The 72,089-nt window shown below is 35.5% G+C and overlaps 2 protein-coding genes and 1 pseudogene across 2 annotated transcripts; 1 reads left to right on the top strand and 2 right to left on the bottom strand.

Annotated features, from left to right (window-relative positions):
* The first annotated feature begins 41,790 nt into the window (after positions 1-41,790).
* On the top strand, positions 41,791-45,081 carry LOC146667582 (lysosomal alpha-mannosidase-like). The gene is made up of 5 exons (XM_085408479.1): positions 41,791-41,984; positions 43,722-43,895; positions 43,972-44,165; positions 44,602-44,734; positions 44,840-45,081. Exons 1-5 carry the CDS (start codon positions 41,825-41,827, stop codon positions 45,046-45,048), a joined length of 870 nt encoding a protein of 289 aa, XP_085264605.1. The 5' UTR covers positions 41,791-41,824; the 3' UTR covers positions 45,049-45,081.
* Positions 45,082-51,499: 6,418 nt separating this feature from the next.
* LOC146667581 (uncharacterized) lies at positions 51,500-53,645 on the bottom strand. The gene is made up of 2 exons (XM_085408477.1): positions 53,594-53,645; positions 51,500-52,347 (listed from the first exon to the last, which is right to left on the bottom strand). Exons 1-2 carry the CDS (start codon positions 53,643-53,645, stop codon positions 51,500-51,502), a joined length of 900 nt encoding a protein of 299 aa, XP_085264603.1.
* A 14,356-nt stretch (positions 53,646-68,001) lies between these two features.
* The window catches only part of LOC146667580 (ras-related C3 botulinum toxin substrate 2-like), a 4,270-nt pseudogene continuing 182 nt past the window's right edge, over positions 68,002-72,089 (bottom strand).

Raw genomic sequence — 72,089 nt, 5'->3', positions numbered from 1 at the left:
CCTCAGTGCAAGAAAGTTACTTAACAGCAATTGAAGACATAAATACACACATAAACATTACAAGACATAAAAACAGGTCAAAGATATTTGCAATAAACAGACCTCAGTGCAAGAAAGTTACTTACCAGCAATACAAGACATAAATACACACATAAACATTACAAGACATAAAAACAGGTCAAAGATATTTGCAATACACAGACCTCAGTGCAAGAAAGTTACTTACCAGCAATCCAAGACATACATACACACATAATCATTACAAGACATAAATACACACATAAACATTAGAAGACATAAAAACAAGTCAAAGATATTTGCAACAAACAGACCTCAGTGCAAGAAAGTTACTTAAGAGCAATTGAAGACATACATACAGACATAAACATTATAAGACATAAAAACAAGTCAAAGATATTTGCAACAAACAGACCTCTGTGCAAGAAAGTTACTTAAGAGCAATTGAAGACATACATACACACATAAACATTATAAGACATAAAAGCAAGTCAAAGATATTTGCAACAAACAGACCTCAGTGCAAGAAAGTTACTTAACAGCAATTGAAGACATAAATACACACATAAACATTACAAGACATAAAAACAGGTCAAAGATATTTGCAATAAACAGACCTCAGTGCAAGAAAGTTACTTACAAGCAATACAAGACATAAATACACACATAAACATTAGAAGACATAAAAAGAAGTCAAAGATATTTGCAACAAACAGACCTCAGTGCAAGAAAGTTACTTACCAGCAATACAAGACATACATACACACATAATCATTACAAGACATAAATACACACATAAACATTAGAAGACATAAAAAGAAGTCAAAGATATTTGCAACAAACAGACCTCAGTGTAAGAAAGTTACTTACCAGCAATACAAGACATGAGTACAAATATAAACATTATAAGACATAAAAACAGGTCAAAGATATTTGCAACAAACAGACCTCAGTGCAAGAAAGTTACTTAACAGCAATTGAAGACATAAATACACACATAAACATTACAAGACATAAAAACAGGTCAAAGATATTTGCAATAAACAGACCTCAGTGCAAGAAAGTTACTTACCAGCAATACAAGACATAAATACACACATAAACATTACAAGACATAAAAACAGGTCAAAGATATTTGCAATAAACAGACCTCAGTGCAAGAAAGTTACTTACCAGCAATCCAAGACATACATACACACATAATCATTACAAGACATAAATACACACATAAACATTACAAGACATAAAAACAGGTCAAAGATATTTGCAATAAACAGACCTCAGTGCAAGAAATTTACTTACCAGCAATACAAGACATAAATACACACATAAACATTACAAGACATAAAAACAGGTCAAAGATATTTGCAATAAACAGACCTCAGTGCAAGAAAGTTACTTACCAGCAATACAAGACATAAATACACACATAAACATTAGAAGACATAAAAACAAGTCAAAGATATTTGCAACAAACAGACCTCAGTGCAAGAAAGTTACTTACCAGCAATACAACACATAAGTACAAATATAAACATTATAAGACATAAAAACAGGTCAAAAATATTTGCAATAAACAGACCTAAGTGCAAGAAAGTTACTTACCAGCAATACAACACATAAGTACAAATATAAACATTATAAGACATAAAAACAGGTCAAAAATATTTGCAACAAACAGACCTCAGTGCAAGAAAGTTACTTAACAGCAATTGAAGACATACATACACACATAAACATTGAAAGACATAAAAACAAGTCAAAGATATTCGCAATAAACAGACCTCAGTGCAAGAAAGTTACTTACCAGCAATACAAGACATAAATACACATTTAACAGCAATACCAGACATAAATACACACATAAACATTATAAGACATAAAAGCAAGTCAAAGATATTTGCAACAAACAGACCTCAGTGCAAGAAAGTTACTTAACAGCAATTGAAGACATAAGTACAAATATAAACATTATAAGACATAAAAACAGGTCAAAGATATTTGCAACAAACAGACCTCAGTGCAAGAAAGTTACTTAAGAGCAATTGAAGACATACATACACACATAAACATTAAAAGACATAAAAACAAGTCAAAGATATTTGCAATAAACAGACCTCAGTGCAAGAAAGTTACTTACCAGCAATACAAGACATAAATACACACATAAACATTATAAGACATAAAAACAGGTCAAAGATATTTGCAACAAACAGACCTCAGTGCAAGAAAGTTACTTAACAGCAATTGAAGAAATACATACAGACATAAACATTATAAGACATAAAAACAAGGCAAAGATATTTGCGACAAACAGACCTCAGTGCAAGAAAGTTACTTACCAGCAATTGAAGACATAAATACACACATAAACATTATAAGACATAAAAACAAGGCAAAGATATTTGCAACAAACAGACCTCAGTGCAAGAAAGTTAATTACCAGCAATACAAGACATAAATACACATTTAACAGCAATACAAGACATAAATACACATTTAACAGCAATACAAGACATAAATACACATTTAACAGCAATACAAGACATAAATACACACATAAACATTAGAAGACATAAAAAAAAGTCAAAGATATTTGCAACAAACAGACCTCAGTGCAAGAAAGTTACTTACCAGCAATACAAGATATAAGTACAAATATAAACATTATAAGACATAAAAACAGGTCAAAGATATTTGCAACAAACAGACCTCTGTGCAAGAAAGTTACTTAAGAGCAATTGAAGACATACATACAGACATAAACATTATAAGACATAAAAACAAGTCAAAGATATTTGCAACAAACAGACCTCTGTGCAAGAAAGTTACTTAAGAGCAATTGAAGACATACATACACACATAAACATTATAAGACATAAAAGCAAGTCAAAGATATTTGCAACAAACAGACCTCAGTGCAAGAAAGTTACTTAACAGCAATACAAGATATACATACAGACATAAACATTATAAGACATAAAAACAGGTCAAAGATATTTGCAACAAACAGACCTCAGTGCAAGAAAGTTACTTAACAGCAATTGAAGACATAAATACACACATAAACATTACAAGACATAAAAACAGGTCAAAGATATTTGCAATAAACAGACCTCAGTGTAAGAAAGTTACTTACCAGCAATACAAGACATGAGTACAAATATAAACATTATAAGACATAAAAACAGGTCAAAGATATTTGCAACAAACAGACCTCAGTGCAAGAAAGTTACTTACCAGCAATACAAGACATACATACACACATAATCATTACAAGACATAAATACACACATAAACATTAGAAGACATAAAAAGAAGTCAAAGATATTTGCAACAAACAGACCTCAGTGTAAGAAAGTTACTTACCAGCAATACAAGACATGAGTACAAATATAAACATTATAAGACATAAAAACAGGTCAAAGATATTTGCAACAAACAGACCTCAGTGCAAGAAAGTTACTTACCAGCAATACAAGACATACATACACACATAATCATTACAAGACATAAATACACACATAAACATTAGAAGACATAAAAAGAAGTCAAAGATATTTGCAACAAACAGACCTCAGTGTAAGAAAGTTACTTACCAGCAATACAAGACATGAGTACAAATATAAACATTATAAGACATAAAAACAGGTCAAAGATATTTGCAACAAACAGACCTCAGTGCAAGAAAGTTACTTAACAGCAATTGAAGACATAAATACACACATAAACATTACAAGACATAAAAACAGGTCAAAGATATTTGCAATAAACAGACCTCAGTGCAAGAAAGTTACTTACCAGCAATACAAGACATAAATACACACATAAACATTACAAGACATAAAAACAGGTCAAAGATATTTGCAACAAACAGACCTCAGTGCAAGAAAGTTACTTAACAGCAATTGAAGACATAAATACACACATAAACATTACAAGACATAAAAACAGGTCAAAGATATTTGCAAGAAACAGACCTCAGTGCAAGAAAGTTACTTACCAGCAATCCAAGACATACATACACACATAATCATTACAAGACATAAATACACACATAAACATTACAAGACATAAAAACAGGTCAAAGATATTTGCAACAAACAGACCTCAGTGCAAGAAAGTTACTTAACAGCAATTGAAGACATAAATACACACATAAACATTACAAGACATAAAAACAGGTCAAAGATATTTGCAAGAAACAGACCTCAGTGCAAGAAAGTTACTTACCAGCAATCCAAGACATACATACACACATAATCATTACAAGACATAAAAACAGGTCAAAGATATTTGCAATAAACAGACCTCAGTGCAAGAAAGTTACTTACCAGCAATACAACACATAAGTACAAATATAAACATTATAAGACATAAAAACAGGTCAAAAATATTTGCAACAAACAGACCTCAGTGCAAGAAAGTTACTTAACAGCAATTGAAGACATACATACACACATAAACATTATAAGACATAAAAACAAGTCAAAGATATTTGCAACAAACAGACCTCAGTGCAAGAAAGTTACTTAACAGCAATTGAAGACATACATACACACATAAACATTGAAAGACATAAAAACAAGTCAAAGATATTCGCAATAAACAGACCTCAGTGCAAGAAAGTTACTTACCAGCAATACAAGACATAAATACACATTTAACAGCAATACCAGACATAAATACACACATAAACATTATAAGACATAAAAGCAAGTCAAAGATATTTGCAACAAACAGACCTCAGTGCAAGAAAGTTACTTAACAGCAATTGAAGACATAAGTACAAATATAAACATTATAAGACATAAAAACAGGTCAAAGATATTTGCAACAAACAGACCTCAGTGCAAGAAAGTTACTTAAGAGCAATTGAAGACATACATACACACATAAACATTAAAAGACATAAAAACAAGTCAAAGATATTTGCAATAAACAGACCTCAGTGCAAGAAAGTTACTTACCAGCAATACAAGACATAAGTACAAATATAAACATTATAAGACATAAAAACAGGTCAAAGATATTTGCAACAAACAGACCTCAGTGCAAGAAAGTTACTTACCAGCAATACAAGACATACATACACACATAATCATTACAAGACATAAATACACACATAAACATTATAAGACATAAAAACAGGTCAAAGATATTTGCAACAAACAGACCTCAGTGCAAGAAAGTTACTTAAGAGCAATTGAAGACATACATACACACATAAACATTAAAAGACATAAAAACAAGTCAAAGATATTTGCAACAAACAGACCTCAGTGCAAGAAAGTTACTTAACAGCAATTGAAGAAATACATACAGACATAAACATTATAAGACATAAAAACAAGGCAAAGATATTTGCGACAAACAGACCTCAGTGCAAGAAAGTTACTTACCAGCAAATGAAGACATAAATACACACATAAACATTATAAGACATAAAAACAGGTCAAAGATATTTGCAACAAACAGACCTCAGTGCAAGAAAGTTAATTACCAGCAATACAAGACATAAATACACATTTAACAGCAATACAAGACATAAATACACATTTAACAGCAATACAAGACATAAATACACATTTAACAGCAATACAAGACATAAATACACATTTAACAGCAATACCAGACATAAATACACACATAAACATTACAAGACATAAAAACAGGTCAAAGATATTTGCAATACACAGACCTCAGTGCAAGAAAGTTACATACCAGCAATCCAAGACATACATACACACATAATCATTACAAGACATAAATACACACATAAACATTAGAAGACATAAAAACAAGTCAAAGATATTTGCAACAAACAGACCTCAGTGCAAGAAAGTTACTTACCAGCAATACAAGATATAAGTACAAATATAAACATTATAAGACATAAAAACAGGTCAAAGATATTTGCAATAAACAGACCTAAGTGCAAGAAAGTTACTTACCAGCAATACAAGACATAAGTACAAATATAAACATTATAAGACATAAAAACAGGTCAAAAATATTTGCAACAAACAGACCTCAGTGCAAGAAAGTTACTTAAGAGCAATTGAAGACATACATACACACATAAACATTGAAAGACATAAAAACAAGTCAAAGATATTCGCAATAAACAGACCTCAGTGCAAGAAAGTTACTTACCAGCAATACAAGACATAAATACACATTTAACAGCAATACCAGACATAAATACACACATAAACATTATAAGACATAAAAGCAAGTCAAAGATATTTGCAACAAACAGACCTCAGCGCAAGAAAGTTACTTACCAGCAATACAAGACATAAGTACAAATATAAACATTATAAGACATAAAAACAGGTCAAAGATATTTGCAACAAACAGACCTCAGTGCAAGAAAGTTACTTACCAGCAATACAAGACATAAATACACATTTAACAGCAATACCAGACATAAATACACACATAAACATTACAAGACATAAAAACAGGTCAAAGATATTTGCAATACACAGACCTCAGTGCAAGAAAGTTACATACCAGCAATCCAAGACATACATACACACATAATCATTACAAGACATAAATACACACATAAACATTAGAAGACATAAAAACAAGTCAAAGATATTTGCAACAAACAGACCTCAGTGCAAGAAAGTTACTTACCAGCAATACAAGACATACATACACATTTAACAGCAATACCAGACATAAATACACACATAAACATTATAAGACATAAAAACAGGTCAAAAATATTTGCAACAAACAGACCTCAGTGCAAGAAAGTTACTTAAGAGCAATTGAAGACATAAATACACATTTAACAGCAATACCAGACATAAATACACACATAAACATTATAAGACATAAAAGCAAGTTAAAGATATTCGCAATAAACAGACCTCAGTGCAAGAAAGTTACTTACCAGCAATACAAGACATAAATACACATTTAACAGCAATACCAGACATAAATACAGACATAAACATTATAAGACATAAAAACAAGTCAAAGATATTCGCAATAAACAGACCTCAGTGCAAGAAAGTTACTTACCAGCAATACAAGACATAAATACACATTTAACAGCAATACCAGACATAAATACACACATAAACATTATAAGACATAAAAGCAAGTCAAAGATATTTGCAACAAACAGACCTCAGTGCAAGAAAGTTACTTACCAGCAATACAAGACATAAGTACAAATATAAACATTATAAGACATAAAAACAGGTCAAAGATATTTGCAACAAACAGACCTCAGTGCAAGAAAGTTACTTACCAGCAATACAAGACATACATACACACATAATCATTACAAGACATAAATACACACATAAACATTAGAAGACATAAAAAGAAGTCAAAGATATTTGCAACAAACAGACCTCAGTGTAAGAAATTTACTTACCAGCAATACAAGACATAAGTACAAATATAAACATTATAAGACATAAAAACAGGTCAAAGATATTTGCAACAAACAGACCTCAGTGTAAGAAAGTTACTTACCAGCAATACAAGACATGAGTACAAATATAAACATTATAAGACATAAAAAAAGGGTCAAAGATATTTGCAATAAACAGACCTCAGTGCAAGAAAGTTACTCACGAGCAATGCAACACATAAGTACAAATATAAACATTATAAGACATAAAAGCAAGTCAAAGATATTTGCAACAAACAGACCTCAGTGCAAGAAAGTTACTTAACAGCAATACAAGACATAAATACACATTTAACAGCAATACCAGACATAAATATACACATAAACATTATAAGACATAAAAACAAGTCAAAGATATTTGCAACAAACAGACCTCAGTGCAAGAAAGTTACTTACCAGCAATGCAACACATAAGTACAAATATAAACATTATAAGACATAAAAGCAAGTCAAAGATATTTCCAACAAACAGACCTCAGCGCAAGAAAGTTACTTACCAGCAATACAAGACATACATACACACATAATCATTACAAGACATAAATACACACATAAACATTAGAAGACATAAAAACAAGTCAAAGATATTTGCAATACACAGACCTCAGTGCAAGAAAGTTACTTACCAGCAATCCAAGACATACATACACACATAATCATTACAAGACATAAATACACACATAAACATTAGGAGACATAAAAACAAGTCAAAGATATTTGCAACAAACAGACCTCAGTGCAAGAAAGTTACTTACCAGCAATACAAGATATAAGTACAAATATAAACATTATAAGACATAAAAACAGGTCAAAGATATTTGCAATAAACAGACCTAAGTGCAAGAAAGTTACTTACCAGCAAAACAAGACATAAGTACAAATATAAACATTATAAGACATAAAAACAGGTCAAAGATATTTGCAACAAAAAGACCTCAGTGCAAGAAAGTTACTTACCAGCAAAACAAGATATAAGTACAAATATAAACATTATAAGACATAAAAACAGGTCAAAGATATTTGCAATAAACAGACCTAAGTGCAAGAAAGTTACTTACCAGCAAAACAAGATATAAGTACAAATATAAACATTATAAGACATAAAAACAGGTCAAAGATATTTGCAATAAACAGACCTAAGTGCAAGAAAGTTACTTACCAGCAATACAAGACATACATACACACATAATCATTACAAGACATAAATACACACATAAACATTTGAAGACATAAAAACAAGTCAAAGATATTTGCAACAAACAGACCTCAGTGCAAGACAGTTACTTAAGAGCAATTGAAGACATACATACACACATAAACATTAAAAGACATAAAAACAAGTCAAAGATATTTGCAATAAACAGACCTCAGTGCAAGAAAGTTACTTACCAGCAATACAAGACATAAGTACAAATATAAACATTATAAGACATAAAAACAGGTCAAAGATATTTGCAACAAACAGACCTCAGTGCAAGAAAGTTACTTACCAGCAATACAAGACATACATACACACATAATCATTACAAGACATAAATACACACATAAACATTTGAAGACATAAAAACAAGTCAAAGATATTTGCAACAAACAGACCTCAGTGCAAGACAGTTACTTAAGAGCAATTGAAGACATACATACACACATAAACATTAAAAGACATAAAAACAAGTCAAAGATATTTGCAATAAACAGACCTCAGTGCAAGAAAGTTACTTACCAGCAATACAAGACATAAGTACAAATATAAACATTATAAGACATAAAAACAGGTCAAAGATATTTGCAACAAACAGACCTCAGTGCAAGAAAGTTACTTACCAGCAATACAAGACATACATACACACATAATCATTACAAGACATAAATACACACATAAACATTATAAGACATAAAAACAGGTCAAAGATATTTGCAACAAACAGACCTCAGTGCAAGAAAGTTACTCACGAGCAATGAAACACATAAGTACAAATATAAACATTATAAGACATAAAATCAAGTCAAAGATATTTGCGACAAACAGACCTCAGTGCAAGAAAGTTACTTACCAGCAATTGAAGACATAAATACACACATAAACATTATAAGACATAAAAACAGGTCAAAGATATTTGCAACAAACAGACCTCAGTGCAAGAAAGTTACTTACCAGCAATTGAAGACATAAATACACACATAAACATTATAAGACATAAAAACAAGGCAAAGATATTTGCGACAAACAGACCTCAGTGCAAGAAAGTTACTTACCAGCAATACAAGACATAAATACACACATAAACATTATAAGACATAAAAACAAGTCAAAGATATTTGCAATAAACAGACCTCAGTGCAAGAAAGTTAATTACCAGCAATACAAGACATAAATACACATTTAACAGCAATACAAGACATAAATACACACATAAACATTATAAGACATAAAAACAAGGCAAAGATATTTGCGACAAACAGACCTCAGTGCAAGAAAGTTACTTAACAGCAATACAAGACATAAATACACACATAAACATTATAAGACATAAAAACAAGTCAAAGATATTTGCAATAAACAGACCTCAGTGCAAGAAAGTTACTTACCAGCAATTGAAGACATAAATACACACATAAACATTACAAGACATAAAAACAAGGCAAAGATATTTGCGACAAACAGACCTCAGTGCAAGAAAGTTAATTACCAGCAATTGAAGACATAAATACACACATAAACATTATAAGACATAAAAACAAGTCAAAGATATTTGCAACAAACAGACCTCAGTGCAAGAAAGTTACTTACCAGCAATTGAAGACATAAATACACACATAAACATTATAAGACATAAAAACAAGTCAAAGATATTTGCAATAAACAGACCTCAGTGCAAGAAAGTTACTTACCAGCAATTGAAGACATAAATACACACATAAACATTATAAGACATAAAAACAGGTCAAAGATATTTGCAACAAACAGACCTCAGTGCAAGAAAGTTACTTACCAGCAATACAAGACATAAATACACACATAAACATTACAAGACATAAAAACAAGGCAAAGATATTTGCGACAAACAGACCTCAGTGCAAGAAAGTTAATTACCAGCAATACAAGACATAAGTACACATTTAACAGCAATACAAGACATAAATACACATTTAACAGCAATACAAGACATAAATACACACATAAACATTATAAGACATAAAAACAAGTCAAAGATATTTGTGACAAACAGACCTCAGTGCAAGAAAGTTACTTACCAGCAATTGAAGACATACATACACATTTAACAGCAATACAAGACATAAATACACATTTAACAGCAATACAAGACATAAATACACACATAAACATTATAAGACATAAAAACAAGTCAAAGATATTTGCGACAAACAGACCTCAGTGCAAGAAAGTTACTTACCAGCAATACAAGACATAAATACACACATAAACATTACAAGACATAAAAACAAGGCAAAGATATTTGCGACAAACAGACCTCAGTGCAAGAAAGTTAATTACCAGCAATACAAGACATAAATACACATTTAACAGCAATACAAGACATAAATACACACATAAACATTATAAGACATAAAAACAAGTCAAAGATATTTGCAACAAACAGACCTCAGTGCAAGAAAGTTACTTACCAGCAATTGAAGACATAAATACACACATAAACATTATAAGACATAAAAACAAGTCAAAGATATTTGCAATAAACAGACCTCAGTGCAAGAAAGTTACTTACCAGCAATTGAAGACATAAATACACACATAAACATTATAAGACATAAAAACAGGTCAAAGATATTTGCAACAAACAGACCTCAGTGCAAGAAAGTTACTTACCAGCAATACAAGACATAAATACACACATAAACATTACAAGACATAAAAACAAGGCAAAGATATTTGCGACAAACAGACCTCAGTGCAAGAAAGTTAATTACCAGCAATACAAGACATAAGTACACATTTAACAGCAATACAAGACATAAATACACATTTAACAGCAATACAAGACATAAATACACACATAAACATTATAAGACATAAAAACAAGTCAAAGATATTTGTGACAAACAGACCTCAGTGCAAGAAAGTTACTTACCAGCAATTGAAGACATACATACACATTTAACAGCAATACAAGACATAAATACACACATAAACATTACAAGACATAAAAACAGGTCAAAGATATTTGCAATAAACAGACCTCAGTGCAAGAAAGTTACTTACCAGCAATACAAGACATAAGTACAAATATAAACATTATAAGACATAAAAACAGGTAAAAGATATTTGCAACAAACAGACCTCAGTGCAAGAAAGTTACTTACCAGCAATACAAGACATACATACACACATAATCATTACAAGACATAAATACACACATAAACATTATAAGACATAAAAACAAGTCAAAGATATTTGCAATAAACAGACCTCAGTGCAAGAAAGTTACTTACCAGCAATTGAAGACATAAATACACACATAAACATTACAAGACATAAAAACAAGGCAAAGATATTTGCGACAAACAGACCTCAGTGCAAGAAAGTTAATTACCAGCAATACAAGACATAAATACACATTTAACAGCAATACAAGACATAAATACACATTTAACACCAATACAAGACATAAATACACACATAAACATTATAAGACATAAAAACAAGTCAAAGATATTTGCAACAAACAGACCTCAGTGCAAGAAAGTTACTTACCAGCAATTGAAGACATAAATACACACATAAACATTATAAGACATAAAAACAGGTCAAAGATATTTGCAACAAACAGACCTCAGTGCAAGAAAGTTACTTACCAGCAATTGAAGACATACGTACAAATATAAACATTATAAGACATAAAAACAGGTCAAAGATATTTGCAACAAACAGACCTCAGTACAAGAAAGTTACTTACCAGCAATACAAGACATGAGTACAAATATAAACATTATAAGACATAAAAACAGGTCAAAGATATTTGCAACAAACAGACCTCAGTGCAAGAAAGTTACTTAACAGCAATTGAAGACATACATGCACACATAAACATTATAAAACATAAAAGCAAGTCAAAGATATTTGCAACAAACAGACCTCAGTGCAAGAAAGTTACTTAGCAGCAATCCAAGACATACATACACACATAATCATTACAAGACATAAATACACACATAAACATTACAAGACATAAAAACAGGTCAAAGATATATACACACATAAACATTATAAAACATAAAAGCAAGTCAAAGATATTTGCAACAAACAGTCCTCAGTGCAAGAAAGTTACTTACCAGCAATACAAGACATAAGTACAAATATAAACATTATAAGACATAAAAACAGGTCAAAGATATTTGCAATAAACAGACCTCAGTGCAAGAAAGTTACTTACCAGCAATACAAGACATAAGTACAAATATAAACATTATAAGACATAAAAACAGGTCAAAGATATTTGCAACAAACAGACCTCAGTGCAAGAAAGTTACTTAACAGCAATTGAAGACATACATACAGACATAAACAATATAAGACATAAAAAAGAGGTCAAAGATATTTGCAACAAACAGACCTCAGTGTAAGAAAGTTACTTACCAGCAATACCAGACATAAATACACACATAAACATTATAAGACATAAAAGCAAGTCAAAGATATTTGCAACAAACAGACCTCAGTGCAAGAAAGTTACTTACCAACAATACAAGACATACGTACAAATATAAACATTATAAGACATAAAAACAGGTCAAAGATATATACACACATAAACATTATAAAACATAAAAGCAAGTCAAAGATATTTGCAACAAACAGACCTCAGTGTAAGAAAGTTACTTACCAGCAATACCAGACATAAATACACACATAAACATTATAAGACATAAAAGCAAGTCAAAGATATTTGCAACAAACAGACCTCAGTGCAAGAAAGTTACTTACCAACAATACAAGACATACGTACAAATATAAACATTATAAGACATAAAAACAGGTCAAAGATATTTGCAACAAACAGACCTCAGTGCAAGAAAGTTACTTACCAGCAATACAAGACATAAATACACACATAAACATTATAAAACATAAAAGCAAGTCAAAGATATTTGCAATAAACAGACCTCAGTGCAAGAAAGTTACTTAACAGCAATTGAAGACATACATACAGACATAAACATTATAAGAGATAAAAACAAGTCAAAGATATTTGCAACAAACAGACCTCAGTGCAAGAAAGTTACTTAACAGCAATTGAAGACATACATACAGACATAAACATTATAAGACATAAAAACAAGTCAAAGATATTTGCAACAAACAGACCTCAGTGCAAGAAAGTTACTTAACAGCAATTGAAGACATACATACAGACATAAACATTATAAGAGATAAAAACAAGTCAAAGATATTTGCAACAAACAGACCTCAGTGCAAGAAAGTTACTTAACAGCAATTGAAGACATACATACAGACATAAACAATATAAGACATAAAAAAGAGGTCAAAGATATTTGCAATAAACAGACCTCAGTGCAAGAAAGTTACTTACCAGCAATACAAGACATACGTACAAATATAAACATTATAAAACATAAAAGCAAGTCAAAGATATTTGCAATAAACAGACCTCAGTGCAAGAAAGTTACTTAACAGCAATTGAAGACATACGTACAAATATAAACATTATAAGACATAAAAACAGGTCAAAGATATTTGCAACAAACAGACCTCAGTACAAGAAAGTTACTTACCAGCAATACAAGACATGAGTACAAATATAAACATTATAAGACATAAAAACAGGTCAAAGATATTTGCAATAAACAGACCTCAGTGCAAGAAAGATACTTAACAGCAATTGAAGACATACATACAGACATAAATATTATAAGACATAAAAACAGGTCAAAGATATTTGCAACAAACAGACCTCAGTGCAAGAAAGTTACTTAACAGCAATGCAACACATAAGTACAAATATAAACATTATAAGACATAAAAACAGGTCAAAGATATTTGCAACAAACAGACCTCAGTGCAAGAAAGTTACTTAACAGCAATTGAAGACATACATGCACACATAAACATTATAAAACATAAAAGCAAGTCAAAGATATTTGCAACAAACAGACCTCAGTGCAAGAAAGTTACTTAGCAGCAATCCAAGACATACATACACACATAATCATTACAAGACATAAATACACACATAAACATTACAAGACATAAAAACAGGTCAAAGATATTTGCAACAAACAGACCTCAGTGCAAGAAAGATACTTAACAGCAATTGAAGACATAAATACACACATAAACATTATAAGACATGAAAGCAAGTCAAAGATATTTGCAACAAACAGTCCTCAGTGCAAGAAAGTTACTTACCAGCAATGCAAGACATAAGTACAAATATAAACATTATAAGACATAAAAACAGGTCAAAGATATTTGCAATAAACAGACCTCAGTGCAAGAAAGTTACTTACCAGCAATACAAGACATAAGTACAAATATAAACATTATAAGACATAAAAACAGGTCAAAGATATTTGCAACAAACAGACCTCAGTGCAAGAAAGTTACTTAACAGCAATTGAAGACATACATACAGACATAAACAATATAAGACATAAAAACAAGTCAAAGATATTTGCAACAAACAGACCTCAGTGCAAGAAAGTTACTTAACAGCAATTGAAGACATACATACAGACATAAACATTATAAGACATAAAAACAAGTCAAAGATATTTGTAACAAACAGACCTCAGTGCAAGAAAGTTACTTAACAGCAATTGAAGACATACATACACACATAAACATTATAAGACATAAAAACAGGTCAAAGATATTTGCAACAAACAGACCTCAGTGCAAGAAAGTTACTTACCAGCAATACAAGATATAAATACACACATAAACATTACAAGACATAAAAACAAGTCAAAGATATTTGTAACAAACAGACCTCAGTGCAAGAAAGTTACTTACCAGCAATACAAGATATAAATACACACATAAACATTACAAGACATAAAAGCAAGTCAAAGATATTTGCAACAAACAGACCTCAGTGCAAGAAAGTTACTTACCAGCAATGCAAGACATACGTACAAATATAAACATTATAAGACATAAAAACAGGTCAAAGATATTTGCAACAAACAGTCCTCAGTGCAAGAAAGTTACTTACCAGCAATGCAAGACATAAGTACAAATATAAACATTATAAGACATAAAAACAGGTCAAAGATATTTGCAATAAACAGACCTCAGTGCAAGAAAGTTACTTACCAGCAATACAAGACATACATACAGACATAAACAATATAAGACATAAAAAAGAGGCAAAGATATTTGCAATAAACAGACCTCAGTGCAAGAAAGTTACTTACCAGCAATACAAGACATACATACAGACATAAACATTATAAGACATAAAAAAGAGGTCAAAGATATTTGCAATAAACAGACCTCAGTGCAAGAAAGTTACTTACCAGCAATACAAGACATACGTACAAATATAAACATTATAAGACATAAAAACAGGTCAAAGATATTTGCAACAAACAGACCTCAGTGCAAGAAAGTTACTTACCAGCAATACAAGACATAAATACACACATAAACATTATAAAACATAAAAGCAAGTCAAAGATATTTGCAATAAACAGACCTCAGTGCAAGAAAGTTACTTAACAGCAATTGAAGACATACATACAGACATAAACAATATAAGACATAAAAACAAGTCAAAGATATTTGCAACAAACAGACCTCAGTGCAAGAAAGTTACTTAACAGCAATTGAAGACATACATACAGACATAAACATTATAAGACATAAAAACAAGTCAAAGATATTTGTAACAAACAGACCTCAGTGCAAGAAAGTTACTTAACAGCAATTGAAGACATACATACACACATAAACATTATAAGACATAAAAACAGGTCAAAGATATTTGCAACAAACAGACCTCAGTGCAAGAAAGTTACTTACCAGCAATACAAGATATAAATACACACATAAACATTACAAGACATAAAAGCAAGTCAAAGATATTTGCAACAAACAGACCTCAGTGCAAGAAAGTTACTTACCAGCAATGCAAGACATACGTACAAATATAAACATTATAAGACATAAAAACAGGTCAAAGATATTTGCAACAAACAGTCCTCAGTGCAAGAAAGTTACTTACCAGCAATGCAAGACATAAGTACAAATATAAACATTATAAGACATAAAAACAGGTCAAAGATATTTGCAATAAACAGACCTCAGTGCAAGAAAGTTACTTACCAGCAATACAAGACATACATACAGACATAAACAATATAAGACATAAAAAAGAGGCAAAGATATTTGCAATAAACAGACCTCAGTGCAAGAAAGTTACTTACCAGCAATACAAGACATACATACAGACATAAACATTATAAGACATAAAAACAAGTCAAAGATATTTGCAACAAACAGACCTCAGTGCAAGAAAGTTACTTACCAGCAATACAACACATAAGTACAAATATAAACATTATAAGACATAAAAACAGGTCAAAGATATTTGCAATAAACAGACCTAAGTGCAAGAAAGTTACTTACCAGCAATGCAACACATAAGTACAAATATAAACATTATAAGACATAAAAACAGGTCAAAGATATTTGCAACAAACAGACCTCAGTGCAAGAAAGTTACTTAACAGCAATTGAAGACATACATACAGACATAAACATTATAAGAGATAAAAACAAGTCAAAGATATTTGCAACAAACAGACCTCAGTGCAAGAAAGTTACTTAACAGCAATTGAAGACATACATACAGACATAAACATTATAAGAGATAAAAACAGGTCAAAGATATTTGCAACAAACAGACCTCAGTGCAAGAAAGTTACTTACCAGCAATACAAGACATAAATACACATTTAACAGCAATACCAGACATAAATACACACATAAACATTATAAGACATAAAAGCAAGTCAAAGATATTTGCAACAAACAGACCTCAGTGCAAGAGAGTTACTTACCACCAATGCAAAACATAAGTACAAATATAAACATTATAAGACATAAAAACAGGTCAAAGATATTTGCAACAAACAGACCTCAGTGCAAGAAAGTTACTTAACAGCAATTGAAGACATACATACAGACATAAACATTATAAGACATAAAAACAGGTCAAAGATATTTGCAACAAACAGACCTCAGTGCAAGAAAGTTACTTAAGAGCAATTGAAGACATAAATACACATTTAACAGCAATACCAGACATAAATACACACATAAACATTATAAGACATAAAAACAGGTCAAAGATATTTGCAACAAACAGACCTCAGTGCAAGAAAGTTACTTAAGAGCAATTGAAGACATAAATACACATTTAACAGCAATACCAGACATAAATACACACATAAACATTATAAGACATAAAAGCAAGTCAAAGATATTTGCAACAAACAGACCTCAGTGCAAGAAAGTTCCTTACCAGCAATGCAACACATAAGTACAAATATAAACATTATAAGACATAAAAACAGGTCAAAGATATTTGCAATAAACAGACCTCAGTGCAAGAAAGTTACTTAACAGCAATTGAAGACATAAGTACAAATATAAACATTATAAGACATAAAAATAGGTCAAAGATATTTGCAATAAACAGACCTCAGTGCAAGAAAGTTACTTACCAGCAATGCAACACATAAGTACAAATATAAACATTATAAGACATAAAAACAGGTCAAAGATATATACACACATAAACATTATAAAACATAAAAGCAAGTCAAAGATATTTGCAACAAACAGACCTCAGTGCAAGAAAGATACTTAACAGCAATTGAAGACATAAGTACAAATATAAACATTATAAGACATAAAAACAGGTCAAAGATATTTGCAACAAACAGACCTCAGTGCAAGAAAGTTACTTAACAGCAATTGAAGACATACATACAGACATAAACATTATAAGACATAAAAACAAGTCAAAGATATTTGCAATAAACAGACCTAAGTGCAAGAAAGTTACTTACCAGCAATACAAGACATACGTACAAATATAAACATTATAAGACATAAAAACAGGTCAAAGATATTTGCAATAAACAGACCTCAGTGCAAGAAAGTTACTTACCAGCAATACAAGACATACATACAGACATAAACAATATAAGACATAAAAAAGAGGCAAAGATATTTGCAATAAACAGACCTCAGTGCAAGAAAGTTACTTAACAGCAATTGAAGACATACATACAGACATAAACATTATAAGACATAAAAACAAGTCAAAGATATTTGCAACAAACAGACCTCAGTGCAAGAAAGTTACTTACCAGCAATACAACACATAAGTACAAATATAAACATTATAAGACATAAAAACAGGTCAAAGATATTTGCAATAAACAGACCTAAGTGCAAGAAAGTTACTTACCAGCAATGCAACACATAAGTACAAATATAAACATTATAAGACATAAAAACAGGTCAAAGATATTTGCAACAAACAGACCTCAGTGCAAGAAAGTTACTTACCAGCAATACAACACATAAGTACAAATATAAACATTATAAGACATAAAAACAGGTCAAAGATATTTGCAATAAACAGACCTAAGTGCAAGAAAGTTACTTACCAGCAATGCAACACATAAGTACAAATATAAACATTATAAGACATAAAAACAGGTCAAAGATATTTGCAATAAACAGACCTCAGTGCAAGAAAGTTACTTAACAGCAATTGAAGACATACATACAGACATAAACATTATAAGACATAAAAACAGGTCAAAGATATTTGCAACAAACAGACCTCAGTGCAAGAAAGTTACTTAACAGCAATTGAAGACATACATACAGACATAAACATTATAAGAGATAAAAACAGGTCAAAGATATTTGCAACAAACAGACCTCAGTGCAAGAAAGTTACTTAACAGCAATACAAGACATAAATACACATTTAACAGCAATACCAGACATAAATACACACATAAACATTATAAGACATAAAAACAGGTCAAAGATATTTGCAACAAACAGACCTCAGTGCAAGAAAGTTACTTAAGAGCAATTGAAGACATAAATACACACATAAACATTAAAAGACATAAAAACAAGTCAAAGATATTTGCAACAAACAGACCTCAGTGCAAGAAAGTTACTTACCAGCAATACAACACATAAGTACAAATATAAACATTATAAGACATAAAAACAGGTCAAAGATATTTGCAATAAACAGACCTAAGTGCAAGAAAGTTACTTACCAGCAATGCAACACATAAGTACAAATATAAACATTATAAGACATAAAAACAAGTCAAAGATATTTGCAACAAACAGACCTCAGTGCAAGAAAGTTACTTAAGAGCAATTGAAGACATACATACAGACATAAACATTATAAGACATAAAAACAGGTCAAAGATATTTGCAACAAACAGACCTCAGTGCAAGAAAGTTACTTAAGAGCAATTGAAGACATAAATACACATTTAACAGCAATACCAGACATAAATACACACATAAACATTATAAGACATAAAAGCAGGTCAAAGATATTTGCAACAAACAGACCTCAGTGCAAGAAAGTTCCTTACCAGCAATGCAACACATAAGTACAAATATAAACATTATAAGACATAAAAACAGGTCAAAGATATTTGCAATAAACAGACCTCAGTGCAAGAAAGTTACTTAACAGCAATTGAAGACATAAGTACAAATATAAACATTATAAGACATAAAAATAGGTCAAAGATATTTGCAATAAACAGACCTAAGTGCAAGAAAGTTACTTACCAGCAATAGAAGACATAAGTACAAATATAAACATTATAAGACATAAAAACAGGTCAAAGATATTTGCAACAAACAGACCTCAGTGCAAGAAAGTTACTTACCAGCAATGCAACACATAAGTACAAATATAAACATTATAAGACATAAAAACAGGTCAAAGATATTTGCAATAAACAGACCTCAGTGCAAGAAAGTTACTTACCAGCAATGCAACACATAAGTACAAATATAAACATTATAAGACATAAAAACAGGTCAAAGATATATACACACATAAACATTATAAAACATAAAAGCAATCAAAGATATTTGCAACAAACAGACCTCAGTGCAAGAAAGATACTTAACAGCAATTGAAGACATAAATACACACATAAACATTATAAAACATAAAAGCAAGTCAAAGATATTTGCAACAAACAGTCCTCAGTGCAAGAAAGTTACTTACCAGCAATGCAAGACATAAATACACATTTAACAGCAATACCAGACATAAATACACACATAAACATTATAAGACATAAAAGCAAGTCAAAGATATTTGCAACAAACAGACCTCAGTGCAAGAGAGTTACTTACCACCAATGCAACACATAAGTACAAATATAAACATTATAAGACATAAAAACAGGTCAAAGATATTTGCAATAAACAGACCTAAGTGCAAGAAAGTTACTTACCAGCAATGCAACACATAAGTACAAATATAAACATTATAAGACATAAAAACAGGTCAAAGATATTTGCAACAAACAGACCTCAGTGCAAGAAAGTTACTTAACAGCAATTGAAGACATACATACAGACATAAACATTATAAGACATAAAAACAGGTCAAAGATATTTGCAACAAAAAGACCTCAGTGCAAGAAAGTTACTTAACAGCAATTGAAGACATACATACAGACATAAACATTATAAGACATAAAAACAGGTCAAAGATATTTGCAACAAACAGACCTCAGTGCAAGAAAGTTACTTAACAGCAATACAAGACATAAGTACAAATATAAACATTATAAGACATAAAAACAGGTCAAAGATATTTGCAACAAACAGACCTCAGTGCAAGAAAGTTACTTAACAGCAATTGAAGACATACATACAGACATAAACATTATAAGACATAAAAACAAGTCAAAGATATTTGCAATAAACAGACCTCAGTGCAAGAAAGTTACTTACCAGCAATACAAGACATAAATACACACATAAACATTATAAGACATAAAAACAGGTCAAAGATATTTGCAACAAACAGACCTCAGTGCAAGAAAGTTACTTAAGAGCAATTGAAGACATAAATACACACATAAACATTAAAAGACATAAAAACAGGTCAAAGATATTTGCAATAAACAGACCTCAGTGCAAGAAAGTTACTTACAAGCAATACAAGACATAAATACACATTTAACAGCAATACAAGACATAAATACACACATAAACATTAAAAGACATAAAAACAGGTCAAAGATATTTGCAATAAACAGACCTCAGTGCAAGAAAGTTACTTACAAGCAATACAAGACATAAATACACATTTAACAGCAATACAAGACATAAATACACACATAAACATTATAAGACATAAAAGCAAGTCAAAGATATTTGCAACAAACAGACCTCAGTGCAAGAAAGTTCCTTACCAGCAATGCAACACATAAGTACAAATATAAACATTATAAGACATAAAAACAGGTCAAAGATATTTGCAATAAACAGACCTCAGTGCAAGAAAGTTACTTACCAGCAATACAAGACATAAATACACACATAAACATTACAAGACATAAAAACAGGTCAAAGATATTTGCAATAAACAGACCTCAGTGCAAGAAAGTTACTTACCAGCAATACAAGACATAAATACACATTTAACAGCAATACCAGACATAAATACACACATAAACATTCCAAGACATAAAAACAGGTCAAAGATATTTGCAATAAACAGACCTCAGTGCAAGAAAGTTACTTACCAGCAATACAAGACATAAATACACATTTAACAGCAATACCAGACATAAGTACACAAATAAACATTATAAAACATAAAAGCAAGTCAAAGATATTTGCAACAAACAGACCTCAGTGCAAGAAAGTTACTTACCAGCAATGCAACACATAAGTACAAATATAAACATTATAAGACATAAAAACAAGTCAAAGATATTTGCAACAAACAGACCTCAGTGCAAGAAAGTTACTTACCAGCAATACAAGATATACATACAGACATAAACATTATAAGACATAAAAACAGGTCAAAGATATTTGCAACAAACAGACCTCAGTGCAAGAAAGTTACTTACCAGCAATACAAGACATAAGTACAAATATAAACATTATAAGACATAAAAACAGGTCAAAGATATTTGCAACAAACAGACCTCAGTGCAAGAAAGTTACTTAAGAGCAATTGAAGACATACATACACACATAAACATTAAAAGACATAAAAACAAGTCAAAGATATTTGCAATAAACAGACCTCAGTGCAAGAAAGTTACTTACAAGCAATACAAGACATAAATACACATTTAACAGCAATACCAGACATAAATACACACATAAACATTATAAGACATAAAAGCAAGTCAAAGATATTTGCAACAAACAGACCTCAGTGCAAGAAAGTTACTTAAGAGCAATTGAAGACATAAGTACAAATATAAAAATTATAAGACATAAAAACAGGTCAAAGATATTTGCAATAAACAGACCTAAGTGCAAGAAAGTTACTTACAAGCAATACAAGACATAAGTACAAATATAAACATTATAAGACATAAAAACAGGTCAAAGATATTTGCAACAAACAGACCTCAGTGCAAGAAAGTTACTTAAGAGCAATTGAAGACATACATACAGACATAAACATTATAAGACATAAAAACAAGTCAAAGATATTTGCAATAAAAAGACCTCAGTGCAAGAAAGTTACTTACCAGCAATACAACACATAAGTACAAATATAAACATTATAAGACATAAAAACAAGTCAAAGATATTTGCAACAAAAAGACCTCAGTGGAAGAAAGTTACTACCAGCAACACAAGACATAAGTACAAATATAAACATTATAAGACATAAAAACAAGTCAAAGATATTTGCAACAAACAGACCTCAGTGCAAGAAAGTTACTTAACAGCAATTGAAGACATACATACAGACATAAACATTATAAGACATAAAAACAAGTCAAAGATATTTGCAACAAACAGACCTCAGTGCAAGAAAGATACTTAACAGCAATTGAAGACATACATACAGACATAAACATTATAAGACATAAAAACAGGTCAAAGATATTTGCAACAAACAGACCTCAGTGCAAGAAAGTTACTTAAGAGCAATTGAAGACATAGATACACACATAAACATTAAAAGACATAAAAACAAGTCAAAGATATTTGCAATAAACAGACCTCAGTGCAAGAAAGTTACTTAACAGCAATTGAAGACATACATACAGACATAAACATTATAAGACATAAAAACAAGTCAAAGATATTTGCAACAAACAGACCTCAGTGCAAGAAAGTTACTTAACAGCAATTGAAGACATACATACAGACATAAACATTATAAGACATAAAAACAGGTCAAAGATATTTGCAACAAACAGACCTCAGTGCAAGAAAGTTACTTAACAGCAATTGAAGACATACATACAGACATAAACAATATAAGACATAAAAAAGAGGCAAAGATATTTGCAATAAACAGACCTCAGTGCAAGAAAGTTACTTACCAGCAATACAAGACATAAGTACAAATATAAACATTATAAGACATAAAAACAAGTCAAAGATATTTGCAACAAACAGACCTCAGTGCAAGAAAGATACTTAACAGCAATTGAAGACATAAATACACACATAAACATTATAAAACATAAAAGCAAGTCAAAGATATTTGCAACAAACAGACCTCAGTGCAAGAAAGATACTTAACAGCAATACAAGACATACGTACAAATATAAACATTATAAGACATAAAAACAGGTCAAAGATATTTGCAATAAACAGACCTCAGTGCAAGAAAGGTACTTACCAGCAATGCAACACATAAGTACAAATATAAACATTATAAGACATAAAAACAGGTCAAAGATATATACACACATAAACATTATAAGACATAAAAACAGGTCAAAGATATTTGCAACAAACAGACCTCAGTGCAAGAAAGTTACTTAACAGCAATACAAGACATAAATACACATTTAACAGCAATACCAGACATAAATACACACATAAACATTATAAGACATAAAAACAGGTCAAAGATATTTGCAACAAACAGACCTCAGTGCAAGAAAGTTACTTACCAGCAATACAAGACATAAATACACACATAAACATTATAAGACATAAAAACAGGTCAAAGATATTTGCAATAAACAGACCTCAGTGCAAGAAAGTTACTTACCAGCAATACAAGACATAAATACACACATAAACATTATAAGACATAAAAACAGGTCAAAGATATTTGCAACAAACAGACCTCAGTGCAAGAAAGTTACTTAAGAGCAATTGAAGACATAAATACACACATAAACATTATAAGACATAAAAACAAGTCAAAGATATTTGCAATGAACAGACCTCAGTGCAAGAAAGTTACTTACCAGCAATACAAGACATAAATACACACATAAACATTATAAGACATAAAAACAGGTCAAAGATATTTGCAACAAACAGACCTCAGTGCAAGAAAGTTACTTAAGAGCAATTGAAGACATAAATACACACATAAACATTAAAAGACATAAAAACAAGTCAAAGATATTTGCAATAAACAGACCTCAGTGCAAGAAAGTTACTTACAAGCAATACAAGACATAAATACACATTTAACAGCAATACAAGACATAAATACACACATAAACATTATAAGACATAAAAGCAAGTCAAAGATATTTGCAACAAACAGACCTCAGTGCAAGAAAGTTCCTTACCAGCAATGCAACACATAAGTACAAATATAAACATTATAAGACATAAAAACAGGTCAAAGATATTTGCAATAAACAGACCTCAGTGCAAGAAAGTTACTTAACAGCAATTGAAGACATACATACACACATAAACATTATAAGACATAAAAACAAGTCAAAGATATTTGCAATAAACAGACCTCAGTGCAAGAAAGTTACTTACCAGCAATACAAGACATAAATACACACATAAACATTACAAGACATAAAAACAGGTCAAAGATATTTGCAATAAACAGACCTCAGTGCAAGAAAGTTACTTACCAGCAATACAAGACATAAATACACATTTAACAGCAATACCAGACATAAATACACACATAAACATTCCAAGACATAAAAACAGGTCAAAGATATTTGCAATAAACAGACCTCAGTGCAAGAAAGTTACTTACCAGCAATACAAGATATACATACAGACATAAACATTATAAGACATAAAAACAGGTCAAAGATATTTGCAACAAACAGACCTCAGTGCAAGAAAGTTACTTACCAGCAATACAAGATATACATACAGACATAAACATTATAAGACATAAAAACAGGTCAAAGATATTTGCAACAAACAGACCTCAGTGCAAGAAAGTTACTTACCAGCAATACAAGACATAAATACACATTTAACAGCAATACCAGACATAAGTACACAAATAAACATTATAAAACATAAAAGCAAGTCAAAGATATTTGCAACAAACAGACCTCAGTGCAAGAAAGTTACTTACCAACAATGCAACACATAAGTACAAATATAAACATTATAAGACATAAAAACAGGTCAAAGATATTTGCAACAAACAGACCTCAGTGCAAGAAAGTTACTTACCAGCAATACAAGATATACATACAGACATAAACATTATAAGACATAAAAACAGGTCAAAGATATTTGCAACAAACAGACCTCAGTGCAAGAAAGTTACTTACCAGCAATACAAGACATAAGTACAAATATAAACATTATAAGACATAAAAACAAGTCAAAGATATTTGCAACAAAAAGACCTCAGTGGAAGAAAGTTACTACCAGCAACACAAGACATAAGTACAAATATAAACATTATAAGACATAAAAACAAGTCAAAGATATTTGCAATAAACAGACCTCAGTGCAAGAAAGTTACTTAACAGCAATTGAAGACATACATACAGACATAAACATTATAAGACATAAAAACAAGTCAAAGATATTTGCAACAAACAGACCTCAGTGCAAGAAAGTTACTTAACAGCAATTGAAGACATAAATACACACATAAACATTATAAAACATAAAAGCAAGTCAAAGATATTTGCAACAAACAGACCTCAGTGCAAGAAAGTTACTTACCAGCAATGCAACACATAAGTACAAATATAAACATTATAAGACATAAAAACAGGTCAAAGATATATACACACATAAACATTATAAAACATAAAAGAAAGTCAAAGATATTTGCAACAAACACACCTCAGTGCAAGAAAGTTACTTACCAGCAATACAAGATATAAATACACACATAAACATTATAAGACATAAAAACAGGTCAAAGATATTTGCAATAAACAGACCTCAGTGCAAGAAAGTTACTTAACAGCAATACAAGACATACATACAGACATAAACAATATAAGACATAAAAAAGAGGCAAAGATATTTGCAATAAACAGACCTCAGTGCAAGAAAGTTACTTACCAGCAATACAAGACATACGTACAAATATAAACATTATAAGACATAAAAACAGGTCAAAGATATTTGCAATAAACAGACCTCAGTGCAAGAAAGTTACTTACCAGCAATGCAACACATAAGTACAAATATAAACATTATAAAACATAAAAGCAAGTCAAAGATATTTGCAACAAACAGACCTCAGTGCAAGAAAGATACTTAACAGCAATTGAAGACATAAATACACACATAAACATTATAAGACATAAAAACAGGTCAAAGATATTTGCAATAAACAGACCTCAGTGCAAGAAAGTTACTTACCAGCAATACAAGACATACGTACAAATATAAACATTATAAGATATAAAAACAAGTCAAAGATATTTGCAACAAACAGACCTCAGTGCAAGAAAGTTACTTAACAGCAATTGAAGACATACATACAGACATAAACATTATAAGAGATAAAAACAAGTCAAAGATATTTGCAACAAACAGACCTCAGTGCAAGAAAGTTACTTACCAGCAATACAAGACATGAGTACAAATATAAACATTATAAGACATAAAAACAGGTCAAAGATATTTGCAATAAACAGACCTCAGTGCAAGAAAGTTACTTAACAGCAATTGAAGACATACATACAGACATAAACATTATAAGACATAAAAACAAGTCAAAGATATTTGCAACAAACAGACCTCAGTGCAAGAAAGTTACTTAACAGCAATTGAAGACATACATACACACATAAACATTATAAGACATAAAAACAAGTCAAAGATATTTGCAACAAACAGACCTCAGTGCAAGAAAGATACTTAACAGCAATTGAAGACATAAATACACACATAAACATTATAAAACATAAAAGCAAGTCAAAGATATTTGCAACAAACAGACCTCAGTGCAAGAAAGTTACTTACCAGCAATGCAACACATAAGTACAAATATAAACATTATAAGACATAAAAACAGGTCAAAGATATATACACACATAAACATTATAAAACATAAAAGAAAGTCAAAGATATTTGCAACAAACACACCTCAGTGCAAGAAAGTTACTTACCAGCAATACAAGATATAAATACACACATAAACATTATAAGACATAAAAACAAGTCAAAGATATTTGCAACAAACAGACCTCAGTGCAAGAAAGTTACTTACCAGCAATGCAACACATAAGTACAAATATAAACATTATAAGACATAAAAACAGGTCAAAGATATATACACACATAAACATTATAAAACATAAAAGAAAGTCAAAGATATTTGCAACAAACACACCTCAGTGCAAGAAAGTTACTTACCAGCAATACAAGATATAAATACACACATAAACATTATAAGACATAAAAACAGGTCAAAGATATTTGCAATAAACAGACCTCAGTGCAAGAAAGTTACTTAACAGCAATACAAGACATACATACAGACATAAACAATATAAGACATAAAAAAGAGGCAAAGATATTTGCAATAAACAGACCTCAGTGCAAGAAAGTTACTTACCAGCAATACAAGACATACGTACAAATATAAACATTATAAGACATAAAAACAGGTCAAAGATATTTGCAATAAACAGACCTCAGTGCAAGAAAGTTACTTACCAGCAATGCAACACATAAGTACAAATATAAACATTATAAGACATAAAAACAGGTCAAAGATATATACACACATAAACATTATAAAACATAAAAGCAAGTCAAAGATATTTGCAACAAACAGACCTCAGTGCAAGAAAGATACTTAACAGCAATTGAAGACATAAATACACACATAAACATTATAAGACATAAAAACAGGTCAAAGATATTTGCAATAAACAGACCTCAGTGCAAGAAAGTTACTTACCAGCAATACAAGACATACGTACAAATATAAACATTATAAGATATAAAAACAAGTCAAAGATATTTGCAACAAACAGACCTCAGTGCAAGAAAGTTACTTAACAGCAATTGAAGACATACATACAGACATAAACATTATAAGAGATAAAAACAAGTCAAAGATATTTGCAACAAACAGACCTCAGTGCAAGAAAGTTACTTACCAGCAATACAAGACATGAGTACAAATATAAACATTATAAGACATAAAAACAGGTCAAAGATATTTGCAATAAACAGACCTCAGTGCAAGAAAGTTACTTAACAGCAATTGAAGACATACATACAGACATAAACATTATAAGACATAAAAACAAGTCAAAGATATTTGCAACAAACAGACCTCAGTGCAAGAAAGTTACTTACCAGCAATCCAAGACATAAGTACAAATATAAATATTATAAGACATAAAAACAGGTCAAAGATATTTGCTACAAACAGACCTCAGTGCAAGAAAGTTACTTACCAGCAATACAAGACATAAATACACACATAAACATTACAAGACATAAAAACAGGTCAAAGATATTTGCAACAAACAGACCTCAGTGCAAGAAAGTTACTTACCAGCAATACAAGACATAAAGACACTCATAAACATTATAAAATATAAAAGCAAGTCAAAGATATTTGCAACAAACAGACCTCAGTGCAAGAAAGTTACTTACCAGCAATACAAGACATAAATACACTCATAAACATTATAAAATATAAAAGCAAGTCAAAGATATTTGCAACAAACACACCTCAGTGCAAGAAAGTTACTTACCAGCAATGCAACACATAAGTACAAATATAAACATTATAAGACATAAAAACAGGTCAAAGATATATACACACATAAACATTATAAAACATAAAAGCAAGTCAAAGATATTTGCAACAAACAGACCTCAGTGCAAGAAAGATACTTAACAGCAATTGAAGACATAAATACACACATAAACATTATAAGACATAAAAACAGGTCAAAGATATTTGCAATAAACAGACCTCAGTGCAAGAAAGTTACTTAACAGCAATACAAGACATACATACAGACATAAACAATATAAGACATAAAAAAGAGGCAAAGATATTTGCAATAAACAGACCTCAGTGCAAGAAAGTTACTTACCAGCAATACAAGACATACGTACAAATATAAACATTATAAGATATAAAAACAAGTCAAAGATATTTGCAACAAACAGACCTCAGTGCAAGAAAGTTACTTAACAGCAATTGAAGACATACATACAGACATAAACATTATAAGAGATAAAAACAAGTCAAAGATATTTGCAACAAACAGACCTCAGTGCAAGAAAGTTACTTAACAGCAATTGAAGACATACATACAGACATAAACATTATAAGACATAAAAACAAGTCAAAGATATTTGCAACAAACAGACCTCAGTGCAAGAAAGTTACTTACCAGCAATACAAGACATGAGTACAAATATAAACATTATAAGACATAAAAACAGGTCAAAGATATTTGCAATAAACAGACCTCAGTGCAAGAAAGTTACTTAACAGCAATTGAAGACATACATACAGACATAAACATTATAAGACATAAAAACAAGTCAAAGATATTTGCAACAAACAGACCTCAGTGCAAGAAAGTTACTTACCAGCAATCCAAGACATAAGTACAAATATAAACATTATAAGACATAAAAACAGGTCAAAGATATTTGCAACAAACAGACCTCAGTGCAAGAAAGTTACTTACCAGCAATACAAGACATAAATACACACATAAACATTACAAGACATAAAAACAGGTCAAAGATATTTGCAACAAACAGACCTCAGTGCAAGAAAGTTACTTACCAGCAATACAAGACATAAATACACTCATAAACATTATAAAATATAAAAGCAAGTCAAAGATATTTGCAACAAACAGACCTCAGTGCAAGAAAGTTACTTACCAGCAATACAAGACATAAATACACTCATAAACATTATAAAATATAAAAGCAAGTCAAAGATATTTGCAACAAACACACCTCAGTGCAAGAAAGTTACTTACCAGCAATGCAACACATAAGTACAAATATAAACATTATAAGACATAAAAACAGGTCAAAGATATATACACACATAAACATTATAAAACATAAAAGCAAGTCAAAGATATTTGCAACAAACAGACCTCAGTGCAAGAAAGTTACTTAACAGCAATTGAAGACATAAATACACACATAAACATTATAAGACATAAAAGCAAGTCAAAGATATTTGCAACAAACACACCTCAGTGCAAGAAAGTTACTTACCAGCAATGCAACACATAAGTACAAATATAAACATTATAAGACATAAAAACAGGTCAAAGATATTTGCAACAAACAGACCTCAGTGCAAGAAAGTTACTTACCAGCAATGCAACACATAAGTACAAATATAAACATTATAAGACATAAAAACAGGTCAAAGATATTTGCAATAAACAGACCTCAGTGCAAGAAAGTTACTTACCAGCAATACAAGACATAAGTACAAATATAAACATTATAAGACATAAAAACACGTCAAAGATATTTGCAACAAACAGACCTCAGTGCAAGAAAGTTACTTAACAGCAATTGAAGACATACATACAGACATAAACATTATAAGACATAAAAACAAGTCAAAGATATTTGCAATAAACAGACCTAAGTGCAAGAAAGTTACTTAACAGCAATTGAAGACATACATACAGACATAAACATTATAAGACATAAAAACAAGTCAAAGATATTTGCAATAAACAGACCTAAGTGCAAGAAAGTTACTTAACAGCAATTGAAGACATACATACAGACATAAACAATATAAGACATAAAAAAGAGGTCAAAGATATTTGCAATAAACAGACCTCAGTGCAAGAAAGTTACTTACCAGCAATACAAGACATAAGTACAAATATAAACATTATAAGACATAAAAACAGGTCAAAGATATTTGCAACAAACAGACCTCAGTGCAAGAAAGTTACTTAACAGCAATTGAAGTCATACATACACACATAAACATTATAAAACATAAAAGCAAGTCAAAGATATTTGCAACAAACAGACCTCAGTGCAAGAAAGTTACTCACCAGCAATACAAGACATAAATACACTCATAAACATTATAAAATATAAAAGCAAGTCAAAGATATTTGCAACAAACAGACCTCAGTGTAAGAAAGTTACTTACCAGCAATACAAGATATAAATACACACATAAACATTACAAGACATAAAAGCAAGTCAAAGATATTTGCAACAAACAGACCTCAGTGTAAGAAAGTTACTTACCAGCAATACCAGATATAAATACACACATAAACATTACAAGACATAAAAGCAAGTCAAAGATATTTGCAACAAACAGACCTCAGTGCAAGAAAGATACTTAACAGCAATATAAGACATACGTACAAATATAAACATTATAAGACATAAAAACAGGTCAAAGATATTTGCAACAAACAGACCTCAGTGCAAGAAAGTTACTTACCAGCAATGCAACACATAAGTACAAATATAAACATTATAAGACGTAAAAACAGGTCAAAGATATATACACACATAAACATTATAAAACATAAAAGCAAGTCAAAGATATTTGCAATAAACAGACCTCAGTGCAAGAAAGATACTTAACAGCAATTGAAGACATAAATACACACATAAACATTATAAGACATAAAAACAGGTCAAAGATATTTGCAATAAACAGACCTCAGTGCAAGAAAGTTACTTACCAGCAATACAAGACATACGTACAAATATAAACATTATAAGACATAAAAACAGGTCAAAGATATTTGCAATAAACAGACCTCAGTGCAAGAAAGTTACTTACCAGCAATACAAGACATACGTACAAATATAAACATTATAAGACATAAAAAGAGGCAAAGATATTTGCAATAAACAGACCTCAGTGCAAGAAAGTTACTTACCAGCAATTGAAGACATACATACAGACATAAACAATATAAGACATAAAAAGAGGCAAAGATATTTGCAACAAACAGACCTCAGTGCAAGAAAGTTACTTACCAGCAATACAAGACATACGTACAAATATAAACATTATAAGACATAAAAACAGGTCAAAGATATTTGCAATAAACAGACCTCAGTGCAAGAAAGTTACTTAACAGCAATACAAGACATACGTACAAATATAAACATTATAAGACATAAAAACAGGTCAAAGATATTTGCAATAAACAGACCTCAGTGCAAGAAAGATACTTAACAGCAATACAAGACATACGTACAAATATAAACATTATAAGACATAAAAACAGGTCAAAGATATTTGCAATAAACAGACCTCAGTGCAAGAAAGTTACTTACCAGCAATGCAACACATAAGTACAAATATAAACATTATAAGACATAAAAACAGGTCAAAGATATATACACACATAAACATTATAAAACATAAAAGCAAGTCAAAGATATTTGCAATAAACAGACCTCAGTGCAAAAAAGTTACTTAACAGCAATTGAAGACATAAATACACACATAAACATTATAAGACATAAAAACAGGTCAAAGATATTTGCAACAAACAGACCTCAGTGCAAGAAAGATACTTAACAGCAATTGAAGACATAAATACACACATAAACATTATAAGACATAAAAACAGGTCAAAGATATTTGCAATAAACAGACCTCAGTGCAAGAAAGTTACTTACCAGCAATACAAGACATACGTACAAATATAAACATTATAAGACATAAAAACAGGTCAAAGATATTTGCAATAAACAGACCTCAGTGCAAGAAAGTTACTTACCAGCAATACAAGACATAAGTACAAATATAAACATTATAAGACATAAAAAGAGGCAAAGATATTTGCAATAAACAGACCTCAGTGCAAGAAAGTTACTTACCAGCAATTGAAGACATACATACAGACATAAACAATATAAGACATAAAAAGAGGCAAAGATATTTGCAACAAACAGACCTCAGTGCAAGAAAGTTACTTACCAGCAATGCAACACATAAGTACAAATATAAACATTATAAGACATAAAAACAGGTCAAAGATATTTGCAACAAACAGACCTCAGTGCAAGAAAGATACTTAACAGCAATACAAGACATACGTACAAATATAAACATTATAAGACATAAAAACAGGTCAAAGATATTTGCAATAAACAGACCTCAGTGCAAGAAAGTTACTTACCAGCAATACAACACATAAGTACAAATATAAACATTATAAGACATAAAAACAGGTCAAAGATATTTGCAACAAACAGACCTCAGTGCAAGAAAGTTACTTAAGAGCAATTGAAGACATACATACACACATAATCATTACAAGACATAAAAACAAGTCAAAGATATTTGCAATAAACAGACCTCAGTGCAAGAAAGTTACTTACCAGCAATCCAAGACATACATACACACATAATCATTACAAGACATAAATACACACATAAACATTAGAAGACATAAAATGAAGTCAAAGATTTTTGCAACAAACAGACCTCAGTGCAAGACAGTTACTTACCAGCAATCCAAGACATACATACACACATAATCATTACAAGACATAAATACACACATAAACATTATAAGACATAAAATCAAGTCAAAGATATTTGCAACAAACAGACCTCAGTGCAAGAAAGTTACTTAACAGCAATTGAAGACATACATACAGACATAAACATTATAAGACATAAAAACAAGGCAAAGATATTTGCGACAAACAGACCTCAGTGCAAGAAAGTTACTTACCAGCAATACAAGACATAAGTACAAATATAAACATTATAAGACATAAAAACAAGTCAAAGATATTTGCAATAAACAGACCTCAGTGCAAGAAAGTTACTTACCAGCAATTGAAGACATAAATACACACATAAACATTACAAGACATAAAAACAAGGCAAAGATATTTGCGACAAACAGACCTCAGTGCAAGAAAGTTAATTACCAGCAATACAAGACATAAATACACATTTAACAGCAATACAAGACATAAATACACATTTAACAGCAATACAAGACATAAATACACACATAAACATTATAAGACATAAAAACAAGTCAAAGATATTTGCAATAAACAGACCTCAGTGCAAGAAAGTTACTTACCAGCAATTGAAGACATAAATACACACATAAACATTATAAGACATAAAAACAGGTCAAAGATATTTGCAACAAACAGACCTCAGTGCAAGAAAGTTACTTACCAGCAATACAAGACATAAATACACACATAAACATTACAAGACATAAAAACAAGGCAAAGATATTTGCGACAAACAGACCTCAGTGCAAGAAAGTTAATTACCAGCAATACAAGACATAAATACACATTTAACAGCAATACAAGACATAAATACACATTTAACAGCAATACAAGACATAAATACAGACATAAACATTATAAGACATAAAAACAAGTCAAAGATATTTGTGACAAACAGACCTCAGTGCAAGAAAGTTACTTACCAGCAATTGAAGACATACATACACATTTAACAGCAATACAAGACATAAATACACACATAAACATTACAAGACATAAAAACAAGTCAAAGATATTTGGAATAAACAGACCTCAGTGCAAAAAAGTTACTTACCAGCAGTACAAGACATAAATACACATATAAACATTATAAGACATAAAAACAAGTCAAAGATACTTGCAATAAACAGACGTCAGTGCAAGAAAGTTACTTACCAGCAGTACAAGACATAAATACACATATAAACATTATAAGACATAAATACACACATAAACATTACAAGGCATAAAAACAAGTCAAAGATATTTGCAATAAACAGACCTCAAAGCAATAAAATGACTTTCCAGCATTGATTCCTCATTTTCAGGGAGGGTTTTTTCATCTTGCACTTCGCTGACACGCATCAGCATCCAGTTCTTTATGAGAAAAGGGGAAGACTGAGGGAGGGATATACTCACCGTCACCGACACGCTGGGCATCAGTTTCCTGTGCTTCATCAGAAGAGATGGCGTTCAGGAGACTGTCATCCAGGATCCTGATGACTTGAGGAAGGCCTTCTTCTGCAGGACGCTCAACCACATAGTCAAGACAGTCTGTAAGGAAACAAGTTTAAAATAACATTAGGAATGTAATAAACAGCCAGTGCTAAAGCAACAGACCTACATTTATTAGTTTGAGCAGATGATGACAGAAGAGCATTTTAGGCTACATTTATGTCAGACTGAGTGACACTTCGACTTTTTCATGTGAGATCAAAAGATGTCAACTAAGTTCACATCATTAAGTGAAGCATCCATTTTTAATAGAAGAGCACCAAACCTCCACCAAGGCAGCTCACTCTGTGCACACTACACTTTTATGGTAACACTATTTTATTTTGTATACATTCATTTTGTTTTATTTGTCCTTTTTAAACCTTTATGCAAACACTACGTTGGAGTAGGTAATGGATAATAGGTACTCATTTGTAAATAACTGGACATAAATAGCTTGTTACATAAATATACTACAGGAAATGTATAACTAACTAGGTAGCTCATTCTCTTATTTATTTATTTATTTATTACAATTCTTTCATTAACAATGTAACACATTTTGAAACAGCATCAGAGGTTTAATGTACCAATTTCATGTCCTAAATGTTCCCAATACAAACAAAGGCAGTGGAACTCCAAGCACATATTTTTTAAAATAAAACACAAAATAAAACACACACATAAAGGTTTGACTTCATGATTATTTTGACTATGCTTAATGTTTTCAATATTATTTTTATATTATTTTGTTTTGATTATTTTTTTTATCACTGCGTTATGTAGCTGGGAAAAAACGTTATAGTTTACCTAATGAAGCTTTTGATCCAGAGAAGAAAATGATGTCAGGAGCTACAGGGGATCTGGTGTGTTCACCTGCATGTTCTATCATTGTGACAAAATGCTGTTACCATAGAAACTGATTTTATTTTTATTCTTTTTTTGGGGAGTATTTTACTAATCTTTGTCCATTAAGCTAGTTTAACCATTTTATTGGGGGGCAGTGTCAAATTTGAAGCCTTCAATCAAAGTAACACCTTTTTTCACATTCATAGGCCAGTCGGTAATAAATTCTACAGCTGTCCCGCAAAATTTAAAGCATACAAACTATTTACCGGGAAAAATCTTGGAATACACATATTTTGATCACATTAAAAATTTGATATTCACACTGGAACTTGTTAAATTATTATAGTTGTCTAGTGACTCTTAAAATAATTGAAGAATCTTTGAAACGTACCAGCCAGGTGACTTTCAATGAGTCCGGATCCATGATGAGCCAGCCAGCTTTGCTGTTATGACGAAACACAAGTACAAACGACTCAAAGAAGTCGTTTGTACTGTCGCTTTCTAGTAAATTCCGCTTTCTGTAGAAATATTCTCCAAAAGTTATCTTTCCACAAGCTGAGTTTGGAGCAGGTCAAGACAAGTTCACGAGCCAGCACAAAAGAACGAATGGAACGTTGTGGAAGTGCATTTAAACACTCGCCTTGGTTACGGTTGCCAACTGCGTGTGCACGTAATAAAACTATAAGAATGGAGCTCACTGCAATGTAATTTACAGTTAATTTATGGTCATTTATAGTTACTGCCTTTTCACCCTTTATGTGGGATGTAATATAAGCACGTAGGTATAGGTATATCCAGAAATAAACATAGATATTAGAAAGCAGCAAATCCGTAACTGAGATGTTTGCTTGAGTGAATAACATTAGCATATAGCTCATGGTAATATTACATCTTCACATTTTTCTTATCGAAGCTAACAATAACTTAGCGTTCTCGCTACTCACCATGCTGTAAAACAGGTATATGTTAGCAATGACAACATTTAACAGATATTAAAATGCTAGCCGCGCTAATTAGCCTTAGGATTGCTTGAGGTCTTGTTTTCAGCTCTAGTGGTCATAAGCAAACTTAGGCCTGTGCCAACCTTGAGCACGAACATCAATCTTGTAAAGCTCACTATTAAACTGACAAAAAGCCTTAGAGCCTAGAAACTATGATACTTACAACTCTGCTATGTTTGTGTCATAGCATATAGCAAGACCCCATAACGATAACTGACCTTTGACCTCTTCTCAAGATTAATCTTCAGGTCAAAGAGATAATGCTATATACAGCTATTTTAATACTATGTTTCTTACTGCCATTGTCTGACATAATATCCTTGAATCTTTTTCTAATTCAACACTTAATATAAACACTGTATGTTTATTTAAAAATTAAGAATTAAAAACGCTCCTTGTAATGCCAACTTTTGTTTTCAAATGTAAATAAAGTATATCAACTAACATACTGGACACTGTTCTGCTGAACAACACACATATTACGAATATTGTAGCTGGTGTTTTTTAGTAATTTATTATTTTATTTGTCATACAATTTAAAACTTTAATAACCTTTTCAATAAAACAAAGTATCAGATGTAATTATTCTGAAACTAAGTCTAAGCTTCCCATAACTTTTTATTGCAAGTTACATTACTGACATAATAAACATAAAATGTTTGTATTGTTCATCCACAAGTGCAGTCTCTGGCTCAAACAACACAGAAGCTTGGTGTGTTTGTTTCTCAGTCCAGGCATTACTGCTTGAATGCCTGTCATGAATTTAGGTAATTCAAATGCAATTGCCTAAAGAAAGTCTTTTACATTGTCCCAACTTCCCTTAAGCTGTACTGGGCTGGAGATGCAATGAAAGTAAAGAAGAGAAAACAATGTACAACGAGGGAAAAAAATAACCAACTATATACATGGTGTATGCGTAAGAAACATTGAAACAGAAACATTGTGGGTGTATACAAGGGCAGTTATATAATAAAATAAATAGGGGTGAAATGGTAAATGGTCTGTATTTGTATAGCGCTTTTCTAGTCCCTAAGGACCCCAAAACACTATACATCCAGTCATCCACCCATTCACACACTGGTGATGGCAAGCTACATTGTAGCCACAGCCACCCTGGGACGCACTGACAGAGGCGAGGCTGCCGGACACTGGCGCCACCGGGCCTTCTGACCACCACCAGTAGGCAACAGGTGAAGTGTCTTGCCCAAGGACACGACGACCGAGCCTGTCTAAGCCAGGTCTCGAACCGGCAACCTTCCGATTACAAGGCGACCTCCCAACTCTTGAGCCACGATCGCTGGCTGGATGGAGGGGCTATGGTTGTTTAGGGTGGTAATACCACTGAGATACCACTGAGACCAAAATATTGCACAGGACCATAAATATTGCACACACTAGAGATATGGCACATGAGCCTAAAATATTGCACAAAACATGGAAAGACTGAGATAATGCACATAGCTAATCAATAGCAGCATCACAGTGGATGAACTGGGGAAGTCAGTTCATACTTTTAGTTTGCATTAAGAGTTCTGACAGCACATGGGAAGAAGCTGTTCTTATTTTCTTCAATCAGTAATGAATAGTAAGATGTTCTAGCTTTATGGAGGGCTTTTTTAATAAAGCAGGCTAAATGATGATCTACTACATTTTTGCACACCATTTCATCTCCAGCTTACGAGTTATCTGTTAAATGTTCCATTTCTATGTCGTATGTTAAAACAAGATCTAGAGTGTGATTAAAGTGGTGGGGGGGCTTATTTTACTTTTTGAGAGAAGCCAGTTGAGTCTGATAACAGATTACACGCTGTCATTTTGAGCAATACAAATAATAAAACATTTTAACTGTCAGATAATTTCAAATGCAACAAACATCAGTATCATTATTTCATATTCTGTATAGTTTTTCATATTTATATCCTGTTCATAGCTTGTACTCACTACAGCCTGTACATACTTATAGTTATAGAATATTCACAACATACTTCATACCGTGTACATTATAACATACCATAATAGACCCATTTCTGTAATATACTTACATATCTATCCATCCATCCATTCGCTTATCCTTTTCAGGGTCGCGGGAGGCGCTGGAGCCTATCCCAGCTGTCATAGGGCGAAAGGCGGGGTACAACCTGGACAGGTCGCCAGTCTGTCGCAGGGCCAACACACAGGGACAGACAACCATTCACACCTAGTGGCAATTTGAATTATCCAATTAACCTATCCCCACAAGCTGCATGTCTTTGGACAGTGGGAGGAAGCCGGAGTACCCGGAGAGAACCCACGCAAACACGGGGAGAACATGCAAACTCCACACAGAAAGACCCCGGCCTGATGTTGGAATTGAACTCAGGACCTTCTTGCTGTGCGGCAACAGTGCTAACCACCGTGCCACCGTGCTGCCTCTTTTTTTTTTTTACCCATTCACACACACATTCACACACTGGTGATGGCAAGCTACATTGTAGCCACATATCTATATTATTGCTATTATATATTGTAATATATCTATATCACTAAAGCACTTCTGGATGGATGCAAACTGCATTTCGTTGCCCTGTACCTGTGCATGTGCAATGACAATAAAGTTGAATTCTAATTCTAATTCTAATTCTAAACACGAGCCCCACCCCCCACCCCCATCCCTATGTGATTGTGGAATATATATGCAGATGATGTTGTTTTGGTCCTGTCAAATCCTGAGCGATCTGTTCCTGTACTATTAGATCTGGTGAGGTTGTTTGTTATACAATTAACTGGTAGAAGATTGAGTTTGTGGCTTTAACTGCAAACCTGGATGTTGATTTCTTGAAAACTTTGCTTTTTAAAATTACAGACAATAATAATTAAATGCACTTAAGAACAGGACGCAGCAACACTACATATGAGCGGGTGGAGGGAGGTTTGGGGTCTTCACTCACCCCCGTTCTGTTAACCGTCTGGGCAGGGGGACTGGGAGGAGGTGCTGGCCGTCAGATTGGGGTCTGGGATGCGGGGCCTCCCTGCTGCTGCAGATAAGGAGGCGGTTTGCTTTCCTCCACCCCAGAGAGAAGGGTTACATCTCCTGGGTCCGGGTCCGGTTTGCCCCTCTGAGGGCGGGGGTACCTGGACCTGAGATATAGAGTTAGACTCTTTGTGTCTGTCTCCACGTCGGGTGAGTTTGTGTATATGGGGGTGGGAATGCACCGTCTGTGTTTATATGTCAGCTTGGGTCTTAGACTCCACCTCGCTGGGAACATCTCAGGCTCTCCGAGGTTTGGAGGCCTATCTCCCCTCACTGCACTCCCTGCCAGTGGCTGATGCCCTCAGACGTTGGTGTGTTGGTGGTTCTTGGTGTCTGGGGCTGAGCGCTCATGTATGTGCCGACTCACTCCTGGTGGCCAACTGGCAGGGCCTGGTGCCCGTGGCCCGGCTGGGCCCCTTCCGGGAGGTGGGGTGCACTCAGGCCTCTAGCCTCTGGGCCTGAGGCCCAATTCTCTCTGGCACAGCTGGCTGCCGGCAGATCCCGCGGGCACGCCACTGCAACTCCCTCTGGCCTCTGCTCTGTGGCTGCTGGGTGACCTCTCATTTAGGGCTCTCCTCAGCTCTTCCCAGGAGGGTGGCACGGTTGCACCCCTGGTGGTCCTCCTTGGGTCCTCGTATTCTGGGGCCTCTGAATGTCTGGGGGCTCCCCACACTCCCTAGCAGATCGTTACATGGAGAAACCTTTTGAATACAAGCATGCTGATCCACACAGGTGTGCACACAGGCGGACACACGGGTTTTCACAGACACAAACTACACCTTTCTTGGCTGCTACCTCAAAGCACATTGTGCGCTGTCGATCTTGCGTACCTTTCTCACCATCTCTTCTCCCCTCTATTTTTCTTTCTCCCCCTCTCTTTCTTTCATTCTTTCTCCCTGTCTTATCCCCCAGTCATGTCTGTCCCGTCTGTAACAACCGAAAATCAAATCAAATAAATACATATTTATAATTTAAAAAGAAAGAAAGAAAGAAAATATTTTTGGCAGACGATCACTTTTTGGAGTGAATATTTGTCGACATTATGACTCTTCCGACAGAGCAGTACAGCTGTATTCATAGAGTGTGTGTCTGTGTGCAGTCATGTCATGCCACCAAGCCGGGCATGTTGAATGTCCACCTGGTCCCGCACACACATGATGACGTTGGCTGGCTCAAGACTGTGGACCAGTACTTCTATGGAGGTCAGTGTGACACATACAGAAAAAACACTGTGAAGCTATTAGCCAACCTCCTGCTCTGTGTTTACTCTGTCAAATGTTTGCATATGTTTCTATTTACTCTAGTAGTTCTGCTGATGCAAGTTAATCTGCTCTATTGACTGGTACTAAATATCTTCCTGATTGCTGCTACAAGTGATTGTGGGTCTTGTGACCAGCAGCGTTATCCTCCTGCTTTAAAGCCCTATGATGTGTTTTAATGGTGGTTCATTCACATGATCTCTGGATTTGATTTGAATGTGAACTGGAGTGACAGCCATCACTCATGTTCGAACTACTCTCTGTTGTTGGGGCTGTGCGAAATGTGGAAATGTATCTTTTTTTTTTCTTTTTTTTTGTGTCCTGTCTGGCACTGTAGCAATCAGAATTATTGTCTGAAGGCCAAGAAAAATGCCCAACAGATTTACTTTCCCAAGTGGGCCTTTTGCTATACTGGCCCACTTGATTGTCATAGTTTATTTGATCTTTATTAGTTATTTTTATTCTAAGATATTGTAATCAGACCAGACTGGACTCGGGGATGGGAAAGAAAAACAAGAAGAAAAGTTCAGAAGAAAGTTAACAGAAGGAGAGGGAAAGAAAAAGGAGAAAAGAGATAGAGAGAAAAGACAATGAAAATCTGCTGCATCACCTTTTTTTTCTCTTTTTCTTTTCCTGGATCACCTGTTGAGAAAGAAAAAAGAAAACAAGCAGAAGAAGACTAGAGCAATAGAATAAACAACATCACGATGATCTATGGGAATATAACAGTAAATACTAAATGTTAAACAATTTTTGTGCAGCACGTAAGATCGACAGCACACAGTGTGCTTTAAGGTAGGAGCCAAAAAGGGTGTAGTTTGTGTGTGTGAGCACTCGTGTGTACACCTGTGAGCATGAGCGCGCTTGTTTTTAAAAGGTTCCTTCATGTAATGATCTGCTAGAGGGTGTGGGGAGCCACAGCCCCGTCCTCCAGGGCATGAAGCAGGTATGGAGGAGATCAAGACTCCAGACATCCAGAGGCCCTCAGAGCACAAGAGACCAAGGAAGACCAACAGAGGGGCAGCTGTGCCACTATCCCAGAAAGAGCTGAGGAGAGCCCCAGATGAGGGGTCACTCAGCAGCTGTGGAGCAGAAGCCAGGGGGGTTTGCAGTGACCTGCCCGTGAGCTCCGCCGGCAGCCAGCTGCGCCAGAGTGACCGAGCCCCAGGCCGAGAGGCCGAGGGCACCCCACCCCCGAAGTGGCCCGAGCCACTGTCGAAATGTACCAGAAGACAATATTAAAACACCTTCGTTTCATTTTATACTCTGTCGTGTATTTCACGCTGCCTCATAATGTACTGTTTACTGCAACAGTTTACTTCTTCATTGCTTTAGAGTTTTATGCTTTTAGTGCAATTGATTGTCGAGCTTGCATATTTTAATGTCACATGTTGTTTATAGTAAGTTGTAAGGCCAGGTGTTGTGCAGGTGACCATCATCTGATATTGATTTCCAGTCTGGGTTAATATGTAAGCAGAACTCATCTGCACTGAGGGTGGTTTGTTTGGGCATATGCATGAATGCAGATGAGCACATATACTTTCTTGCTGTTAAGATACGTTAGTGTAAATAAATATTTTTCAAACTGTGACACACAGCAACTAAATTCTGACCACTTCTTGAAGCATTGACAAAATAACGTCTCTTTTGTCCTAAATCTGTGCACATTTGTGCGCGTAGATCGTAATGACATCCAGCACGCTGGTGTTCAGTACATCCTGGACTCAGTTGTGGATCAGTTGTGGAAGAATCCAGATAGGAGGTTCATCTATGTGGAGACGGCCTTTTTCTACCACTGGTGGAAGAGTCAGAGCTCCAGCATGCAGCAGACAGTCAAACAGCTGGTTAATGAAGGTAAATACCCATTCAGTACTATACAGCTGCGTTAAGTGTTTCAGTGCATCCTTACCAAAAGCTGCTCCTCCCGCAGGCCGTCTGGAATTTGTGAATGGTGGTTGGTGTATGAGCGACGAGGCTGCCACACACTACAGCGCCGTCATTGACCAGATGACCATTGGTCTGAGGTTCCTTAATGAGACTTTTGGAGCCTGTGGCCGTCCCCGCGTCGCCTGGCACATCGACCCCCTTGGCCACGCCCGGGAACACGCCTCCATGTTTGCACAGGTAGCATAGCTCTTTATGTTTATTCTTCGAGTTTTGCACGAGTCACACTTCAGAATTGCTCAGCTCATTCACTGTCACACTTTCAAACGTTGGCCATGTTTAATATCAGCAGTATAGGGCAGAATAGAAGGATGAGCATAATTGGTCACCTTAAGGAAGGCCTGATTTCTAGTGAGACTTAAAATGGGAGAATTTATCAGTTAAAGAAGAGAGTTGAGGCTAATTAGAGTTAGAAGGTAGCACTCACGTCGAGAAAGACTCTCCGTTTTCTCATTACAAATTTTTGGCTGTATCGTCATTATCAGATTTGCTGCTCTGCAATGAATCAAATGGGCTTATTTCCAGAATGCTGCATTATTACATGAAGGCACACTTTAGTTCACTGGCTTTCCATTTGACTTTCCTTTAACCATTAACTGTCTGTCTTTTGCTGCAGATGGGATTCGATGGCTTCTTCTTTGGTCGTCTAGACTATCAAGACCGGGCTCGCAGGATGAGGAATAAGGAGCAGGAGCTTCTATGGAGAGCCTCCGACAGCCTCACTCCTCCAATGGCTGACCTCTTTACTGGTATGCAAAGTTTCTTTCTTCATCCCTTTATGTTAATGACTTCTGGACTCAGCAACAGGACGGTGTCACATTATTTTTTAACCGCTTGCCCCCGTTAACCAACAGGGATCCTTCCTAATGGCTACAACCCTCCTGAGGGCTTCTGCTGGGACCAGCTCTGCAGTGACCCACCTATCAGAGACGATCCTGATCTTGAAGACTATAATGTTGATGATGTGGTGGGACGCTTCCTCGTCATCGCCAACAGTCAGGTTGGACACAACTCCACACTGGCGCACAGAGACACTGATTTATCAGTCACGTGGTGTTCTTAACACCGCATGTTTAACTAACACTACGAAAAAAATGCTCATGTTAAATCAAAAGACATCAAACAACGCTTTCTGATTTAGAAAAAGAGGAAGCAGAAGGGATGCTGTGCTTTTTATCCCAGCCCATATACAGCTGTGACTAGCTAACATGACATGTAAAATTTCAGTAGGAACCTCTTGTTTCAAGTAATGTCAGCATATCTTCATGCAGGTCCCCATAAATCTTTTCTCAACCTGTCTGGTTTTATTTTATGAACCTGTCATGATCACAATAATAAAGACATCTACAGATAGTGTAATGCAATGTCCTCCTTTAATAATCCACATTCACCACTTTAGCCATCATATAAATGTGCTTTGAATAGTGTGAGGTGACGGAGCCGGTTGGGAGTTCGGTTTCAGGTTCGGTGGAGTTGCTGGAGGACTGGGATCGGGCGTCCAGCGCGGCCAGCGACTGCAGCATGCTCAGCAGGCTGTTGGAGGAGGGCAGCTGCAGGTATTTCTCCGGGACGTAGCCCACCTGTCCGCTACGGTTTCTGGCCTGGAAACACAGACAATGCACACAGACGATGACAACAGCCAAAAATGTTTCAACAGGAAAACTCCTAATGAGAAAAAATAAAATCAGATGTAAAGAGTAGGGCTGTAACAATATCACTGCATCGTCGCCAGAATTTAATAACAGCCACAAAGAGAATAATAGGAGAGCTTTTGTTCTCTCTTCCTGAATTAACGAGAAATCTAAAATCCTAAACAAGCCTCTGCTGAATTCATGAAGCTTGATTTCATGAACACCGGTGGCCTCCCCTTCCGCTGCTTACTTATTTTCATTCAGATTGAAAACACTCAGAGGTATTGGGATCTCTGTTGGGGCATGCTGTGGGGAATCACAGCACTAAAACAGATCTATATAAATGATATTGCTCACATTTTTATGTATGATTATATTCATTAAAATAAATACCCCATTAAAACACTATATCTGTATATGAAAAGATAATCACCTAAGTAAATATACATAAAATATTGGCTCAACACGTGGAGATGGTCTGTGCCTCCTGAGCCACTGCTCATAAAGGCTAACAGGGACAAAAACAAATACAGTAGCAGCGTTAAGTTCAAGCATTGAGTGCAAATGTACGGTTTTCTGTGTTTTTGTTTTGTTTTTTTTCATAGAAATGTTTTGTTTTGTTTTTGTTTGTTTTTTTTGTTGTCCGGTTTGGATCTTTAGCAATCAGAATTGTTGTCTGAAGGCCAAGAAAGATGCCAAGTGGATTTACTTTACCAAGTGGATCATCATGGCCTTGCCATATTAGTCCATTTGATTGACCTTTATTATAATTATGTATTTATTTTATTTTTGTTTTTTAAAGACGGGACAGACATGACTGGGGGATAGGACAGGGAGAAAGAATGACACAATAAATAAACAATAAACTAGCTAACAATAGATACTTTTTTAATTTCACCTGCTGAGAATGAAAAAAGAAAACAAGCAGAAGAAAACGAGAGCAATAGAATAAACAACATCACAATGATATATGGGAATATAACTGTAAATACTAAATATTAAACATTACTGTGCAGCACATAAGATCGACAGCGCACAGTGTGCTTTGAGGTAGGAGCCAAAAAGGGTGTAAAACACCAGTCAGTGTCACGCCGCCGGGTATATCAACTTCTCTTTTAAGCTGTGCTTTCTGCTTCATGCTCCGTGCCCACGCATGTAACAAGGGCTGCTACAAAGCCCTTTAAAACAGGAAGTAGCATGTGCTGCAGTGAGCTTGAATGGTGTCCCAATGCGCTGAGCAAGCACAGTGCAAGCATGCTAGCCAGGTGTGGTGCGTGATGATAAAGTGGTGACTAAAACTCTATAAAGGACATAACTAATATAACAGCAGGTCAGGGTTACTCTTACAATTTTCTCTGGTAAGAAGTCAAAATCCTTCATATAGAACTCTGAAGTTACCTGGAGAGATGAGATCCTGCTTCATAGTACAGGCCTCAGGGCAACATTTCAAAGTTAACGTGCAAAACAATCAATATATGTATTTGTATGTAACTGACAAAAAAAGGAGAGAAAAGCGTCCAAACACTTCTTGTGTCATTCCAGAGTTGAGGTCGCAGGTTATGGTGCCACCACTGGACTAGCTAATGAGAAAAGAAGGAAGATGATTTTTAACAAATTTGTTGTATTAAGAAAAAAAGAAAACAAACCATCCAAACTGTTACTTTATTAGTAAAGAGATGTTGCAGATATTTGTACTGAAATTGTATTTTTCTTCATTTCTAATGTGTTCAAAGCAAAAACAAGCTTTTCCTGTGAGCTCAGACCATTTTATTTCTTTCTGCTGCATTTCTGCATAAAATACAAATCTGCATCATTTTTTAAAAAGTGCTTTAAGCTGAACTAATTGTCCCTTTTTTCTAGAACCTGGTGAATCACCCTCTCTTCACTGTGCAGAGACTGAGGTTGTCAGCTGTACAGAGCTCAATGATATTTTACAGAAATAATTCCCCGAGGTCCACCGAGTCAGGAGCTATCAGCACTGGTTCTGTGGACAAAGTCCTGGGAAAGATATATGTCGAGTGAGTTTGCATGATCCCTCAGCTCACAGCTGCATTTATTAAACATTCAAAATACAGAAAGATTTTATAAAACTGGGAAACTGTATTTCTGTCTTGCAGGGAGACTCTGGTGGAGGAGTGGTTCATAATGGCAGGATTTATGGGGTCTCTTCTTTTGTGGGAGATCTGGACTTTGTATGCAGAGCACCGGCTGCCTTCATGGACCTCTGTGATCCTGAGTATGCAGATTGGATCAGGAAAACTATCAACCCATAAAAAGCTGTGAGGTGTGGATAACTGTAAACAAGCTGAAATAAATAATCTTTTAGAGTTTAGCTTTAGTTTCTTTTATTCTCTTTGATATAAGCAGTAGAGGATTTCAGAATTTCTGTGTTATTTGCCAAAAGACGTTTTTTCAGCTGCACCCACACACAGTTTCTTTAGATAACTTCAACTGCAGAAAGTAAAAACTCAGCATTAAGTTTCAAATGCAGTTTTAAAGATAATGATAATATGGTGGCCCTGAAGAAAACACCCGTCAATAGAAAAAGCTGCAAAATCCTGCAAAATGTAACAGAAGTTGAATAAAACACAACGGAAATAGAAAAAAATGCAACAAGGCTGAAAAACTGAACAAACAAACAAAAAACAAACACAAATTACAACAGAAATAATAACAACGATATAAAAAAAAATAAAGTAGAAAAAAAACGTTCTCATCCTAAAACTTGGTGACAAAGTGGAACATGGTAAGGAAACACTCACTTAAGTGCTGTCATTACTCAAAGGTTCCTGATAATCATGCATGAAGTGATTTCTGGAGGGGAATGAAACTTAACTGAACTGCTCCCTGTGACATTTTGACCTGTCAAACGCAGGCGTAACTCCTGTTATTCATCGTTGTATTGCAGGTCTGCTGTGCACGACGTCTGTGAATCTGAGTAATTTGGTACAGATGAAGGAATAAGACTGCTCAGATGCTTTGGGTGTCACGTAATGATCCCTCAGGTTTGGGTGTCTTTGGTGCCCTTTGATTTCAATCTACCTGCACATTGAACAGAAATCCTGCCATGACAGAACACACTAATGCCTTTTCAAGGGAGAACCGATCCTAATCTGAGCTGTCAGCCCCAAGTTCTCTGCAGTCATCAAATCAAGCATAATCTGGTTTGAACAGGCTCCCTGCCTCACTGCAAAAGCCTTTTTACCAGCTGCTGTTTGACAAATTGCAAAGCCTCTGAAGAGGTTGGTTGTTGGTTTAAAATGGAGCACTGTAACAAAAAATAATTTCCCCCAGGGATCAATAAAGTATTCTGATTCTGATTCTGAGACTTTAGAAAGGGGGAAAAAGGATACGAAGAAAAAGCTGAACAAAAAGCTATCCATGCACTGTTTAACATTTCACTTGGAGCTTATTGACTGTATTCTATCTGTGGATTGCATTATAGCTTCTCTGAGAGCTTTGCTCCCTGAAGATTTTATGATCTGTGAACACTGAGTCTCTCTTGTGGCTGTAAACCAGTCTGCTCAGCATGGCACTGCATGGCAGAGTTTCTCTCCATTTTTTTGAATCACCTTTGCTCAGTTGTGCTCCTAACTGATCTCCTGAGTTTGGCTGTATTCCTGGACTTTGCCCTTTAGTTACTCTTCAGTCTCTTTGACACACAGGCTGCCAAATTTGAAATAACATTTTTAGTTTTGGAAAAAGAAGAGCGTGTCTAGCAAATTCTTGCACATCCTTGTTCTTAAATAGCACTTTTCTACTCAAGCACTCAAAGTACTTTATACACCTCATTCACCCATTCATACAAGCACTTTTCTGTACCTAAGTTCTTTCTATCTAACATTCATACTCTGATGGACACATGAAAGAGCAGTTTGGGGTTCAGTATCGTGTCCAAGGATACTTTGAGATACAGATCAGATCAGTCCCTAAGGACCCCAAAGCGCTTCACACTACATTCAGTCATTCACCCATTCACACACTGGTGATGGCAAGCTACATTGTAGCCACAGCTGCCCTGGGGCGCACTGACAGAGGCAAAAGTTGAGTTAAATCTGATTTATGTTCATTAATGCCCCTCACACTGTAACTTAAAGTAATAAATCGGTCACTGATTAATTACAGAAGTACGTCTGTGAGCATAAAGATTTAAGCCTTGGACCATCAGGATAAAATGTGGTTGGGAAACTTAACAAGCTTTGATAAAACTTCATCAGTAGCTCAAGCAAGACCTCAAAACCTTCGATCACCACGGGTGGTTAGCAGACTGTGGTTGTACCATGCAGCCTAACAACATGCAGTAAATTGCAGGTTAAAGCAGTCTGCTTACACATTGTTAAACGAGGGAAGGGAACTAATGTGGCTGTCACATTACCCTTTTGTCCCATTTCATCCCAGGACTTGATTAAATTGCTGCTCACTTTCTACAATACTTAAAACTGATCAGTAGGACCTGAAACTGCAAACATTCAAACATTCAGGCCAACAATCAGTTGGTGAACATATTAATCTACTACAATTAGCAAAAATGAATAAATAAACAGAAGAAAGTTAGAGTGATATCAGAGTCATGCAAGTTTTTGACCAGGAGGTTAAACTCATGCAAATTAGCTTCATCCAGGCTCATGAAAACACTGTCCTGCTTATAAACAGCAGATCATTTGTGTCAGTGTCAGGATGGTTTATATTTGAGCTTTTAGTTCACACAGAACAATTTTTATTAATTGTTTTTAGCGATTACGAAAGTCTGTGAATCCCCAAATTGTTCAGTTGTTCTCTTTGCTCCCCATGAGGTCACTTTCACCATGTGACAAAAACAACACCCCACTCTACACACTCGGGCCACCAGCAACTTTCTAAATCCTCAATAAAAAGCTGACAGGTTGCAATGATGTTCCAAATAACCTATTAAGAAAACAACTAAATACACAGAAAATGTTATGAAAATTGGTTTATTTTATATCTCATAGTTTTAAATGATGCAATAAAAATATGTATAAAACATCACAAACTGTAATATTTTACAAATGCTTACGTCCTGCTGATGCAATGGAGACATCTTCCAGTGACAGTCTTCATCAGTGTGAGTGTGAGGAGGATCCTAAACCCACCGACACAGAAGTGCATGTTCACAACTCCCTCTGTGCAGGCGGGGTCAGGACCCTCCTCACCCAGGGTGAGGAGGGTTGGTGCTGTGGCCAGTCAGGTATGAAGTGCTGAGAGTGGATCTTTGGTCCTCTGTGCAGCTCTGTCCACTCTCAGCTGCCCTGCAAAGCAATAACACAAGAAAGACGTCATTTTAACACAAAACAGCATTTTCATTGTTGGTAGCTGCAGTATGTTGTTAAAAAGCAATTTTAAACCCAACGTATACACATGAAAAATATAAATAAAGCTAAACCTACAGTGCTGCTGACATAGGATGATGATTTATACCAACTATTGGAAGAATTTTGTCTTCAATACAGTTTGTTGTCAATGTGAGGTGATAACTTACATAGTTGGAACACAGCACCACTCTCCCGTTTTTCACTTGGTCATCCATCCTTCTCATCGGGTTGGTCGGGGTAAGGCTGTCTTCTGGGTGGGGTGTTTGCTCCATCTTGGATGTTGAGTGTCTGAAGTGTTGAATTCTTAGCCACAGGCTATATCTTATGTAAAAACAAGAGACTACAGTCAGTTCACTGCATCATTTTTAAACCTTTTCTACTTATTTGTGTTGAGATTAAGTACAGACTTACCTTTGTCCTGCATGGTGAATTAGGGCTTGGGAAAAACATATATTATTCAAGAAAAAAACAATACATTTCACATGTGCAAGTCAGATGTTCTTATATCTGTAAAAACACAAAGGCAAAGTTTAAAAACAAATTCTAACATAAACTAATCAGAGTCACTGTCATCAAGGGAAAGGTTAAAAAGCCTCTCCCAGAAACATCTGACTCCAAAACTACCTGAGGATGTTGAAGGGGCATCAAACTGGTCACTCACCTTGCACCTCTTTGCACTTACCTCTTCGGTGCAGATGTCTTCTCTGCTTCTCTTTTCTGAGGAAGGAGCAGCAGAGGGAGCAGAAGAGGAAGGAGCAGCAGAGGGAGCAGCTGAGGAAGAAGCAGCAGAGGGAGCAGAAGAGGAAGGAGCAGCAGAGGGAGCAGAAGAGGAAGAAGCAGCAGAGGGAGCAGCAGAGAGAGCAGCAGAGAGAGCAGCTGAGGAAGAAGCAGCAGAGGGAGCAGCAGAGGGAGCAGCAGAGGGAGCAGCAGAGGGAGGAGCAGCTGGCGGATCACCAACTGGGGCAACAACTCGAGGGAAGAGTGGGGCATTGGCCTGGCCGAAAGGCGGCATGGCGATGGGGGCAGCACCTGGAGCAATAGGACGTTGCCAATCGTGCCAAAACGGCTCTGGAGGGTGCTCCCGGATGAGAGGGGAATCATCTCTCTCATCCATGGTGTCATACCCAGAGTCATCGCTAAGCCAATCCCCCCACTCTTCTGAGTCGTTCCAGTCAGATGAACTGTCAGTCTGTTCACTCACCTCTTCATCATCTACAGGTAAGTAGGGGCGGTACTCACCATACTCACCTTGCTGTTCACCGACATCTGCATCTGATGCTTCATGAGAAGAAGGTGAGGGTGAGAGAGGGATAAAATACTCACCATACTCACCTTCGCTGATACGCTGGGTATCAGTGTCCTGAGCTTCTGCAGGGCGTTCAACCACATAGTCAAGACGCCCTGTGAGGAAACAATTTTAAAATAACATTAGGAATGTAATATATATATACACACACACACACACATATATATTATAGCTTATATATATATATATATATATATATATATATATATATATATATATATATATATATATATATATATATATATATATATATATATATATATATATATATATATATATATATATATATATATATATATACATAAGCTATAATATATATATATACATAAGCTATAATATATATATATACATAAGCTATAATATATATATATACATAAGCTATAATATATATATATACATAAGCTATAATATATATATACATAAGCTATAATATATATATATATATATATATATATATATATATATATATATATATATATATATATATATATATATTTTTTTTTTTTTTTTTATTTATTTATTTATTTATTTATTTATTTTTTAAAATAAAAACACAACCTCCTTGGCAAGAGTAAGAATTGCACACACAAAGCTCTGCAGGTATGTCTGAAAATGATGGTCAAGTCAAAAACAAACAAACAAACAAACAAACAAACAAACAAACAAACAAACAGAAACTCTTAACTCAGAATCCACATATTTAGAAATGTGCCGTGAGGACAGATACATCTAATCTGTGGTAAACATGCTATCCCTGTGTAAATATCCCCGTGTACAATATCTCTCTCTGCTATCTAATAAGGTTAAAAGCATTACCGTAACAGAAGATGGGTCTTAATGCCATTATTACTACTGTTTTCATATTCTTTTGATATTATTTTATTTGTATTTTTTTATCTTTGTGTTTTGCAGCAGAGAAAAAATATAGTTTATGTCAATAAAGCCTTTGATCCGGAGAAGAAAAGGATGTCAGGAGGGGACCTGGATCTGTGTGTTTACGCCTGCGTGTTCTGAGGCCATGACATCTTGAAGATGCCGTTACCACAGAAACTGATTTTTGGGCATTTTACAAATTTTAGTCCATTAAGCTATTTTTAACCATTTCATTTTAAAGAAAAGTGTCAAATTTGAAGCCTTCAAGTCAAAGTAACACCTTTTTTTCATATTCATACATCAGTCGTTAATAATTTCTACACCTCTCCCGGAAAATTTAAAACATACAAACAATTTACGGGAAACAATCTTGAATACACATATTTGATCACGTTAAAACTTGATATTCACACTGGAACTTGTTAAATTATTACAGTAATTTACATTTAAAGAAATTTTCAAACGTACCTGCAGCGAAGTCCAGGTGACAGTCGGGGAGTCCGGGTCCACGGCGAGCCATCTTCAAACTTGAAAAACAAAAACAAGTACAAACGATCGACAGATGAAGTACTTGTTATGCGTTCAAGTTATATCCGCTTCCAGTAAAATGTTTTGCAAAACTTAGCTTTCCACAGGCTGAGGTTGGAGCAGGTCGAAACAAGTCCACGAGCAAGTGTAAACAGACGTTTGGAACCTTGTGCAGCATTTATATACCCTCGGCGGCCATGGTTACGGTTGTCAACGTGTACACGTGCACGTGATAGAACTATCCGGTTGTTCAGTCTGACCTCACTAGCCGTGTCTGGACCTAAACTCCGCTGCAGGTCCATATATCAAACGATCACTATGGCATTACTGAGAGTTGAAAAACTGTCTAAAGTCTTTCATTTTTAATAAAATGATCAGCGTTCTGCTCTACCAGGTGTAACAATTGAGTTTAACATCCAGGCATCCATGAAAACGGAATTTATGACATTTAACAGAGTTAGAAGTTAGCAGGGCGTTAGCTCGCTAGCTTCTATCTAAATACAATATAGCATGTCCTGACTGCAGGGTTTTGGAAACAAATTCAAACGTACAGCTCTGCTATCACTTCCAGCATAAATGAAGACAGAAAACTAAACAGCAGTGACGTTTGTAGGGTTACTGAAGTTTGGCTAGCTGGTATATAATGATGTGCTACGTGACCGCTAGCGACACAGCTATGTTAGCATAATATAAACAAGCTAACTTTTTTCCACTCCATAAACGTTAATGTGAGTGTTCTCGGTGATCAGGAACAAATGTAATCGCATGGCAGGATGCTGAGATAATCCATCCACAATACGAGGTTAGTCATTCATATACTGCTGCATGGGCTGGGCTGTAGTTACATACTAAGGTTTTAAAAACTGAGCTTAAATAAATGATTAGCGGTAATAAAAGCCGAGGGAGGTCAACAGTGATCACTGACTGTTTTAGGAGCTTTTTGAGATCAAATAGAAGAAAATACATAACATTAAACATGTTAACAATACAAAAGCCATATTAAACGCAGACTACTTTAGACCCGGAAGTAGGATTCGTGCGTCACCACTGAACAGCTAAATTCGTAGGAATGTTTTAGCTTATTATTTGGATAACCACCGTCATTACAATAAATTAAATTTGTAGTCATTTAAAACTCACAGGCCTACAATCAGCTGGCCTATATAAAAAACAAAAACAAAATTTGAACACAGTGCTGAGCTGCATCTCAAATTAATCTTCCAGCTCTCAGCTGACATGTACCAGAGCCCAATTGATGGATCAGTTGATCAGGATCATTGGCCTGATATAGGTCTATCATAGTGACGTGGCTCTTAATCAGTAGGGTTATATGTTTCCCGATATGATATATTTTTTTAAAGAACATAATGTGGATTGTTTTTATTTGTTAGCTGTATGGGCAGCATTTTTGTGTATGTGATCCCTTTTCTTAAATTACATTTGCTATATACACATATTTTGCTCTCTTAGTATTTTTAGAACCTGACTAATACTGAAAACTTTAGGGTGATACTGATAAAAAGGAGTTAAAAATTTAGATACTGATACATTGGTCGATACTCTTTTTACAGATAGTATACAGATTACAGAACTTAGAATGTATACAGAAATTCATGTTTTTTGCAATGATCGTTCAAAATTGGTTTACATTTGTAAATAAATACAGCAATATATCTGCAAGATTTGACCAAATTCACCACTCTTTTATACTATGCTAAACAATCAAAGATTAGCTCATGTCTAGTTGAATGATGTTTTAAAAATGTGTTTTCCTGTAGTGTTAATCACAGTGATGTTATGAAGTAATGTATGAACCTGACGTATGATAATATTTATCTCTACAGAGGAAACATCCATCGAAGATTGAGCAGTACAATATCACTGTGGCATCAACATCTCGTCAGCGAAAGACCACAGCCACACCAAACAAGCTCTCAGCAAATACACAAGCCAAGTTACCAGACCTGATGTTGAGAGCTGCAAACAAACATGTTCCACAAGCAACTGTTGACATGCTTGTCATCAATTTCACATGTGAGGGTCTACAGCCATTTGCAGTGGTAGAACAGCCATCTTTCAAAGAATTGGTTACCACATTACAACCTCAAGCCAAAGTCATCTCCAGACCCACTGTCCGTGCCAGAATCTGTGAAGCTGCTGATCACATGAAGATGACTTTGGTTGCAGCATTGGATAAAGTCAAATTGGTTGCTACCACTACTGATTGTTGGTCAGCTCATCAGAAAAATTACCTTGGAGTCACATGCCATTGGAGGAAGAGTCCCTGGAAAGAAGATCTGCAGCACCAGCATGCAAAAGATTGAGAGGGTCTCACACATTTGACATGCTTGCTGGTGCGCTTGATGATATCCATTGCCAATACAAGATTAGAGGCAAAGTTGTAAGAACCACAACTGATAGTGGATCCAACTTTGTCAAGGCCTTCCACATGTTTGGGGCACAAAATGATGCAGATGAAGCTGAAGATGAAGCAGACCCAGAAACTATTGACCTGACTGACCATATTGACTACCATGAGGCAAGTGCAATTCTTGATGAAGACTCTGGTTTGGAGTATCAACTCCCGCCTCATCAGCGATGTGCATGTCACCTGCTAAACCTTGTGGCAACATCTGATGCTGCCCTAGCAGAGAGCATGAATGAAACCTACAAGAGGCTCTCCCGTGCAACCTTTGCAAAATGCCAGGCCATTTGGAACAAAACTCATTTGGCTAATGAAGTGGTAGAGGACAAGTGTGAACTACAGATCATTCGTCCCAATGCAACAAAGTGGAATTCAGCCAACCTTGCCATTGAAAGGATAATACGCATCATTGATGAGAAGGGGGAAAATGCCATCAGGAGCATTTGTGAGGAGTTCAAGGTGAAAGTGTGAGTAAAATTGGACACCTACCAATATGGTTGCAAATTTTGTGAATTTTCCTTAATGGATGGTTAAAAACGTGAGCAGACTCTTAATATTAAATCAGAAGATCCCTATTATAGTCATGGTGGGTTTTGTTGTTGTGTCTTACAGGTTGAGTCCTGCAGAAGTTGCATTCCTTAGGGAGTACTGTACCACCATGAAGCCACTGGTGAAAGCTTCAAACATTCTTCAGTCTGAGTCCACTTCCTTTATGGGATGGCTCCTGCCAGTAATCCAACAACTACTGTCCAAACTTAGCAGGCTGGAGACATCAAGCAAGACATGCGTGCCACTCATCAGAGCCCTGCAAAATGGCCTTCAAAAGCGTTTTGGAGCGATGATGGAGGATCCAGAGTTGGCTGCAGCTGCAGTCCTCTTATCCAAGTTCAAGACTTCCTGGACTGACAGAGCAGATGTAACAGAGGCTGGTAAGGATTCATGTGATCCCATTTTTGTGTATTTTTACATTTGAACACATGCTTAAGTGAGTATTTCACCTAATACATTGTAAGTTATTGATGGTCTGTCCTGAATACTAAACAACAGAGCATGAGAGTGAGGATCAGCAAAGAGAGTCATCTGATGAAGATGAATTCTTCTCCAGACCAATCTCCAGAAGGCTCCAAAGTGCAGTTGAGCTTGATGGTTACCTTGCTTGTGCCACAGACACCATGGAGCTGCTGCACTCCTTCTCAGGTATCAAAAACCTCTCTCTTAAACTGAACACAGCTCTGCCTGCTTCTCTCTTGTTTGTTTATCACACATTTCGAGCCAGAAAGAGGAAACCAGCGGTGGTCGCTCTAAACAACAACAGCAGGTTAAAGCTTGATCAGCTGCTGTTAGAATTAATTTAATATTGCTTTCTAGTATCAGCTGATGTTGGCTGGAGCCACAGCTGTAACAGCTGCTGGTCATGATATCGGTTTGGATATGTGGTGAGAGGGAAACGTGAAGATGAAACCAGCAGATGTCCTTACTGAATCATCAGAGCTGAACAGGTGATGGAGAAACAGGTTTACCTTTTAGGTGACATGGATGAGTTGAATGGAAGTTATGAACTGTTTCTAAGAGACAAATAACATCAGGATCCTTTTCTACTGACAGCTGGTAACTGTGCAGGGACGGGTCTAGCAAAGTTTTGCAAGGGGACAGGTAACCATATACATGCACTGTTCATACGGGGAGTGCAGAATTATTAGGCAAGTTGTATTTTTGAGGAATAATTTTATTATTGAACAGCAACCATGTTCTCAATGAACCCAAAAAACTCATTAATATCAAAGCTGAATGTTTTTGGAAGTAGTTTTTAGTTTTAGCTATTTTAGGGGGATATCTGTGTGTGCAGGTGACTATTACTGTGCATAATTATTAGGCAACTTAACAAAAAACAAATATATACCCATTTCAATTATTTATTTTTACCAGTGACACCAATATAACATTTCCACATTCACAAATGTACATTTCTGACATTCAAAAACAAAAACAAATCAGCGACCAATATAGCCACCTTTCTTTGCAAGGACACTCAAAAGCCTGCCATCCATGGATTCTGTCAGTGTTTTGATCTGTTCACCATCAACATTGCGTGCAGCAGCAACCACAGCCTCCCAGACACTGTTCAGAGAGGTGTACTGTTTTCCCTCCTTGTAAATCTCACATTTGATGATGGACCACAGGTTCTCAATGGGGTTCAGATCAGGTGAACAAGGAGGTCATGTCATTAGTTTTTCTTCTTTTATACCCTTTCTTGCCAGCCACGCTGCGGAGTACTTGGACGCGTGTGATGGAGCATTGTCCTGCATGAAAATCATGTTTTTCTTGAAGGATGCAGACTTCTTCCTGTACCACTGCTTGAAGAAGGTGTCTTCCAGAAACTGGCAGTAGGACTGGGAGTTGAGCTTGACTCCATCCTCAACCCGAAAAGGCCCCACAAGCTCATCTTTGATGATACCAGCCCAAATCAGTACTCCACCTCCACCTTGCTGGCGTCTGAGTCGGACTGGAGCTCTCTGCCCTTTACCAATCCAGCCACGGGCCCATCCATCTGGCCCATCAAGACTCACTCTCATTTCATCAGTCCATAAAACCTTAGAAAAACCAGTCTTGAGATATTTCTTGGCCCAGTCTTGACGTTTCAGCTTGTGTGTCTTGTTCAGTGGTGGTCGTCTTTCAGCCTTTCTTACCTTGGCCATGTCTCTGAGTATTGCACACCTTGTGCTTTTGGGCACTCCAGTGATGTTGCAGCTCTGAAATATGGCCAAACTGGTGGCAAGTGGCATCTTGGCAGCTGCACGCTTGACTTTTCTCAGTTCATGGGCAGTTATTTTGCGCCTTGGTTTTTCCACACGCTTCTTGCGACCCTGTTGACTATTTTGAATGAAACGCTTTATTGTTCGATGATCACGCTTCAGAAGCTTTGCAATTTTGAGACTGCTGCATCCCTCTGCAAGATATCTCACCATTTTTGACTTTTCTGAGCCTGTCAAGTCCTTCTTTTGACCCATTTTGCCAAAGGAAAGGACGTTGCCTAATAATTATGCACACCTGATATAGGGTGTTGATGTCATTAGACCACACCCCTTCTCATTACAGAGATGCACATCACCTAATATGCTTAATTGGTAGTAGGCTTTCGAGCCTATACAGCTTGGAGTAAGACAACATGCATGAAGAGGATGATGTGGACAAAATACTCATTTGCCTAATAATTCTGCACTCCCTGTAAGATTGGGGAAACCTGCAGTCAGCTGAGACTGAAGAAGTCAATTGGATGAGTGACGAAACGTTTTTCCCACAAAACGTAAAGTCCAGATGAACAGAATCAACTTTTGGAGATACTATATAGCTCATGCTAACATCACATCTTCACATTTTTCTTTTTAGAGGTAACAATAACTTTGCATTCTCGCTACTCACCATGCTCTAAAACAGGTATATGTTAGCAATGACAACATTTAACAAATGTTTTTAAAATTCTAGCCGTGCTAATTAGCCTTAGGATTGGTTGAGGTCTGTGAAAGCCTTTGGAACAAAATCAGTCTTGTAAAGCTCACTATTTTCCAGCTGAGCCTATAGCACATTTGTTAAAGTCAGTCCGGATTGTACAGCTTCTAATCAGAAACAATTAAAGTTTGTTTCTTTTTTTCTGCTCATCAATCTTTTTCTGTAACCAGGATACCTGGAAAGTCTTAAATAACTCATGTTAAAATGTTGCAGTGCTGTAGAGTGGGGTCATGTTAACAATCCATTCAAACTTGTGGTCTTCAAGGTCAACTTTAAGATTTATTGGTTGAAAATTGACAAAAAGCTTTAGAACTTAGAAACTATCATTCCTACAACTGTGCTGTGTATATGTCACAACATATAGCAGGAACCTATAAAGGTAACTGACCTTTGACCTCTCCTTTAAGAAGGTACATGTAATGTCCACAGTGATTAGACATACTTAATAAAACAGTGTGGGGCACAGAGTATTGTTGTGCATCAGTGTGGAACATGTCAGTAACACTGAGGGTTACACACACTTTGCCAGGTACACCTGTTCACCTGCTCGTTAAACACAAATGTCTAGTGAACCAATCAGACGTCAGCAAATTAAAGTATTTTAGCATACAGACATGTTCATGATGACCTGCTGAAGGTCAAAGCAAGTATCAGAATGGGGGAAAGAGATTGCGTGGTTGTTGGTGCCAGATGGGCTGGTCTGAGTATTTCAGAAACTGCTCATCCAATGAGCTCACAAAATTACCTCTACAGTTTACAGACTGTAGTGGCAATCCAACCAGCAAAAGGCCACCTGAGGGAATTTGAAGTATTTCCAACTCATCCTGGTGATGAGGTCAAACACAAACAGTACTTTTAACACTTTATCAATTATTTACCAAATTAAAAAACAACTTGTGGTAACTTATTTTTAATTTTGCTGCAGACAAGTTGAATGAATGCTTACTGGATCTAGAACACCATTTAGATCATAACAGCTCCTGATCAGGATGAATTTCATTTTCAAATCAAATTTCATGTCGCAGTTTCACAATTTTGTAACATATTATTTCAAAGCTTGCTTATGGGCTCGTTTTGGAGCAGACCAACAGTCAGGCTCGTCTTCACCCTTACTGTCAGACTCTGAATTGATGGTTCTGCTATATCTCACCTGGCTGAGTGGGGACACATGTACTAAAGGTTAGAGTTCCCACTGCAGGAGCTTGGGTTTGAGTCTGCCCTCGACCGTTTCCTGTGTGCCATACCGCCTCACTCTCTCCCCACCTTCCTGCCTCATGTTCTGAAATCTCTTCCTCTCCATCATCTTTGAGTTTCTTTGAGTGGAGCTTCTTTTGCAGCTGTGACAAAATATAGAACGGTTTCTGCAACCAGGGGAGTAAAATGTGCTGCAGTGTGAGGGCGCACAGGTGTAGGTGTGGAATTTTACATATAAATATTATAGTTTACTTCATGCACAAGAAATGTAAACATTTAATCTAACCCACTTTTCATCAACTACATAACCTTTATTGGAGAGTACATTCATAAATGGTGTGTATCACACACACAAACACACATCCACTAAACTCTCTCGTTCTATATCTCTCCCTCTCTCTGGTGAATGATGGAAGTTTGGTGGACTGTGTGGTTTGTCTGGCTGAAAGTTGTGTTTTTTTTATGTGTGGCGTGTTGTGAGGCTGATGATGAGTTAGTGTAATTGTGTATGGTGTTGTTAGTGTAGTTTATGTGGCGTTAGTGGTTTTTCCTGGATGCAGAGCAGGTCAGTATGCCGTGGACTTTTACACCACCATGTTAGGGATGGAGTAAAGTAACAAAGCTTGCGTGGAGAAGCTGCTGCAGGGGCTTCCTCAGCTGAGCTCTGAGGACAGAGCTGTCCTGGATGCTAACTTTTCTTTGGAGGAGATTAGTGCTGCTGCTGGTCAGCTGGCTCCTGCACAGGGTGGGCTGCCTGCAGACTTCTGTAAAAGACTGTTACTGGCATCGAGTCATCGTGTGGGGCTCTCTCTTCTCCCTAAAAAACAGAGATTTGTCTCTGCTTAGAAATGGAGACGTGGCTCTGTTATGCACAGATTACTAACTTCCTTCAAAGGTACTGGCCACCAGGCTGAAACACTTTGTGAAATGAATCACTCACAGAGATCAGTCGTACTGTGTACCACACAGCTCTAATGTGAACAAGAGTTTTCTCATGAGAGACTTGGTAGTTATTTGTAAATTGTACAGTTTGATGTTGGAATAATTTCTTTAGATTAAGAGAAAATGTTTGATAGGACTGACAATCTTTTTTGTTTTTCCATTATGAGAAGTTTTGCTTTTTGGAGGTGGATTTTTGTCACTTTTGGGGCTGTTGTATCAGGCGGCTTTCTGTTTTGTAAAAGTGGATGATGGGCTGAGCTGCCCAGTGTAAGTTTGGAGAGGATCTAACTGGAATGTCCTGTTTCTGGAATATATATTGATATTGGTATATTTGTTAGAAATGTAATCTTTGTTGAATGTTTTAAGAGATAAATAAGCAAAGTTATCTGGATTTATGTTGCCAGGTTTATGTCGGAGGCCTCTGCTGGTGTTGTCATTGTTTTTCTGTTTTCATTACAGATCAGAGTGATGTGGACTTTCTCAAAAGATGTTTAGATTTGTATGAGAACCTTCAGCAAAGGTGAGCTGGTGAAAAAATATGGTGTAACAGGTTTGTTGGTGGTCATATAGAGACTTTTTTTTTTTTTTTAGGAAAAGAAGAGTCTTGGAGGTTGCCATGGAGACGGTCTGTGTCAGACTGTCTAAACCAAAAATGGATGCTGTACATACACTGATAAATGTCATTTCAGGAGTGGCCAGATTGAAATCCAGAGAAAACCATGCTAGAGGTGAAAGGTCAAACGTTGGTCATCATGTTGAGATTTTTTTAATACCACAGACTGACAAAGAAAAGTGAAATTTGTGAATTTTAAAGGTGCAAGATGTGCTGTGTTCAGTCGCAGGGCCTTGCCTTTTATTTCATTTGTCTTTGGTTTTTATTTGTGCTCTTGTAATTATTTTGTGATAAAACTTTTTCTATTTTGAGATCAAGATTCAAGTGGAAATCTTTGTGTGTCTGTCTCTCTCCCTTGGTTTCTGTAGAGGTACAGTGTGGGGGCGCCTGGATAAATGTTAAACAGAAGCTAGATGTAGTGTTCCTCCACTGTCCATTAAGGATATGAGGAAAAGAAATGGTCAAGAACAAAGTGTATGGTGTATTTATAAAAGAAAATGGCTTTTAAATTGTATACCAAAACCACCACCAGAAAGTCAACTACAACTTGTTACATAATCATCATGACTGTTGTATCAGTTTAACAGTTTATGGGTTGACTTCTTTCAGTTCATTCACTGTTTACATCATGAAGGGAAAACAAGGCAACAGGCTGAGAAATGAAGCTGTTGTGTGTCTTTGTGGCCACACGGGGGCAGTGCTGCATAAATAGTAGAATCTCTTCCTGGACACTTTTTCTAGACCTCTTTTTAAATGACTAATAAAGACAACAACAAAATGAATTACATCAGGATCTGATATGGTTTTGTTTTTTTGTTGAGCTTTATATATTTCAGAATGCCTAGAGTTTGTTTGTTTCCCATGTTTTGTGATACAGAACATCTCCTCTCAGACGGCTGTTGTCTCATAATGGGTCATTACCTGGTCTGATGGGGTGTTTGTTCCATTTATAAATCAAGTGATTGATTTGTGAAATGAGAGATGGCCTCTGACCTGCTGACTGGTGTCTGATCTTCTCTGCTCCCCTCAAATTTGACAACTACTCAGCTAATGTGATGGTGGACAGGAAGTAACTCAACCTGGGACTCTGGAAACACATTTCTAGGGATAAAAAGTTAATGTAGATCGTTTCAGGAGATAAATATGAAATGATCGATTTGGTGATTATACTAATATAGTAAGAAAATAATGCATGAAAAAAAGATTTATTATCTATACACTTAAGCAACGACCAGAGTCTTAGAATTGCACTTTCACCAGGTTTTACTTGACTGAACAACAGAACTTCTCTGTCTCCTTTATAAGGGGTCACATCCTGAGTTACACAATGAGTCTTTCAAATGTGTGCGATAACCCACTGCATGTGTAGTCGTGCTGAGACCGCGTGGTCTTACTTTTATTACCCCTTGATTCAGCTGTGACCTGCTTATCAAGTCTTTTTACAAGTACATCATAATTATCTGCTCTGTGCAGACATAAGTTGAGCAATGGTTTAACAAACTTTCCCATCAAAAACATGAAGGTTTAGCTTTAAGCTTATTTGTCCAAACAACAAAGGATAAACTGCCAGCACCTGGACTGAAACAGAACATAGTAGTGTTGGATGTAAGTAAAGGAAATACAAGTATAACTGTGACTATGGAACAAATCTCCTTCAATGTTAAACCTTAATGTTAACCTGATTGTGTTTATTAGAAAAATCAGCCATTACAGTGTCTGTGATTGCTTCACATAGTTAACTCTGGTTGTCTGTGGGTTTGTGTCAAACTTGGAGTGAACAAAAGCATAAAAACTGTGGAAGATGCAGACTGTGAAAGTCTAGTTTATTTCATGAATACAATTATTTTTTTACAGTCGCTAGAACAAAGTAGCGTACATTCATGATAAAGTAAATACCACAACACAACATGGACAGTAAGAAGTAAACTGAATTGTCTTAGAACTTATTATATTCTTTAAGCTTAAAAGCAACACCCAGGATTAGACTGTTTGTGTTTTAAGCCTTTTATTCAAAGCTAGTATGTGTCAACACTTCTTTCTGCCAGCAGCATTATTGAAGTGACACTTTAACGACACTTTACCTGCTGATGCTTCACATCACAATCTTTATGACGAAAAAGCTCAGATGTCTGTGCTGTCACTTGTTATGAAAATGGACAGAAAATCAGTAAAACAGCCATATTTTTAAACAAATGATTGTGATGAAGAGAATTTTTTTTCCAGTGTGCATGAACTCAAAATCTTTTAAGTTTAAATCTTTTTTGTTTACCAACAACTGGGCAAATCCAAACTTGATGTACCAGGTCAACTCAGCTCCTGCCTTGACCTCCCCTCTGCTGAGCGTACACACACACACACACACACACACACACACACACACACACACACACACACACACACACACACACACACACACACACACACACACACACAACATAAAGCAACATTAAATAACGGATCTTTCATCTGAAATAATTACAGTTTGTATAAATTTACACTGAAGACCAAAATACACACACATACATAAAACCCATAAATCACTAAAACCTATTAAAACACATGGAAAATTACCTCATTTGTTGTGCTATTCAAAGATGTGTATGTGTGTGTATTCAGGCCAAGTCATAAAGAAAACAATAGAGGTCAATATACTTTATGTTCTACAGTCGCTGCAGATTAATGAAATATAGTGGAAACCTGAAGATCCTAGGTATAGTAGTTTGTGGGAAATAAATACAGTGACGTGACCATTTAGCTCTTGTGGCATGAAACTGCTTAGTGCATTATTATTTGCTTTTCTACAATATGATATTTGTTTAATAATTGATTAATTTAGTGCATAAAATAGTTGATAAATAAAATGTCAAATATCTAATCTAAGGGAGTGTCTTTGACACATGCTGACTGCATTCTTCTTATAACCAGAACAGGAAGTGAGATCAGAGGAGAACAAGAGTGAGCAGTTTGGTGAAAGGAACAGGAAGGATGAAGAAGAGGTGAACATCCACACAGTTTAAAAGGAGACATTATGGCACAATAAGAGCACAAGCTCTAAGATGAAGACTGGTAATGATTAAAAACTGCACTAAATAGTATCATTCTGTGACTTCACACTTTAGGTAGTGCATAACATTTACCACTTTATATTAATTTTACTATATGTTTAAATAAATAAAAACAAATAACTTTAAAAGGTGCTGTTATTGAGTGAAAATTCAAAAGACTTCAGGGCTGGGGAGGAAAAGGGAGAAAGATGGAGGAACACAGCACACATAAGAAACAGGTAAGAGTGGACATGAAGTCAAAGTCAGCGACATGTCCAATAATAAAGACCTTCCACCTGGCTACATACAGTGGGGCAAAAAAGTATTTAGTCAGCCACCGATTGTGCAAGTTCCCCCACCTAAAATGATGACAGAGGTCAGTAATTTGCACCAGAGGTACACTTCAACTCTTCAACTGTGAGAGACAGAATGTGAAAAAAAAATCCATGAATTCACATGGTAGGATTTGTAAAGAATTTATTCGTAAATCAGGGTGGAAAATAAGTATTTGGTCACCTCAAACATGGAAAATCTCTGGCTCTCACAGACCTGTAACGTCTTCTGTAAGACGCGTTTCTGTCCCCCAGTGAAACTGGTTCACCTGAAAGATAAAACGCCAAAACACAGACTTAACAATGTGGTGTATGCTGTACAGTGCAGCGAGGAATGCCCAGACCTCTACATTGGAGAGACCAAACAGCCACTTCACAAGTGCATGGCACAACACAGAAGAGCCACCTCCACAGGACAAGACTCAGCAGTCCATCTGCATCTTAAGGATAAAGGACACTCTTTCGAGGATGCCAATGTTCACATTTTGGACAGAGAGGACAGATGGTTTGAAAGAGGAGTGAAAGAAGCCATCTATGTCCACTGTGAGCGACCATCTTTGAACAGAGGCGGGGGTTTACGACACCAACTCTCTGCCATCTATAATCCAGTTTCGAGTTCCCTCCCCAGACGCCTTAACGCCCACTCACATCCTGGGCCATCTGATCTCAGGAATTCGCATGATAAGGTGGGGCCAGGTTTCACAATGAACTCACCCGAAACTCTGGCTGATTGGGACCCACACCCAGTTTCACACCTTGGCTCAGGCGATTAGAGGATCATCAGGGGGTCCTTTTGTCCCTCTGTGGGGGGTTTCTCCCACTAGGTTTATATCTGGGACTCTCCACCATTTGACCTTAGAACTAAAGAAGCTTCTCGGATGAGAGGTGAAACGTCTTCAAGTAACTTACAGTTTTTTACAGACCTAGGACACATTTCTCAATACTTAGGTCACATTTGCAAAACTCCTCACACAGTGAGCACAACAGAAGTCTATGTGGGCTAAACTGAGGACCAGTTATCATTGTTTTGGCACAAAATGCATTCAATGACTACATCTCTCAAATTTCATGAATTATCTTCTCACTCAGACACAACAACTGCCAAAAACCTTTGTACGTGCAGGACATTTTGCATGTGCTTACATACTGTTTTCAAAACTGTTAAACTTATGGCCAAAACAATAACACAATGCAAAACTTGAAAAGACAGCAAAATCCAACAGCAATATTTTATTGACACATATTTTAAATCTAAAAATGCAGTTTAACCAGCCACAGCTTATTCTCATTGTAGATGAACATCTACACAGGTGTTACTCCTTCAATTTTTCAACTCCTTCAATTCTGGCAGCCAGAAGATTCTTTCCTAGGTGTATTGCCCTAGATGACATAAGATGTGATGTGGATGAGAACCTGTGGCCAAATGGAGAAGACCGAGTAGATTAGCATTACTATTGTATGAGTATCAGTGGATGGTGTGTATACAAATTCTTGTATTTTGGGATTACTTAGTGCAGAAAAATAAAAATACATAAACAAATATTAATGAATTCTGCATGATGTCTGATTCATTCCAGTAACATATATTGAAATTATAAACAGAGATGTTTCCTTGTTTTACACAGGAAAACACTGTGTAATGCTACATGTTGTTAGTGTTTTTTAGGTCATTGTTTTGTGGGTGACAAAGTGTGTTTGTCGGCTGTCAACCTTTGCTAGTGTTCTGGAAGAATGAGTTTATTTGAGACCTGAATGAAGTGTTTTGGTAGTTGTAGTGCATTTTGAATGTGAAATGAACTGCTTTGCCACGCTGAGGGTCAGTTAGGAGAATTGTGTGAAGAGTTTTGCAAAAGTGACCTAAGTATTGAGACATGTGTCCTAGCGTCTGTAAAAAACTGTAAAGAAGTCCAGACGCTAGGACACATGTCAAGCTCCTTTGACTACAATGACCTGGATGACTGAGAACCTTCACAGACATGAAGGTGTTTTGGCAAAAAAAGCTGGTCAAACATTAAACTGCAAAACTGAAAGTGCTGTTTGAGTCTGAACATTTTCAACTCACCACCAGAAAAAGATGCTGTTCTCCACAATATGTAAATAAGGATAGAGTATAGGCGATATCAGCAGCTGGATCAAAATGAGAATTTTATATCCCCCATAGTTGAGTATAGGCATTCAATCCAAAAGGTCACATGTTGTGGAGAAATAATGTGAATCTTTTGTGCAATCAAATGTTTTATTTTTATTTTAATAGCACAACAAATAATACATTTGTTAATAAATCTTATTCAGACACAAGTTTGCTTGTTGCTTGCTTCCTCACAAACGACCATTTCTGCTCCTTACATTCATCACCCTGAAAACAGCACAGTGAACAAATCATACTGAAACACTGTGTTTATTTCAGTTACAAAAGTTATTTTTATTTTAGGTTTCATGAAACACATATATATTGTTGGCAGTACTTTAGATGAAGGCAGCATGCTGCTCTCAGACTTACACTTAAACTCAAAGGGTCTATAATCTCTAAACTGATATATTTTACAAAGAAATCCTGTCTGGGCAGCGTCTGGATTTGGACTTAAGAGCTCGTTGGCATTTCTAAAACAATAGCAAACCTGCACACCATACATTGTTTGGTTTTTTGTTTTGTTTAAAGTTGTAGATATACATTAGAGACATGGCAGATTTGCATATATTCTTCAGGGTCTGCAGTCCTTTTCTCTTCTTCTGTGCTCCTGTGAGAATCTAAAACAAAGGTCACATAAATCATGGGGTTAAATTGATGCCTGTGGGACAAAATTACTCCAACAATATTCAGGACAAATTTATTTTTCCTCTGCAAAAAAATGAAATTGAGTACAAAGCATGTGAAACTTTTCTGTCTTGTGTTGTGTTCATTTATGTCTTTTCTTTTCTCTTTAATGTTTCTGTCCATTATATGTGCAAGAACAAACTTCTGAATCACCTCTTAGTGATAAGTGTCTACAGTTTCCTTTCTCGTTTGGCTCTGGATGAAGGCAGTCGCACTTTTCTCCTCTCCCTCTTCCTTCTCTTTCCTGCTTGGCTTCTCAATGTCCTTGTCTAGTCTCGTCTACTTTTCTACTTTTGCCCTGGATGACTCTCACGGTCTGTTACAACCTAAAAGAGGAATTATGGATTTGAACAACTGGTCCCTGAATGCAATTGACACGCTCTTCTCAACGAGAAGCCTGGGCTTGAGTAAGTCCGAGTGTCCTAGAGGGACGTTCCCCTCTGGATACACAATGGACGGGTGGAGGAACTGGAGGGTCGTGTGCCTGGCGGGACTGTCAATCGAGGACATTGTAGACATCTACCTTTTCGGAACCATGATAACAGGGTTCTTGCTGTTCGGAGTTGGCTTGGCCCTGGCTTATCAAGGAAGGCGGAGTCGACTTTTCAAAACCCCACAAGGCTGCCCGCTATGATGGAAATGATGGGACGGGTCGTGACTTCTCAAAATGGGCTCATTGAACGCAGCACGGATAAGATCTTGGAGAAGCTCACGGCAGTCTCTGCTCTCTGAGCACAAGATTGATAACATCTCAGAGAAGCTCTCCAACGGGAGACTGAGAGACCAGTTAGACCAACTGTGAAATTGACATGCAGTTGTTCGCACTAAAGGAAAACCACCATCATTTCATGCAGCTACCGTATCGGTGTCAGCTGTGGTCTCAAGGCTGGAGCTGATACGTATGTATGTTCGGGGGGTCCAATTTCACTGCAGATGTAAACATTGCATGTGACAAATAAAAGGCTTGATTGAATAGCTTCAGACTTATGTTCAAAGAAAAGAAAAGAAGCCCTCAAACCTCTACTCTACTTTATGTGTTGATTTAATGAGCGAGTTCACTTTGTTTCTCTCTTCTCTCAAACGTCTAATCTCTCTTCCTCCTCTTCCTCTGTGTTTTATTCAGTCGTACCGTTTACAGCAGCGAGCAGGGCTTCTTCTTGACCTTGGCGGGCTGAGGGCAGAGGACGGCACGAATGGCCTCATCAAACACAGTCTTCAGACCACGCTGGGTCAAGGCTGAGCACTCCAGGTATTTGACTGCATCTATACATGCGAAGACACATATATGTTAATAAAAGAAGAGAAAGAACTACAAAGACAAAGTAAGAGAAGAAAGGTTTGCTGGTAGTGGAGAAGAATAAGTTCAACTTTCAAAGAACACTATAGTCAACTACAGCTACTATACTTTTACTGTGATGCCAGGAAATGAGGGGAATAACAAAAATTTGCAGAGGCAGTCAGGCTACAAAGTTCTCTAGCATCTTCATCTGCTAGTTTCATATCTTCACTGGTGAGGAGAGCTTCAAATCTTAAAGTGCTTTTCAAGCAAATAAAGTAAGAGTGACTGACCTATCTCCTTAGCCAGAGCTAGGCCCTGTGGATAGGTGATAGGCGCCAGCTTCTTGTCCTTCAGTTTCTCAATGGTATCCTTTTCATCCCTCAGATCCAGCTTAGTGCCAACCAGGATGATGGGCGTGGAGGGGCAGTGGTGACGGACCTCAGGGTACCACTGGCAGAATACAGAGTAAAGGAAAACTAAATAAGAGGCAAGAAAGGGGAACACGCAAAATCAAGGAACGTGTTAGAGGCAAAAAACAGAATCAAAGGTGGAGGGAGATGAAGCTCTGATGCCAGGTGTTACAGAAAGGTGGATGAAGGCATGAAAAACAAATGATATGCTGTAGCTATTAAAGATGAGAGAAATACATCATCCAACTTTCACCCACAGCATCAATCATTCATTCACATCAATTATTAGACCTGTTTAGGCTTTTTCTCCATTTTGTAATCCAAGTACCTATTTTTTTTCTCTATAATAAATTCCTGCTTTTGTTCTGTTTGTTCTTTTTTACATTTTGTTCCTCGGCAGCTGAGAGACAGGCCTCATAAAAAACAGCCAAAACTCACCTTAGCTCTGACGTTCTCATAGGATGCCGGGCTAACCAGGGAGAAGCAGATTAGGAAAACATCCTGGATGGAGAGACAAGGAGACAAAGAATTAGAATAGCTGCTGCAGTTTTAATTAGCTGACATGTTATACAAGTTCTGTCTCTGTAACTTTATGTCCATTAGTTACTGTGTGTGCCTGTGTGAGTATGTGTGATTCTGTACCGTCTGTGGCTAGGACAGTGGGCGGAGCCTGTCATAATCTTCCTGTCCAGCTGTATCCCAGAGGCCCAGGTTGACCGGCTTGCTGTCCACCATCACATTAGCTGAATATTTGTTGAATCTGTGGGGAGAGTAGAGAAGGTCAGCGATCAGCCAACAAGTCATAGGCAACCTTTCATTTCATTGGTTATTCATTCATTCAACAATCTTTCAATTCACTGATTGTTTAACCAGTGAAACTCCTGTAATGGAGAAAAAAAACAGGACCATACTTGAAATACCACTGTTCACAAAAACATTAACCAACAACATTACTTTGGTTAGTTTGACACAAAAGCCATCCTAACCATGTCTAGTAAGAGAGAATAATACATAAGGCAGGGCTGCCCCCGTGTGGTCTCATAGTAGAATAACAGTTTAATTTCTCATTTTTAAAAACTTGAGAAATTTCATATTCATATTCAAATGTATTCAGGCTCAAATGAAACTGATAACACAAATGTTTGCAGACACAGATGTTTTTTTTACAGAAAGAAAGAGACTAGTGTACCAGATTAATCCTGTTTTATGGCCTGTCCGAGGTCTACCCCGCCCTTTGCCTAATGACAGCTGGGATGGGCTTCAGCCTCCTTAATGACCCAGTAGTTAAAAAGATGGATGGATTTCCTGAAATAGAAAAGTCACTGAAATAACGTTAACTGTCAAACATAGAACAACTATGACAAACAGTCAACACTATCTGAGATCCTGCTGGTGGTTAGGGAGGATATACGTGATTCTGTTTGTTGTTTAAACATATTTATAGAGTTAAGAGTTCAGATTGCTGGAAGAACAACATTCACGCAGTCTGATTGCTGTTTTTCTCCCAAAATGTAGAAACACCTGCTAACCATGGCACACTCTGCTTTTCCATTAGGTCTGTGCAAATACTACTTAAGTACACTCATCCTCCTGTGCCATTAGTGATATTAACAGAGTGTATTTTTTGACATATATAATATAGTTAGTATAGTTATTATACTAGCCGTAGCTGCCCCGCTTATTTTAGACATTCACAATAAAAAAGTAAGCGATAATATTTCAATATCAAACGTCATAATTAAGGTCAACATCTAAATAATGCTGTGTACAGACTCACACAGGTGTTAAATTACAGCATAAACTTACCTTAGACCTTCCTCCGTCATTCTCCTCCTAATTGTGCTCGGAGACACAGAAAACATATCGGCAATTACC

This window comes from Rhamphochromis longiceps, linkage group LG6 (genome assembly GCF_057381845.1).
Source record: "Rhamphochromis longiceps isolate RC_006_pf linkage group LG6, R_longiceps_female_GT1.1, whole genome shotgun sequence".
In the NCBI taxonomy this organism is placed as follows: domain Eukaryota; kingdom Metazoa; phylum Chordata; class Actinopteri; order Cichliformes; family Cichlidae; genus Rhamphochromis; species Rhamphochromis longiceps.
Note: the sequence above shows the minus strand (reverse complement) of the source record. Positions and strands in the feature narration are given on the sequence as shown.

Bases quoted from the DNA above. Each gene is read 5' to 3' on its own strand.
- LOC146667582 (XM_085408479.1), top strand. From the start codon at position 41,825: ATGACTCTTCCGACAGAGCAGTACAGCTGTATTCATAGAGTGTGTGTC. The intron at 43,896-43,971 runs GTAAATACCCAT...CTCCTCCCGCAG, and splicing joins CAAACAGCTGGTTAATGAAG to GCCGTCTGGAATTTGTGAAT. The intron at 44,166-44,601 runs GTAGCATAGCTC...CTTTTGCTGCAG, and splicing joins ACGCCTCCATGTTTGCACAG to ATGGGATTCGATGGCTTCTT.
- LOC146667581 (XM_085408477.1), bottom strand. From the start codon at position 53,645: ATGGCTCGCCGTGGACCCGGACTCCCCGACTGTCACCTGGACTTCGCT. The intron at 52,348-53,593 runs GTACGTTTGAAA...GTTTCCTCACAG, and splicing joins TCACCTGGACTTCGCTGCAG to GGCGTCTTGACTATGTGGTT.